Below are 72,089 nucleotides of genomic sequence, written 5' to 3' on the forward strand. Positions count from 1 at the left end.
CATATATATATGACACATGTTCTCTCCTCAAATGTACTGCTTTTCCTTTTGCAGAAGGCTATTTCCATGTAGCTTCTGTGCTGCTAATGAAAGCTTGAAAAAGTGTGCTTCTCTCTGAAGAGCTGTGACACCAGGGGAAGAGGATTATTGGGAATTCAGGAGGATGCCCTGGCTTTTGCTGTGAGACAAAAGCCACTGCTGATGTCTCCAGTTTCAGTCGTATTTCACGTGTCTCTGAAATGTTTTGGACTCTTGAAAGGAGAAGGCCTTTTCAAGACAAACCTGTACTGCCCAGAGATTGACACCAGTGGTGACAGTTAATTGATCCCTGGACTCCTTCCCAGTTGTTCTTGTGCAGATGAGTAAAATAATTCCCACTATATGCAAACGTGGTACTTCCTCGTACACTCGTCAAATTCTCATTGCTGATGTCTGCAAATGAATTAACTTATTCAATGGCTGGTCGCTTCTGCAGGTGGAAACTTTCAGTGGTACAGTAGGGGAACAGTATTTCCAAAGGATGACATTTGCAAGTGTTCAGGGTTCATTTCTATGTTGGAGATGGGTTTCCACATCCGAGTGGGTCATATGCCAACTCACTTGCCTGAAGTGGGAAAGCACCGTATCCAGAAAAACAGCCCTTTCACTTTTCCCAGCACATAAAACGAACGTTCTCTTTTTTTTTTTTTTTTTTTTTTTGGTTTCTCGGAAGGAACATTCACGAGGAATTTTTTCAGGCGCGTGATTTATTTTTTTTTTTTGGTTTTTTTTCAGGCGAATGCTGCCCGATCAAACCGATGTGTCGCTTTGCTGCCGCGGGTCGGTGCCACCGCCGCGCCGGCCGTGCGGGCCCTGCCCCAGGCGGTGGGCGCCCGCCCGCTCCACCGGCCGCCAACCGCGAGTTCAAAGCACTGGAGCTGGGCGCAAGAACTTGACACAAACCGCGACCCAGCGCTCAGCGCGCCGCGGCTGTGCGCGTTAACCGCTGCTGTCGGCGTTACGTGGCGCCCGGCGCGGGGCGTTTTCCCTCCGGGAAAGCGCGGTGCCCGTGCGGCGCCCCGCCGGCAGAGCCCGGCCCGCGGGGTGCGGGCCCTTCACCCAGCGGTCGAGGGCAGGTGCGCGGGACGGCCGGGCAGGCACCGGCCGCGGCCAACGCAGCCCCCTCCGCCGAGGGCTCCAACGGCCCCACCGCCCCAGGGGGATCGCCCAGCCGCGGGACCGGCGGGACGCGGGCCGGGCGGGGCGGGGCGGGGTCGGGCCGGGCCGCCCTCCTCGGAAGGAGGGGGAAGCCGCCTCCACCTGCCCCCGTCGGGGCCAGCCCTCCCTCGTAGTATTTAGCGGAGTGTCGCGGCCGGGTGTTGCTCAAGCCGGTGCGGGGCAACGAGTTGTTCGCGCCATGAGGCACGGCGGGCTCGAGAACCCGGTGTTCGAACCACCCAGCCCCGACCTCGACCGCCGCCGGGCGGGCCGCGCAGGGGCAGGTGCCGGCGTCCCGGAGGCGGCTGAGGAGGGGGCCTGCGGGTGGGGCCACTGCGCCCCTAAGGCTCTGCAGCTCTGCAACAACCCTGAGGGCTACCTGGCCGCCTACAGCCTCCTGGCTATCTTCCAAGGTAACCTGTCCCCGCCGCCTGACCCGGAGCCGCGGGTCGGCTGCTCACCTCTCCACTTTCTCTGCGGGACCCTGCACCTGCAGGCCGCCTGCTGCCCTGGGCGTATCTCGGTCACCATCCTGCAGCCGTGGGGGAAGCCAGGTGGGAAAGGCCGGGGAGGGGTGGTACGGGGTACGGGGAGGCAGGGCTCCTCCAGGTGCATGGTGCTGAAAAGTGGCAGTCGTGGCTTCATCCGGGGAAGAAAGTACCCTGATGCCCTGCGCAGGGAAGTTGCTCATACTGTATTACTCTCTGTACTTTGCTCTGTTCCTCCTTTTTTTTTCTTTTATTTTCCCACTTACCTTTTTGATCACTGGTGTGTCTGTGGTGCCACCAGCTCTGTGCTTTGTGCTGTTGTCTATGCTGCAGCCCCATTGCTCACAGGGAAATAGTGCTCCATGTGCACCTCACAGGCTGAGACATGAGCCAGGGAATAAAACACATGATGTAAAAGAATAGATAAAGCTGTAGTGCCCTAGCATGTACTTTGTTACCTGCCAATTAAAAAGGTACCTTGGCATGGTTGGGTGGGTCTTCAAATAATTAAGATGGCTTTAAAAAATTCTCTGTTTGTTGTGTGGATCCCAGTGCAGCTGTCTTTCTAACACTGAACTAATGGCTTGACTTAACCTTGGGGGAACCTCAGTTTCTGTTGTTAAGCTTCAGATATTCTTATCCATATTTTTTGTTTTCTCTAACAACATTTGTTAGGGCCTTGGTAAGCCTTAGGCTTGTAAAGTAGTAGTAATGCCTGAGGGGAAGTGTTAGTGCACCAAATAGGCAAACTTGAGGTTTGTAAAGCTTAGGTATTTGTCAAATGGAGCGATACTGGATTAATGTTCAGAACCCTTCAACTTCATTGGACCAGCTAGGAAAGAAAACTGTTTCCTGAAAAAAAATGAGGTTTAAAGCTCATCCTTGTTGTTTATAAAGAATGAGACTGCTTTAGAGTGGTGGTGGGAGATGCAGAAGAAGAAATTCAGTGCTATAAGAGCTGGTAACTTAACACAGAAGACATGCGGGATATGGATGGCTGCCTTCCTGCCCGGAACCACACTGAGGTAATTGGGTTGGGCTGAAGAGAACTGCACAGGAGGTTCAGCTTAAAACCTGTAAGGGTCTGAGTCATAGAAGAAACAGTGTCCTTCAGTATGTGTTCCTGTAAACTCAGTTTCTGATTTCAACCTGTTCAGAATCTGATCTTTTCTTAGTGTACAGGTATTGCGTTAGAGAAGAAGTGTCTAGAGAGTTTGGGGCAGAGCCTGTTGTGCCTGGCTTGTATTTGAAAGGCCATGTTACAGCTGATAGGACCAGGAAGTGATGACTGTTGCAATTGTCCTGCTGTTACCTCAAATTTGTTGTTTCTGACATAGAAAAAAGAAAGGGAGGGGTGGAGAAAGATCTTATATAGCAGATTTCTATGTCAGCTGAGTAGCAGAATACTTTTAGATTGTACATGTATATTTTTGTAGCTTAAGAATGCACATAGGCAACCAAAAATGCCCTGAATGTGACACTGAAAAGTTTCCGTTTATATTACACTAGACAAAGCATCATGAATATTTCGAGCACTATTTCTTAAAATCCAGTTTGCTGTGGTGATCTGATTGTCTGCTCAGCTGAATAATGAATTCACTATAATTTTAAATTTTCTCTCTTATTAGTAGTGTGTATAGGTTTCCAGTCATAAAAAGGTCTTGTGTTGTTAGAATCTGTCCCCTTAAAATACTATGGGTTTTGGTTATGTCACTTACCCAGGTCTTGGTCCTGTTATCTAACTGTAGATGTATGCCAGACGTCAGATCTAGTTCAGATTTAGGGTGTTAATGTAAGGAATTTTCTGATGCTTGTTTTGAAAGCTGAAAGTATGAGGTATGGCTATTATGGGTCTCGTGGCATTCTTAATGTTGTATTATCTGGATTTTCTGAAGAAGTACTTTCCTTTAACTAGATTGTAGAAAGGAAATGTGGCACTGAAGACTCAAGTTTCAACTCTATTTGAGAAGCAGAAACAAGAATCATCTTCAGACAAGAAATTCAGTGCTGCACGTGAAACTGCAAAAATGTTCAGGTCTTGAATCTTCAGAGTTTAGATAAAAGTACACAAAACACAACTGGGATCTTGAAGTTATGTGAGCTACTACAGTACTTCAGCTTTGGGTCTATTTAATTTACCCTCCAAATTACAGAATTAGTCAATAAGGAGGATAAAATATATCTTTAAAACTCGCTAATGCTAGTATATCTCTGGAAAAGTTTATTTCCTAATGCACTGAAAAGTAATGAAGTAATCATTAACACACTTCTAATGTATACAAGTTGTTATACTAGACTTTTTACACAATGGGTGAACACAGTAGTTATCTGCAGTGACCTGGTACACGTGTGTAGATTTTTGCATGTGTGTATCTAACTGAAGGTATTTATTAGGCTATGCTCTAGCTGCCCTGGAAAAGAGGTTATTGTTATCATTAGCACCTGATAAGCTCTATTTCAGCTTCTCAGAAGGTTCCAGGTGAAACTTAACTCTTCATTTCTGACTGTTTCTGTTTCAAGTAGATGTGAAACCTGTATTTCCAGAATAGAAAACACTTATTTGTGTAGAACATGGTTACATGACTAATACCAGCTTTCTGTATGGTACTTAGAATTGCATAAATGTATGATTGCATTACAATAACCAGATATGCTGCAGTTCATAGCTGTAGTAGCAGACTAGTTAGAAGTTATCTCACTATTTTGAGTACAAGAAGGACTGTTTATTCCTTATGTCACTAATAATTTTATTAAACCAAACAGAATCACTGTTTGACTATCTGAAAACTTTGGAAAGCACTAATGTTTTATACCCTCATCAGATTTGTTACTGGAAGGACTTTTTAATAATTTTACTCTTCTGTTTTTTTCAATTGTGTGCAGTTATCTGCAAAACACTGCTTTAAAGCCAGCATACTTACAAAAACTGTACACCATATTTTTTTTGTTAAATGGATGAAGAAAAAATACTTTTGTATTTCATTAGGGCAAATGAAGTTGGTTTATGATTAACCTGGATTTTGTGGGTCAGTACACGCTGTAGCTAAACTTCTAACAGGCAGGACAATAAGGTTTTGGATGAGAACAGTTAAAAAAAAAATCTATACTATGATTTAAGTGTTGATGTCTTTGTAAGATTTGTTTTTTGGATCAAGTTAGTATTAGCAATGTTCCATCTTCCCTGAAAAGAGTTAAGTGATTAATTACTGGATGGTGGCATTGGAGAAGTTATACTGCTGTTCATCACTTCTACACTTTTACAGGTGAAATCTAATTACCCAATAAAAGTAACTGCAAGGTTTTATGGCTTTTAGGATGTAAATTAAAGGTGGCAACGTAACTACAGGTAAAAGACAATGTCTTCTAGTTCTGTAACCAACTTTCTATGTAGCACACCTACTTCATGTGAATGTTTTAAGGCCTTAGTAAATGTTTGAAGTGCTGGCAAATGGAAAAAAACCCTTGTTTGTTCATTCCTTTGTGCTAGTATTGTTCTTTGGTCAATGCTCCTTAAGAAGAAGAAAGCTGCCAAATATATAAATAATGGCAGTGGAGGAATACTTGAATACTTCTGTTAATCCTGTATGAATTTAAGTGTGGTGGTCCAACAGACAGATGAAATTGTCATCCTCAATAAAGAGGCTGTAGTAGTGTATTAGAAAATTAAGATTGTGCCAAGAGCTGTCTCCTTACAGAAGAGTGTTTAGTTAATGATGGGAATAGCACTGATTAAAAAAAACCCAGCTGGTTGATCACAGATTTGGAGTAAATTTTTCTAACATGTAGAGCACCTTGGGGAGATCTGTTGAAGTTCAGGCTGTGTAGCTGTACTTCTGGATGGTACAATGCTCATTGAAAACTAACTTAAATCCATTTCAGTCATATCATTCTGTTCTTGAAATAACAGTAGAGAATCATATCTGAATTCTGGAAAGAGGAGGGATAACTGTAGGGCCTGTGTCATGAGAGATGCTAATTGATGATCAGTGAGGTTACAGAACTCTTAATCTTATTGGCACCTGTGACTCCAAGACCTCCTAAGTTTTTTCCAGGGTATATATTTTATCACAGGCACATTTCAGTTAGACTACCATGAAATTATCTGACCCTGTTATGGAGTACAGCTGTTCATATCACTTGTAACAGAATCATATTTTGGTACTGTTAAAAAAGTAAACTACAGTAAGTTTAACTCCTTTGTGTTCCACATAGAGACAGAATGTGAGGCAGGATGGGAGATTCAACCTAGTTACCTATAAACAACACTCTTGTAAAAACGGACAGTGTCTGTAGCTGCAATTGTCAATGCATCCTTTACTTTTACTTTTGGATCTATTTCTTGGAATTCACCTGTGCTGAAGTAGGGCAGCTCTTGCGAGGCCTTTTCTCCAGATTGTCTGATACTTCTTGCTTCGGGGAACTTCAAGGTTCAGAGGGCAAACATTTTTCTCAGTTAAATCACCTTGGTGGCTTTGAAACTGTTGTAAAGTATTTTTAAATGGTTTAACCTTTTCTTATATTGCAGGGAAAGGATGTCTGTTCAAAGCCTTATTATATCTTCCCTTTGTGATTTCAAGGAGGAAATGATGTTTGTTTAACAACCATTATTTGAAAGCTGTGTCCTGAACTTGCTTCACTTGTAATTTGTATTCTAATACAAGTCATAACCTTGACCAATCTAATATCTTATGGCATTCTGTTTAAAATCTCTGTGCTTCATACTGAATCTGTTCATGTATGTAGGTTCCAGAGTTTGAGGCATTGTATTTTGCTGGCTTAATACTTGAATGTTAAATCTTCAGGGTCCACAGGAGATAAGAAAATAGAATAGTTTCTGTATCAGATGGCTGGCTTAAGCGGGCACTATATCAATCCACTATATATGTGGATTTTACATAGCTAAATAAATACCTAAAAATGTAGCTTTGTAAATATATTAATTTTAACTCTTCTATAGCACAATGGTAAGTTTAGCCTTGCAACTTTTTAAGTTAAAGTATCCTTGACTAATTATGTCTTTCTTTTTTTTTTAGGTATTGTGGTAAACGGCCTGATTAACATTAGTATTTCAACAATTGAGAAGCGTTACGAGTTGAACAGTTCCCTCACTGGCTTAATCTCTGCAAGCTATGATATTGCTTTCTGTATATTGTCACTGTTTGTATCTTTCTTTGGAGAAAGAGGGCACAAACCACGATGGCTTGCTTTCTCAGCATTTATGCTAGGATTGGGCTCACTTATATTTTCCTTACCACACTTCAGTAGTGGAAAATACCACTATGGAGCTAAACTTGAAGGTAAGCTTATCCTTATGTTTGGAAAATGATGTAAAAAAAAAACAAACCCAAAACTGTGGCAACTTGGTGCAACTCTTAATTTCATGCACAATAGTTAATCTCTGTCAAAGTCCAAATAATAGGGCATAATTTCTAATTCTGAAAATAAAATGATTTTGTGAAATCCCTAAGTTCAAGAGCTGTCTGCATAGTGAACTTCGTTTTTCAGAAGTATGAGTGTTAATGTGAGTTCTTGCTTTTAAGCAACACTTACATAAACTGCCTTTTTTAACTTGCACGATGAATGCAGTTAAGATTCACTATGTGTAAAAAAAAAAAAAAAAAAAAAAAAGATCTGGCATTTCGTTGTGAATAGGAATGGAAGTTATGTCAATGATGTGGAATGAATGTTAAAGGAAAGCTGTTAAATTTAACATCTTGTTTAAAGGTGTCTAAATTTTGCAGTTCTGGATTTTGAACTATTAAAGGCATCTTGAGTAAGTAATTAACAAGTTTCACTGACTTCTTCTAAAATGTTGATTAAAACTTGTGGGTTTCTTTGGCAAGCAGTCCTGAACTACACTGAACAAAGCAGTACTGAAACAGCAGGAGCATCCAGCTCTCAGATCTTGCCTATCTTTTCTCATAGAACAAGACTTGAAGTGTAGTGTGCTTAAAGCCAGCTATTTGCCTCTTAATCTAGTGGCACACATGTAACTAACGAAGAAACATTCAGATATGTTTAAGGCAGGGTGATTTAATCTTCTAGGATTATTTAATTGCTATTGCAGGGTTTAATCAGATTTACGTCTTCAATGACTAAGCATATTAGAGTGCTTACTAAAAAGATCAGTAGCCATTAAGGAATCAGATGGAAGGTCCTCAGTCTTCCAGTTGTTGATTGTCAAATTAGTGGTTTTTTTTAAGTGTTAATCATATCATACACTTCCATGAGCTGTCCAGATATTGACCATTAATAACTTTGGTGAGCTATTTTTCCCCATCTAAGAAATGAGGATATGAGGCAGAAGTTAATTGACATTTTAACTGAACAAAGCTAAAAGAAAAAACTCTTCAGTGTTCGGAGGCTATGAGCAGATGATTACTTGTTAACCCTTAATAGAGGGGCAGCAGCTTACTTGCTCCTGACTATTAAACAGTCCTGTTTCTCAGCAGTTTCACTATTACCCTCCCTACTTCACTAGTATGGAAGGTAAGATGAACTTGGTACAAAAGAGACTACAATTGGTTTTGAACTTTTTTATTGGAAAAAAGGATGCTGGCAGGGTGAGGTGTGTGAAGAGAGATGGCCAACTATTGCAACTGATCTCTCCCCTTCCTACCAGTTTTGGTTGAAATCTCAGAATCTGTTACTGTTTCATCAAACGTGTGCTGTTTCATCCACCATTAAAGATTCTGTAGGTGTTGATGCCTTATTAGGGATCGTGTTCTGTGTGGACTTCTGAAATCTAAAAGCTGTAGGGAGAATTTTAAGTGGAAAATCTGCTTTCTTCTCTATGGCACTGTAAGCTGGCTGGATTCACACTGTTTTGACTGCTGTAATGCCGGTACCTATGCTGTGACTGATGAGTAGTTTTAAAGACTTAAGCTTATTTAAACAAAAAACTACCAAAGATAAATGACTATGGAGTACAGGGAATGTCTGTACAATGACAGTCGATGTGAGTCTGCAGGTGCTGTGCAATGGCATCCTTTAACAGTGAAGTAAATTACAGCATGTGACTTTATCGGATGTCTAGTGTGGCTACTTCTGATGTTGATGAAGCATCTTATCTACACATTTAGTTGCAGAATTTAATAGCACTGTACCCCAAAAACCTTTGTTGTTGCTTATTTGTTTGGATGAGTAGTTTATAGAAGTTTTAATATATTGACAGTAAACTTTTATTTGATGTTTTGCATTAAAAACTGCCATCTAGTTTATTTTTGAACGGTTCCTAGTTGGTTACCTGATTGTTTCATATAAGTACAGTAAATTTACCTGCAGGACAACTTCAAAGTATAGTTCAGAGCGATATTTAATATGGCTGCCAAATTAATTAATGGATTTACTCTAGAATATAAAATACACCTAGCCTCCAGTGTAAGGTTTATAGACTTCCTGAAGCTTGCTGTTGTACCCTGAGATATCAATTTACTTTTATTCTGAGTGTATACATACCCTACTCTGCAAAACTATTCCACTGGAAATAGTTATCATAGTAACACAATTTAGAAATAGTTTAATACATTTCATATTGAAAGAGTAGCAAACCAATGGTCTACCTATTTAAAAAAAAAAAAAAAAATCAGAGACCGCGGAAAGGTCTTAATTTTGATTCCAGAAAAGCTTAAGAGTCAAATTTATAACCTAGATGTAACCAGTATTTGTTCTGGTAACGTTTTTTAGGTTACATAGGGTCGTCAGTGTGAGCTGGCTCTGATCTTTGTAGGCAGGAGCTCCATCTAGTGGTTCGTCTGAAATGAAACCATCCCGTATTTGATCACCCGTAGACAGTAGAGGACTGTAAAAACTGCAGATGCTTTAAGCAATATACGTTTAAACTTCTCCCTCAGATCTGATTGAAACATGTTTAAGTCTGTAAAATCAGTCGGTCGCAGCAAATGCGAAATGTAGTTCTTTAACTTGATACAAGGAAGACAACTTTAATGTGAAGACAGTCAAGCTTTGGAACAGATTACCCGGGAATACTGTGCAGTCTGTATCTCTGGGAGGGTTTCAGGATGCTGCTGAGTAAAGTCCTGAGCAGCTTGGTCTGCATTTGGTTTTGGCACAGTTTGAATTAGGAGTTTGGACTACATGACTCCCTGATGCCTTTACCAACCTGAATTATTCCATGAGTCTCTTCAATAACAGGCTGTGAATGATGTCTTTTGAAAAAAGATCTTTGTTAATAACAAGTCTTAGCCATTTGAATTAGTATGTGGTGTGATTTCAGAAGAGGGAGAATGACTTGAACACTTTTCTTCAGTTCTCTTTTCTACTGGAAAGTCAAGTGGTACATAAGTTGTTTAGTATCTGAGAGTGAGTGAATCTTCTCTGAAGGGCAGTAAGAGATCTTCCTTCCTAGAACATGCCAAGGACAATTAAAGAGTGAAGAAAAATGGTACTAATGGAGAGAGAATGTGTGATACCAGTCTCTAATTTGACTGTTTTGTCTTGCACAATCAGTATGTCTGTGGTTTTTCTGCTGGCTTTGCTTTCTGAAGAGTTTATCTGACCAGTTGAATAACTGATAGTGCTGCTGTTCTCTACACTGCTTGCACTGCTTGACCTATTTCTCTATACCACTTACATATTCTGTAATACTGTAACATCTGCCTTTAGAAACTAAAAACTTAGTCTTCGTTCAGCATGTTCATTGAAGCTTTGATGACTTTCCCATTAAAGACTTAGAAGGGAGACAGATTTTTTTAAGATTAAAAAGGAATAGAAAACAAGATGTTCTCTGTCTCACTCTGCTCAACTCTCTTTATAAACTGTTCTCTGCTCCCCAAAAGACAAAAAACCCCACACCTACTTGCTGCAGTTTAAGAACTGAGTAAAACTAGCCTTGACCTGTCTTAAATCTAATTAACGTAACTGCTAAAGCATCTCACAGTTGGCTCTGGCTTCTTGGCTAGTATATTGTGTCAGATACTTGGGAATGTTTGGCCTTTACATAACTTGGATTCAGGTAGATGTGTTCGATAAAAGCTTGCAAGATGGTTTATGATGACTAACTCTGAATGCAGTTCTGATCTTTAAAAGGCAAGTCTAATCCACTAAATTTTAGAAGGAAAAACAAATTTAATGAGAAAAGGTATTAAAAAATGGTCAGCCCCCCATCTTGAACTTCTAGAGCTTGGTTTATCTCAGGTTATCTTGATCATGTGAAAGCCAGTGCCTTCTCTCTCCACCATTCTCATGACAGCAACAAACAAGCTTATGAATTTAATCCAGGTTAGGTTTAAACTGTGTCACTTTTACAAATCTGCTTAAACCTTGAACTGGTACAAGAAGGGGGTGACATAAATGGCTGAGGTAAACTGTTGTTTGATGGCAGTTTTGACTTTACGCTGGTTTAAGCTAATCTCATAGTTTTGTGGTAGATTCTCTTTGTTTTTAAAATGTTCTTGGAAACATGAAATGTGGTCTGTGACTCCACTTGGCAAGTGCATGTGTACTTGCTGACTTTAAAAAAAAAAAAAAGGCATGATAGCTGATGCAAATAAGGGTTATAATTGTATTAAAGTGCGTATTGATGGGTCTCTTAATTTTGTAGTTAAACCTGATTACGTGGTTTTGAAAACAAACTGGTATGATAAGCTTCTCATCATAATGTCAGCATAAATTTCCTAGGGCATATAAATTGAAGAGCTAAAAGACTACAGGAGAGAAGCTATACTCAATTAGATACGCAATGGCACAGGCTTCCAGATTGACATGAACTGAGACATTGACTTTGGATTCATGAGGAAACAGTCTGTCAGAGTCTGATTGCCATTACCATATGTAATCTGCTTATTTCATGAAGCTATTTCTAGATCTCAAATTAGGCTACACTTCTGTCACTTAACAGCATTCATGGCATTTTCTTGCTCTGTATTACTTGTTTCTGATGTGTCCATTTTAACTATTATTTGTGTGCTACAATGAAATAACTAGCCAAACATGGTTTTAGACTTGCCCAGTAGGTATTAAGTCTAATTTATATAGAATATATATAGAACAGTTATATGTTCTGTACATTAATGTGTATGTTAACAAGGTATTGTAGCACATGGTGTTAATCTGTAATCGGTTTTAGATGCTGTGCATGTAAATAGTGCAAAGTTAACCTGATTTAAGACTTAGTTTCATGCAGAAAAGAATATTGATAAAGAAATCACATTGACAATAAATGGAAAATATAGTTTAAAAACTTCTGTTTTCAGAGTAGTGATACATAATAAAAAGTTCCCCATGGGGCTTCAGTATAGCATTAAAATAAGGATTGCTCCTAAGTGGAAAGGAAGGTAAATTTTAGACAACTCCTCTGGAAGTGAGGTTTTCCTATCCAGTTTCTGTGCAACAGCACTGAATCATCTGTTGTGTGCTTAATGATGCCACCACCACTACAGTGCTGTTTCTTCTGGAGAAGGCATGATAAAGCCCATGGATGCGTTTGTAACATCAACGTAGACTTTAAATACCTACTATGTGGTAAGCACTTCCTTGTGTTTGTGTCCTGTGAGCCCAAAGTGTGGACAAGCTTGCCCTTTCTTTGCTTGAGTAAAAAGTGTTCTCAAATGTAAAAGGACCTGAGAAAAACTAAGTAATGATTTTGTAGCAAAGTATTGAGAATTAAGCAGTCTACTCATCTGATTTGAAGGATGTTTTCATGTATCTGTGCAGTATGGCTTGTTTCCATTAAATTAATGGATTTATCTTCTTCCTTAGGGTTGTACATTCTTGTGTGGAAAAACCTGCAAAGAACCATGCTCCTCTTGATGTTATCACTTGGGACTGTCTGCTGCTAGAAGTGAAATGTTAGCAAGAAGGAGAAAACATACTCCCTGTCTTCACTTCCTCTTTTTCTCTTCCCTCCTCGTAGTGCCAAACATTACAGGAAAAGATGCAGTCTTAAGCTATTCCCCCTCTGCTTTCCTCTGTGTGTATGTGTGGACAAGTACAGAGGCTTTACATTAACCTCATTCTGGAAATATGGCAGTGTGTGATCTATGAGAGATATTGGTGTAGGTTTCTAAGCTTTTTTTTTTTTTCAGGGGAAACACTTCTCAAGACTATGAGAAGGGAGGATTATCTTTGTTTCCAACTTGTGACTGACAACTGCACTTTCCTCTCTAGCAGTCTAGCTTTCCTCAGCTTGTTCAGGCTGCTCTGTCACTTAAGATTGGAAGTTTTTAATCCTACTCAGAATCATTATAAGGTGCAAGAACAAAATGAAGTGTCTGTTACCTAGGAGTATTCACTAACCTGTTGAATGACCATTTTACAGTTTTCTGGGGGTATTTTTTTTAGCATACATCTAGTCAATAATGCTTTCAAGAAGCCAAAGCAGGAAAAAAAAAGAAGCTATGATGATACTACTTTTAGGGCATATGATACCGTAGAAGATTAGGGCACTGTCATATAGGATGTATTAGTAGGCCTGAAAGTTAAAATGGGAGCCTGGCACTAACAGCACATCCTGTGTAGTTTAGCTCTCAGTACAGGTTTTTCTTCAGTTGGACCGTGGTGAGCTGGTTTTTTTATTTTTTATTTTAAGGTCTTGCTGTCTCTTGTCTTTCAGACACGTGTCAAATTCCAGGAACAAGCTCTGCAAACTTGACGTGCAGTACCAGCACAAAGTCTTTACTTCCAAACTATCTATATATATTTATCCTGGGACAGCTGCTGCTGGGAGTTGGAGGAACTCCACTATATACTTTGGGGACAGCTTTTATTGATGATAGTGTCCCAAAGCACAAGTCTTCCCTTTATATAGGTAACTTTTAAAACTGTTTATAACACATTGTCCAGATAAATCATAGAACTGCAATGTCTTTCAAATGCTTTTATTAATTCTTCTAAATCAATCTTGTCATTGTTTACTTATGTGCATAAAGCATCTATACTAGTTACTGTGCAAGTTAGGTATTGGTCTGCTCTAAGTATCGAGTCTTTTCAATAGTTATTTTGCAGAGCATGGTAAGGCTACTTTGTTCACCTGTCCTGCTGTTTTTTCATGTCAGTACCTGAAAGGGCTTAAGTGGTTAATGTAGGCTGTCTGATAACAACAGAATAAATTGTAGCAAAAATTTGCTTTTGTGTCACAGGTGTTGAAAACCACTGTATATCAGGTCAGTAGCCAGATCTGCAGTTCTGTAGCCACATGCAAATTTGGCATTTCAGGGGGAAATACTGGAAGTATCTTTACTTAATTGAAAGTAAAGGGATTTTTTAGAAGCACAAAGAATGTGTTTGTCTTCCTGTGGGGCTGCTTGAAAGCTAAGGAATACTAATACTTAGCAGTGATTTTTCATCTTTCTGGTCAGCATTCTCTGGGTTATGTGCAGTTTTACTGCCATGTTCGTTGCAGTCTAAGTGTGTTTTCTATAGGTATGAAGATATTTGCTGTTTTTGCCTTTATAGATATAAGCTGATAAAAGCATGTTAGCTATACTGGTAACTCACAGGAGGAATTCAAAGCATCTTAGATTCCTGGGCTGTTTTCTAGACTAAATCAATAGTTTAGTTGTGGAAATTGAAATAAGCAAGAATTCTATTTAAATAGATTATTAATTGTTCTAGATAAGCCACTCAATTGATGCCAATAAATAGCATAGTTGCATGTGTTAAAATCTTAAATAACGAAGACTACATTTATTTTTGCTGTTATATTGAGAGAGAAGTTTATTGCTACACCCACCCCACCCCACAAGGCCAGTGAAATAAATCGAGCAGAATTAGGGCTGTCTGCATGACTACGGGATCGGAAGTGGCCTGAAAACTCAGCAGAATGGTGTCAGTGTTCATACTTAAACCAAAACAATGCAATACATTAATGCTTGCACAATCCTCAGAGAACTTCTGAGTTCAGAACAACAATGTATTTTGCCTAATATGAGAAAACTAGAATGCAAGTGAGTGGATAGGTAGCTACATTAAGCCTTAATTGTTTTCTTGCTTTTATGCAATGTATTGAGTATTTTAAAATAAATTGCATTGCTTTGCCTGTAATGTAAGAAGGCTTGTGTAACATAGCAAAAAAACCCAAAAACCCAAACCTGTAAAACTTTCTGCAAATGTCTGTAAATAGCTGCTGGCATCTTAGACTGTAAGTTTGCAACTCATGAGTTGGTAGTTTCCTTCTCTTCTGAAGCTGGGTGTGTTTTCATGAGGACCGTTTTCTTGTTAAACTGGGGCATCTACATTGAAAGCCAATGAAAAGTTAAGCAATTCCAAATGGTAATTTAAACTGAAAGGTCTGTAGCAGGAAATAGGCACCTTCTAAGGTAGGTTTAAAGTCCTGTAGGATGAGTGTATACTCAACTCAAAAAGATCCTGTGAGCATGTCATATTTCCAAAATACAGGAAAACCTGGAATATGTCAACTCAAAATTTGTTTGGACTTAGTGATACTTGAGTATCCTTTTCTGTGTTGCTTCTCCCTCTTGCATCTTTCTTCCCCCCCCCCTCCCCCCCCATCATTCCTTCTTGCTGTCTAAAGAGGGCAAAATAATACCAAATACTCAGGGTCCAGGAACTTTGGAAATAAATGAGAAATCCAGATTCTTCAAGTTGGGGAAAAGCATAGAATAACAGCGTAAGGATGTGTGTCTTACCAATTATTTAGGCAGATCTAGTTGTTAGTGCAAGCCTTTATTTGCAGAGACAATGCTTCTGCCAGCAGTGCTGAAGCACCACAAAAATTTGGTTGGTAGACCAAAAAGACTATTGTGACATTTGGAAAATCTTGTCCTAAGGCAAAAAAAAAAAGACCTAAGTGTTCTTTAGCAGGATATAGTTATACCTGCAACCTAGGCTTCTTTTTTTGTTGCTGTGGGTTTTTTTTTGTGGTTATGTGGGTTTTTGGTTTTGTTTTTAAACTGTCAGGAGCTGTCGAAAGCCCTGGCTTTGTATTTTAAAACATATCAATAAACTGAAGTGCATATGATTGAGTTCTAAATGAACTCAAGCAGCAGGTATTACTCCAGTCACAAGTTTTAATGGAATCCTGGCTTCTCGTCTTGGCAGATCTAAAAACCAACTTAAGACTCAAAATAAAAATATAAGTTAAGTAGGTTCTTAAAGATGTGGGCATGAACTATTAACAACTGTTTCATGGCAACCTTAGTTAAACTTTTTCACAAGCTAGCTTGTGATTGCCTTTTGCACACCCTGTGCCTACAATCTAAAGCATAAAGATGCTCTAAGCAAAGTATCTTTTGCTGAACTTCAGAGTTGCAGCTTTTAATGAGAGCTTCAAATTTTCTTGTTGCCAGAGAAGCACAAATTTTGTTTTCAACATACTATAGTTGAGGTAATGACAGTGAAAGAACAGGTTTACTTAAACCATTTGGTCTGAAGTTGATTTAGGAATTCTTTAAAAGAAAGATTTAAAAATGTATGGTGAACTTGATGTATTTTCTCTTCTAGGAATTGGCTATGCCATGTCACTGCTGGGTCCTGCTATTGGCTATGTCTTAGGAGGGCAGCTACTTAATATTTATATTGATATCCAGATCCCAGAAAGGCAAGATACTCTTTTGCTTTCTATTTTCCCAATAATTCTTATTAAAATCCAGCTTTTCTCCATGTGAGGAGGAGGAAGTTTTTGTTTGGAAAATACTGCATTTTCAAGAGTTTCTTTAACTTGGTAACAAGTTTTATTCACAAGAGCTTCTAGCAAGAAAGTTACTCCTCACAGTGAGTAGTCAATCCATTGTGTGTGAAAATTTCTCTGTAGAGCAAATACGTAGTTCTAGCTTTTTGAGATACTAGGTATTTTAAAGCTGATCAAGAACAATGCTTTGTCTTTTGGTTAGTAGCTCATTTAGGATTAGATTGATTTCTTGTGCAAAAAGTTTCTCTGAGGTGGGATACGAAGCGAAGGATGCTGCTACTTACCTCCTGGGAAGAGCATGCTAGAAAATGTACTAGCTGAGTAATAGTCTACTATTAAAGGATAGTGTTATAAACTGTACTACTGTCCAAGCCAACAACTTTATTTACACCTTTATTTCCTGTGTTTTAGGGACTTCGAATCAATGCAATGACATTCATTGTATGTGAAAGTATTGGCTTTCACATAACTAACTGATTAGGAAGATTCTTTCTAAAACCAGCTTTTTCAGTATCTTAATGCTACAGGACCTTGAAATCAGGGCCAAATAGTGGCCTTTAAATCGGAGTGAATTTGACTAATGAGTTGAAGCATACTAAATGGTAGGATTGAATATTATTATAATAGAGCTGATGAACGTGCTTTAAACAAGAAAACAGTAAATTTAATATATGTAGAAAACAAGAAAATGACAACTTGCAAAGGCTTTCTGTTAAATCAGGATTAAAAAAAAAATCCAGCTCACTGACATCTGAAATTGCTGATTTGAATTCATGAATAGTAAACCTGCTTTTTTCCAAATTATTTTTCTAGTATAAAGATGGATCAAGATGACCCACGTTGGCTTGGGGCATGGTGGATACCATTTCTTGCATGCTTTTTTGCAATCTGGCTTCTTATAATACCTTTTTCATGCTTTCCAAAACACCTACCAGGTAAGTGTTTAACAGTAATGGGTTACTTCAGAAGAGACATTTGTTTATGTGTGTGGGTTATAGACTGCTGGACTGAGTGATTGATTTCTTTTTGATTCTGTTTCTCAGTTAACTGTCTTTGGCTAAAACTGATGATAAATACCTTGCTTCCAATATGCAACCTTTAAAGCAATGTGGATGGGCTGGAGGGCAGATCTTGTGTATGTAATGATGTATGGTAGGACTGGAAGCAGATAGAGCATGGAAACTGATGGTCTGAATTTGGAAGACGCTTGGCACCCAGGGTTGTATATTAAGCTGTTATGTTATCTGCCAAGAATCAGGAAATTGTCTTGACTTAATTAATATGCGTTTTGTCTTTGTCTCTACTGTCTTGTTGTTTTGGGTGAAATAATAAAGCATGAATCAAAGTATCCCAGAGCAGCCTTCTAAAAAGAATAATTTTAACATAATTTCTGTTCAGGCAGATATCATCTAGGAGTCGTTTGGAAGAGCATCTAAAGGAAGTTACTATGCTTCTCTGGAAAGAGAAATGATGGAGGAAAAGAAACAATGAAGTAGGGATCTGGGGAGAATGAGGATGATTTAAGAAAAAAAAATACTGAATGGGCTTCAGGATAGTCTGAAATCCTTAGGATATCCCTGATGATATCTTACAGCTGAGGCCTTCCTATGGAAGCATGATGCTTTCAGCCAAAGTCTTCTTTCTACAGCAAGAAGTTATTGACATTTTTATGGATCTGTACCAATAAAATATTCAAGAAGACTTACAATGTCTGAGCTGGTTTTCCCAAGGAAAGGAAACACTTTGTTTTTTCAAATTAAGTGTAAGAGCACATGTATTCAATGTTTTCATTGTCAATAAATATGCCCATTTGTAGGAACAGCAAAAATACAGGCTGAAAAAATCTCTGAAACCCATAATGATGGAAGTGAATTGCTTGTGGAGGCCAGGAACATTGGAAAAAGTTACAAAGACTTTCCTGTGGCTCTCCTGGTAAGGAAATCTTGAATGTACTAAAATTGATACATTCAGAGGAAAATTTTTTTGCGGGGGCAATATGTAAGTGTTCAGAAAGGTAATTGCTTCTTTATTGTGTTGTGGTAGGGAAGTCTGCAGTGCTGCTGATAATTCAATGCATATCCATTTTATTGATGCTTAAGATTTTTAAGGCAAGAAAACCTATCAGTGAAGTTCCACTTGAGAGTATCTGCTTTAAAATAGAGTGCGTTCAAATTTACATGGTGATACAATGAAATAATTTCCTGTTATGCTAACTTCCTCCATAGATACTGTTGAAGAATCCAGTGCTTATGAGTCTAATAATAGCCAGTTCTTCAGAAGCTTTAGTTGCGACTGGCTTTGCCACATTTCTACCAAAGTTTATAGAAAGTCAGTTTGGAAAGACATCAAGTTTTTCAGCAACTCTTGGAGGTAATGTGTCTCTTCATTTTTAAATCTTAAATATGTTGTGCTGAACACACTATTAACATTGTAGGTGGAAGTTTATATAAGCATATTGTGTTTGCCTGAGATATTTGTGAATATACTTACACGAAATGCAGTTTTCACAGCAGAAACAGTATTTTTATATTATTCTTGCCTGCCCTGTGAAAAACCCTGGTATTTCGTTCTTTAAGGGTGCAAATCTACTTGTCTGTAGGATCAGAAGACTTGATACTCTTATTCAAAGTGGAATGAGAATTTTATGTGCTGCTGAAACTTATTCCTTTCTTGGTGAAAACCATTTAATTTTGTCCTTTAAAATCAGCTGAATGAGTATTAACCCTTAGTCTTTACTGAAGGAAGCAAGATGAAGGGCAGATAGGAAAAAAAGTAGTGCTTACCACAAGTAGGGAGTTGACTTGGCCTTTCCCTTCTTCAATTCCACCATAGTGTTACAGTGAGATAGCTTACAATAAAATGACTGCTCAGGACATACTATAAAACCCCTGTGTAACTGCTTCTATACTTGGCTTACTGTCACTGTTACTTCTGCACATCAGATAATAGAAATAGGTAAAACAGAGGAAGGCTGTGAAAAGTTAGCTATTGGAGAAGCAGATAGAAAAAGTCTGAAAAACCTGTGCTAGGTAGGGTCACCAGATTAACACTGACACAATTTACTTCTGAAAAGCAGTAACCAGATCAAGGCAGATAGGCCAACAGATGCTTGCAACGTGGCAGACTTAATATTTCTGGAACATGTCTTGCTAAATTACTTCAGCTTATAGTGCTGCAATATAACCGTATGCTAGCTGAAGTGCTGTCTCCAACAGAAATATATTTAGGAAAGACTTTCTGAATTAGTAACTCCCCTCAATACTACTACATAGTACTGTTGCTATTCAGACATCATTGCTTCTAAACAGTTATCTGCAAGTTTTAAATAGATGTACATTGGAATACATGCTCAATTGTTAACAGTCATCAGCAGTGAAATAGAAAAATGAATGTTCCTTTTCATTGTCTATAGACCTTGTCTGAATTTCTTTTCATTTGCGTTGAAAATATTGATAGGGTTAATCAAATGTACAGCTTTAAAGAAGTGGCTACGCTAATGTTGAAAGCTTGCTGTACCTGAACTAATGTTGAGCTAGCTAGTCTGTTACTAATGGCCACGTTAGCTATTTAAATGACATCTGACTGTGGAGGTCTGCAGCCTGTGCAGTTCTACCACTGTACTTGAGCTGCCTTTCAAATTAGTTGTCTCAAGTCAGTGCAAGTTACAATGTGTTCTGTATTGTATTGTAGATTAGCCATACATAACTGAGCATTTTTATATCTGGAGTCCAAATAGTGCCAAGAAGATTATGGACTATGTGAACTAGCAAAACTAACCCACTAATCGAAACTTTTTTTAATCTTTCTGTTGATGCCTTATTGTATCTTGTGCTGTCTCATGTAAAATAGTGATTATACTTAGTCAAACATAAGACAGAAGTATAACAAAGAACATGGACATGTGGCTAAAACAAACCCAACAAACCTGAAGCAATGAAAGAACATTTTCTATTTTTGTGAAGTGGCCTACTGGTGCTCAGAGATTCCTGCCCAGTATGTAGTACTACTCAGTAATCTAGTTTTGCTGTGTTCAACTTGGGTTTTGGACAGCTATAAGTTACGCTGTCAAGTTGAACTTCTGGGAAGGCTGAAGATAATGTAAGGGTAGAATAAGTCACTCACTCAAACAGATTCTGGTAGGATGGTTTCAAAATGACATCACATGGACTGCATCTTAAGATACAGGTAACAGTTATGACTTTTTTCTAACATAAAATTGCACTCTAAATTGCTTCACTAATTATATCTTGCATTTTTGTGTAATTGCTGGTGTCTTGTTTTCCTCTAGGGCTTGTATTAATTCCAGCAGCAGCACTAGGCCAAATCATAAGTGGCATCTTGATTTCCAAGTGCAAAATGGATTGCAAAAACATAATCAAGTTCATGATAGGCACTTCATCAGTGGCCCTACTTTTAAACACAGTGTTTTTATTTGCTAAATGTGGGAATCAACCTTTCGCGGGTGTCTCTGAAACATATAATGGGTAAATATATTTTACTGCACTCTTGGGTTTGGTGTTAATGTTCAAAATAATAAGCTACATCACAGAATACAAAACCTTTTAAAAATACTGTTTTGCCTTGATGTATGAAACTGAAATGCTTTATGGAACTCTAAAATCTTGTTCTTGAAATTTTTTGTGTAATAGATGATTAAGGGAAATGTAATGATACATTGCCTGAAAAATGTTCTGAGCAGGCTGGTCCTGCTCAACAACAACAAAAAAGTATCCTAGCTTCTGTAACCATTCTAGGTGTAGTAGCCATGTTACTGACTACTGCTAACTTTGGATCTCTGTAGAAGTAGCTTGCCTTCTGCATCTTGTTTTGTTAACCAGCTCTTCACAATCTGGGCAGTTTGTGCCTGGAAGGAGTCTGCACTGTGCAACAATTTCTTGAGAGCATGGAGGTATACTGCAGCTTAAACTGATTGCAGATTTTTCCCTAGGAAGATAAAGACATTATTGTAGCACCAGGTTCTAGCCTCCATTTACAAAGGAAGCTTTCTTTTTTTTTTTTCCTGGTAAAATGGCTGAGAAAGGTAAAAACTTACTGCAAAAAGACCACAGCTCAGTGACCCAAATTGAAGAATAAAATGGGTGGAATAACATGATTAATGAATATAATTCTAAATATTTTTAGCTAATATGTATAGGAGAGACTTCTCTAAACAGTATTTACTCTTCTTTTGCTTAAACAATATAATTCTCATTCCTATTGAGAATGCAGGCTATCACTCATTTTTAAATCTCTTTAGTAATTCTAATAAAAATTCTAGGGTGAATGTTCTTCCTGTTTCTGCAAATGAAGTTTACGCTAGAAATCAGTGTGGCAGTGGGGAAAAAATGTCAGTAAAGTGAAACCAAAAATGTAGCAAGAGTAAAAATAAATATCTGCAAGTATAAGCATTCCTTAGAGAATGGATTTCTAGGTCCACTTTTAAAATTTCGGCATTGAATGTATGTGATCAAATCACCACCATAGGTACAATGTTGTATAAAATGCCCAATTATGCCTTATTAAGGAATTAACTAAAAGACTGTGATGTTTAAATTCTCTGTTTTAAATAGTACACATTTCTGTAGCATGAGCAGTGTTTAAAATCAGGAGTAGGTCAGCTAGTTGTGCCAAAACTGTGCTCTCATTCAAGGGATCTGTTACTCTGTCATGAATTGACAGAGCCAGAGGCAACTCCAGCAGTTTGGTCTGCCAAGAAACAGATGCTGCTGTAAAAAATAACTCTAGTAGGGTGGTAGCTAGGGACTGCTAGCTGCCATTTGAAAAAAAATCAAAAGCATGAGCAGCATGCTGTACAACTGGGTGGATAACTTACCAATACTTTTTTGTTGTTTTTCTCCAAATTCCCCATTTTAGACAAGAGTTAGGTACTACTGTCTTGTACAAAAGCAGAATCTGTAAGTTATGCTCTAATCCATAAGAAGACATTTAAACCTAAATAGGATGTGGAAGAGGATCTTTGCACTTTTCTGTCACAATAGCATGAAGTGCAGCATGAAAATGCAGAAGATGGGTTGGGTAAGGATTGGTTTTGTAGCCTCTAATACACATGCAAGCTCGTAGTACTTCTAGGAAAAAATGATAAACATCTAATCAACAATTAGGCTTGTATGGTTTCTTCACTTGATACTTACCGTGCTTTTTGACTGACTTAAAATGTAGATACAACAAACAGTTTACAACTTGAAGTATCAGTTGGCAGTATATTCAAAGGCCAGTGTTGATATTTGATGCTTAAAACATGGCTTTGCTTCAGTACCTGAAAAGAAGCTAGCTGTAAGATTACAGTGGACACTTCAGAACTGTGAACAGTAGGATGTAGACTTTTGTTGTGGAAAGTTTATAGTTATATATTGAGGAAAAGAATTGGTATTCAGCAACTGAATACTGAAGCAGTTGTATAGAAAATAGTATATGAAGTTATCCATGTGTCTAGACCAGGTCCCGTGACCAAAAGCAGCTGATGAAAGGTACAGCTGAATTGATTTTCACCCTAGGTTAAATACAGTTATCTTGTATTTAATAGTTTCATGTAACTTCAGCAGTTATATAGTTTAACTGTTGCTGAAAACATCTTATCTACAGCAATTTGGAGTTGACCAGTCCTGAAGTAAGTCTCTCCACTCAGTATCCACTACAAAAACGGTTCATTTTTATCTAATTTGCTGTTACATGTTGGACTGTAATTTGTTGGGCATGTGACCTACATCAGAATAGTTAGTGGCACTAATACAGTGCCAGTTCTGAAACTGCTTTCCATGAAGGAGTAAGCAACTGAAATAATTGTAGTAGCTTTAACAAATTTATAAACTTGTGGAAGAATAGCTATGTGTCTGATTTCTGTTTATGCTATTGAATAAATGCTTCTGAAAGACTAAGTTATGGCTACGCTTTGAGAGTTGACTTGAAAATTGTTGCAGCATAATTTTTGTGGAGATTTTGAAGAAATCCTTCATGGCAAGCATTCATTTGCTGTTGAAAAACAACCTGGAGGTGGAGGGGGTGGGGAATGCTTTTGCAAATTCAGTACTAGAACTACATGAGTAGAGGATCTATTTTGAGCTCATATATTAATGAGCAAAGTATATTGTCTGTAGTAACTGTTTATTACTAAGTTAGGCTATAAGCAGAACTGATGTGGTTTGCTTTGTCTAATAAACACTTAAAGGATTTGTTTTTGCCAAATTCTTTTGGCCATTTTTTTTTTTTTTTCCTTGAAAACTTGGAACAGAAATGCAGGAACAAACAGAACTACAGAAATTGTCACTGCAAGTCTCTGGGACTCCTTATTTTGGTTTGCTGTGAAAGAATACCCAACCTATAGAACTTTTAACCACCATTTAATGGCCTGATCTGCTGGGCTTCTTTAGAAAACTGATTCATAAAAACTTACATACACCACATTGTATTTCTTCTCTATTTTGATAATTTTTTTTTGACCATGCATAACCCAAGAGGGACTGAACCTTTATAGGTCAGGGAAGGCCTGACCTATAGGCAACATTGTCTGCTTATGTAGAGGACAAATGTTGCCACTGAATTGATTAAATACTTCTGGGCCTGACATGCCTCAGGCTAACAAGGCACTGTATGAAAAAAACGGTAATCAGGGAGTTTGCTTATGGTGTACTTAGTGCTTTAAGCCAGAGCAAACTAACTTTAATTCTGATATGTATGAAAAATGAACTAATGTAGCTTCGTAGGGTTCAACTGTACTACAACCAGATTAAGTCTATAGGTAGTTGTGAAGTCCTTAATATTCCATGTGCAGTTTGAATTCTTTGTAAGCATTTGGCTTAATTCCTAGATAAATTATTTCTCCTCTTAGTATTTGTGACCATTTTAAATTCCCTTGAAAAAGATCTGCCTTTTAGGTAATGAATCTGAACTTTCAGTTTACAGTCCAACATCTGAACTACTAGCAGTATTAGTATCCCGGTTTCAGCTGACTGAACTTTTAACCTGGGAAGCTTCTTTTCTTAAGGCAAGACTATTAGAAATTCAAAGCATGTTTTTATTCTCTCCAGTTATGTCTTAAGAAGGTCCTCTCACATTGAAAACTTTTTGTTTTGTTTGTTTTTGGTACTAATAATATATTGGGACTACTTCAAATACAACCAGGCTATGGCCTATACTGGAAGCAATTGCCTAAATTGAAAGTAGTTACAGGGAGCAAGTGTTTAATTTAACTGTTCTTCATTAGTTATTCCCTAAACAGCCAGAGAAAATCTTTAAGATCCTTTTGGGTATGGTAAGACTCTGTATGTTGTGGCACTCTGCATTTAGCTTGTGCAGTCATTCTGGTGCAGTCTAGATGTCTGCATAGCAGTGTTAAAAATAGTAAAAATGCAGTGGTTTTCCAGCTGGACTTGAATCCAAAATGGGGGAAAAACACTGGAATATGATCAGTAGAATAAACAATACCAAATGCTGCCTTCAATCTTTTTACATTTTTTTTCTTAAAACTGTAAATTGAACGAATTAAAATGTATAAGGGTGTGTGGGGAAGGAGATGATAAAGTTAAGAATTGGGTTAAGACACAGAATTTTAGTCATCAGTTTTGTGATGGAAACTGGAGGAATCTATGGAAGGAATATAGCTATGTACAGACTAAATGGGAATTTTTAGTTGTAACTGCTAGGAACATGGCTTTTTTAAAAAGAATTAAGTGCATAGATCACCTGAATTGTACGTGAGATTTATTATCCTATAAAGACTGCGTTACTTATTTATATATCTGCTGTTTTTAAATTACTTTATTGAAAACATATTAACTTTTACCTTTCAGAACGGGCAAGCTATATAACTTCACAGCACCATGCAATGCTAAGTGTGGATGTTTGCGCTCCATGTACTACCCAGTTTGTGGCAGAGATGAAGTCCAGTACTTTTCTCCCTGTTTTGCAGGATGTGCATCACAGCTTTTTAACAACATGAAAAAGGTACTTTGTGCTACAAAACAGTTGATGTGATCTGTCCAGGTTTCCTGCAAAATGCTTTCTATATAGAAAACAAAACATTCTTCCTTTAGTATGACAAGAAATCAGAGTACTGAGTGGCAGTGTGTTTCCAATCCTCACCAGCTTGTGGGATGGATGTTGGTATGTGCCAGTCAATACTCTGAGCTAAGTGCTTTCAGATATTCCACTTCTGGAGGGTGTAATGATTAATACCAAATTTACTTACCTGATGACAGTTGATATTACACAGGATTTCTAATTTAGCAGTGATACAAAGTATACTGAAAACAATAAAAATTTAAATTACACTTAGCAAAATATATTGATTGCAATACTCAGTTCAGTCCCAATATCAGCATGATTCCCATTACTGGTCTCTAACCCTCACGATGTTGGGCCACCCTAGTTGATGGGGAGTTGTGTGTGGGCTGAAGCCAGCTCAAGGCCATTGCTGTCTTTGAAATTCTTCTGCTAGTTGTCTGCCTTTGTATACTCTGTTGGGCTTAGCCATACTCCCCACCCCATGCTGATCTGGCTATCTTAAGGAGTCTTTTGCACTCTTTTAATGAACTCGGGGAGAAACACTTACACCGTTGGTTGGTCCACTCAACAGACAGATGTTTCTTTTCTGCATAGCTTTCTTTGCAACAGCTGTGGTCATTCACACTGCATTGTTCTGTGAGCTTCATTGGCAAATCATCCTGCCCTATCTCTTCTTTTTTTTTTTTTTCATTGTAGGGGTTTATTGGTCAATAACAGTATGTGATCACTTATGCAGTGTCATATTGCAAATGTTACTTCTAGTAATATTTATAATGCTGAAAAGACATTAAACCTGAGTGTACTTTAAATAGAATTAACAATCAGAAAATTAGAAATTATCAACTTCCTTGACATTTAAACTTACCTAGATCTTTAAGCATCATGCAGTGTTTATTGTATGCATGGCAACCTGCTTCTGTGAGTTTCCAAACCTTGAATATCAGTTGCCTCTGATGTAGGAATGGTAAGCCATGTAAGTGGCTGGTTATTATCAAGCCTTCCCAGAACTGAGAGACTTTTTGTGCTTGTCTTGACTGGTACAACAAAGTCTTGAACAGGGATGTGGGAGGAGTGCAGGAAGATCTTACAGGTAGGCAAGCTGAACCAGGGAGTGCCTGTGGGGACTTCTTATATCAGAAAAAGATAATGGTAGATGAGCAGAGGTATTATGTAGGAGACTGACTGCCTCTTGCTGTGAAAACATCACTCTTCACTGATATGTATTAATTTTTTTTGTTTGAAAACAAACTTGAGTGGATTTATAATGAAGAGCATAAAACTATTCCATTTGTTCACCTGTTTACAAAAGCAGTCCAACATTGCTTCTGTTCTTTCCTGCTTAAATCTTAGAGTAGAGCTCACATCTCTTCCTGTGAAGTACAGGCCAGTATAAAGACCAGCCTGTTTATAGTCAAGGCTGCCAAGCTAGGTGATCTGGGAATTGCCAGCGCTTCTGAAGAATGGGAACTGTTGTGGTTTCCAGTTTGTTCAGCTACTGTTGTAACTGGATATATCTGTTATTTAAGCTTGAAGAACAAGGCTTGAGGAAGTAGTGGCACAAATAGGTGTGAATCTAAACAATTAACCCAATTCAAGTAATGGTTTTTAGTAGTCAAGACACTTGAAATTCTTTGGAGTATAACTTCTGAATTGTACAGAAATAATCAGCAGTTCTGGTTAACAAACTTAGGTAATGGTTAATATTAGCTTATTTCAATAATGGAAAAATGACTTTTGAACAATGCAAGATACCTTCTGCTGTGAGGGAAATGCAGCTTTTGGCTACCCTTTGTTCAGAAATCACACTTTGCAAATGAAACCAGTCTCATATGGGGAAAGAGAAAATGGGTGTTTACTTCCTTCTTCCAGCCCTTGGCACCCTCCATAGTTTTACAACGTTCTCAAAGAGGTGATTTGTTTAAAAATTACATATTTTCAAAATTATTGGGTGTGTATTTATATCTCAATATAAAAAAAATCTTGTACGGACCAGTGTAGCTTGTCCTGTCTTAATTGTACACAGTAACTGGTGTTATCATCACTGATTTGTAATAAGATTTCAGTGCGAAATTTAGTGTCTCAAGGATTACTCTGTTGTTTTTTTATGTTATATACTGCATATAATTGTGTCTCTAACTTGAAAATCTTTCAGGTTTTCTGTACTTGTAATTAAAAACTTGCTTCACACAAAATGCAGACTATCACTGTGTTTTTAGATCACAAAACTAAAAACAACTTTTGCTTAGCTGAGATGTATTAGTCAAGTTCTGCTGAACCAGTTTTAAAAATGATGGTTACAATGTTATGTGATCATCAGGAAATGGACCATTTCCCATACAGTAAAGTCAGGGTTTATTCTTGTATTCAGTGTGATGCAGACCCAATAAACATCTACTATATTAGTATCACTTGGTGTCATTCTTAGAGCTAAATTTTGATTAATAAATTGTTTGTAGACTTATCACAACTGTTCCTGTATTGGGAAACCAAAAGGAGAAAATGGTTCAGAAGATTTTCTCTATGAAGCCGTCCCTGGGAAATGTCCAACACTTTGCAGACTTCTACCTTTATTCCTGACCTCCTTCTTTTTCGCTGTTGTTTTTACATTTATGGCTGTTACTCCAACAACTGTGGCCATTCTGAGGTATGGTTTTTTTTTTTTGAACTGAAAAATAGGTAGCATTCCTGTGAAAACTCAGGTCAGTGAAATACTCTATAATTTGTTTTGCTTTGGGATGTGGACTTAAACCAACGTGTAAGGGATTTAGTGTACTTTGTGTAGTAAGGAGGCAGTACTTGAGGTAGAGGACAGTCATACCACTGTTCATTATCTCTGTAATTACATTTAGTTAGTACATACTGTTTGAATATATTAAAAAGAATAATCTTCCCTACTTGTAGCAAAATCCCTCTTTCATAGGAGCACTCCTGACTGTTGTAGTCAAAGCATAATAATGCACCATGTGCTTGGATGAAGAAAATATTAAAGTAGCCTGTGTATCAATGGTTGCAGGACTTCAAATTTTACCAAGAAAAGAATAAAATAACAATCAGTCTTGTATTCTTAAGCTTTGCTTCCTGCCTCAGTTCAGAGTTCTGACTTGCAAAATTGTAGTCTGTCAAGAACTGCAGGCTACGTCTCATGTAATGTTGATGTTATATGTATGGTAGTGATTAATATAAAATGTGACAGCATGTATGTGGCTGTTAACCAGTGCTCTGACTGTCTTTCAAATTGCTGAGTCTCATATGCATGAAAGCTAGATACATTAACTTTTGTAATGTATGGTCATTATTCTGAAAGTAGAGCTGTTTCACTTTATGTTGAAATCTGACTTGTATCTCTAATACTTCTGGAGATAAAATGTCCATGATGCATAGGTATACATGTGCTATACACTTGATGCTTTGGGGAGGGTGTGGTTAGATGCTCTTTTTTCAGATGTTCTAGGCAGGGCATTAGGAAGGGAAATGATACATTGCAACAGAGCTTTGTAGTAGCTTCCTGTTCAGGGTTGCGGTAAATCTGGAATGAACAGTTTGTCATATCAGCGTGGGGCAGAATAATGTAAAGTGTTGCATTATCTTCAAAACTGAGGTGATGTTTTATTTAGGTAATTCTAAGCAGTAGCATTTGGAATTCTGAGTCCTTGTGCACTTCGGCTGGAATGAAGAAATGGGTTTTATTGGAGAGGACTGTAGAGCAGTTTAAATCTGCAAAATCTAATTCAAATAGTTGAATGTGATGTCAGTTATTATAATCTGATGTCTTTTCAGTAGGCCTATTTTGTGCAACTGAAAGTGTAAACCCACATGTTTGTGGGAATATTCTAGTGCTAGAAATAATCACCCACACTATACAAAACTCATTCTTCTTCCTTTAATTTTCTTTATGGGTAGGGAGATCCTAACAGTGACTGGTAAGTGCTCATCATGGATGTTTTTCTATGGTTAATCCTCATACATACTCCAGAATGAGGGAATAACTCCTGAATACTGCCCTTTTTTTTTTTAGCAGTGACAGTGCTTCAATTATACGGTTTGTTAAACAGTGCTGAAATGAAATTGTATAAATTAAATTAGGTTGTGTTTAATCACTTTAAGACACTGTCAGGAGAAAATATTTGTTGCTGGAGAAATATCTGAAAGAAAGGGGTAGGATGTAAATTTTCCTAGTTATGAAATCAAAATATGTTGATTTGTATAGCTAGGCCAGAACTGATTACTTGTAAGGTCAGGTGACCATATGTAAAGGCTATGGGACATACAGTACCTGTGCTGTGCTGAAACCTAGTCTCAGTTCATATATTGTTTGTTTAGGAATAGTAGTAGCTCAGGACTGCATCCTAGCACTGTCCTTAACTTCCTTGGTTCTTGTGTGGGAAAAAAAATGTTCAACAATATATCAGGGTGCCGCTGGTAAGCTAGGTTTTTGTTTGTACTGTTTTGTTAAACTAGGTCAATCTAAAATTCCTTGATGAGCTGCTGGCGTTGCTTATATTTGTTGTCAATACCCCTCTTGAAGTTTTGTTACTTGTTTTGTACACAGGATTTCTAAACCCCTCTGCAATTAATGGGTTAAAAGAGTGTATTAAGAAAAAGTGTATTCACTGAGGGACAAAGCAGAGACATGGAAGAGTTACCTTGTTTACCAGGTCTTAAACTGCAAATTTTGTTTCCAGGTGTGTGCCAGATAAGCAGCGCTCATTTGCTCTTGGAGTACAGTCAGTGTTTCTACGACTACTGGGTATGACTTCCTTATTGAAACACTTGCCTCAGAGTAATTTACTTGACACTTTTCTAGACTTAAAAAATACTGCATTAAGAACCTTTCAGAGGACTTTGAAGCAGCCTGTCATTATCTTATAGAATACATTTGTTGTAAGGCAGATGCCATCTGGATTCAAATTCCTTTTCAAGGTGTGTGTGTTCATTTTAGCTTTTCTTGTTCTTATTGGCATGAACAAAATACAGGTCACTGTCATTCTTTAAGCAAAAGACATCTGCTGTCACTTCCCCCAGAAGAAGGCCTATTCTGAAAAGAAGACCTATTCTGAAAGTTGAGATGAGAAAAAATGATGTACTAGAAAACAGCTTAATGTAGTTAACATCTCAAGTTCCAGAAGTTAAAAGAAAGAGACACTGTCTCATACAGTTGTGTCCTTATGGGCCGTGCCAGTATATTTTAGAGTGAATAGGTGGAGTCTTCCCTCTTCTGCCTTCCCTTTCAATTCCTTTGACTAATTTTAACCTTTACTGAAATTTTAGGCACTGGTACATGAATAATTACTGAGTTTTTATGTGGGAAATCTACTATTTAAATGCTAAATCTAAGCATCTCCAGGATCTCCGTAAGATAGGTGAATCACCCTAAATAAAACATAAAGCTTAATGTAGATATACTCTGAACCATTAGTTTGAATTTTTTCAGGCATCTTTTAAACTCTTCGTTTAGTCTAGACACTTTTTGAATGGCATATGTAATTCAAGACCAGGTCAAGGCTCAGTTACTGGTTAGACTTTTATGTCAATATTCAGTACTGCAGCCATTCCCTGACATTTGAGATCAAATACCTAGCAGTGTTAGGTCTGCTTTGCTGTACCTATTGAAACTCCAATTAATCTAAGTAATTTTACCAATAAAGCATAGCAAGAATAAACATCCTCACAGCTAGAAATCAGCTGGGAGATAGTGTTAAGTATTGTATGAGGGGTTCTCTGTTTCATTTTACTCAAAATTATCAATGGCGGAGTCTTAACTCTTGACTGTACTGTGGAGCAGAGGATAGGAGAACCCTTTTCACTGCCTGTACAGATTGTGGCTGAAGAAGGCAGTAACTATCAGCATTGCTATCAAGTTCTTTATGCTAAGGAATCACACAGAGGTCCTAGACAGAGCTGCTGTAGTGAGTACATAGCTGCTTGCTAGCTCAAGAGCAGTTTAGGCCTTGAGCAGGTTAGGTAGACATGCAGTGATGTACCTGGAGTGTTTGTTAAAAAATTGGCTATACCTGGATGCAAACTACTTGTGCTTTATAAAGCACTGTTATAACAGGAATCACACAAATTAATAAATTCTGCGCAGGAATAATTTTAAACACTATTCATTTCATGTGAAATTTTTCCTGGAAGCTTGGCTACGTCTGAGGGATGGAAAAAAAGGACAATGGAACGTATTAAGAGAATATTTTAGTTCTCTGCATTTGAAACAGGTTAACATATATGATTGAAGGAAAGGGACTTTTCCTTCAATTAAAATCCTGCTTTCCTGATTAAAATTAGGGGGGGAAACACTTAATCAGTTTTTCTTTTCCCGTGAAAACTGACGAAGTTACAAGAAGGTCAAGTCTTTGAACAAACTTGTTGCTTGATAATCAAGTGGGAGCTGTATGAAGAATTAACTGGTACTCTATCTATCCTAAAAGAGAGCAGTGGAAGAGGCACATTTGCTATGTAATATGAGCCCTATGACTTTGATTAAAATGTTATATTTAGTGTGTACCTCTCCCATTTTATCTTCCCCACCAGCTTGGCATTTCATTGTATACATTAAGATTAGATAAGGGTATTCCAGGTAAGTCAAACATTCTAACATGTTACTGTGCTTTTTAGGTACTATTCCTGGACCAATTTTGTTTGGTGTTGCTATAGACAACAGTTGTACTCTGTGGGATATTAATGAATGTAAAACTAAAGGAGCCTGTTGGGTTTATGACAATGAAAGAATGGCTTATCTGCTGATGGGCATAAGTAAGTGACGACTTCATATTAAGTACATGTACTAGGTAATAGATATATGGACCTTGACTGCTAGATGGGAATTATATTGAAACAGAACCTTAAACTTTTATTTCTTAGCAGCAGTGTTTTTTTAAAAAAAACTTTTTTTCATAAGTAATAAAAAGCAGAATAATAATGAAAGAGCAAGACCACATTAAGTAGCTCTTATTGGCCTAGAAAACTTTAAATAGCAATAATATGAAATAGTTTTGCTCTTCAGTCTTTCTTAATTGTCACACTTTATTTGGTGAATTTTAAGGGATTGGCACATATTGCAGTCTTATCTGGCTTGGTCTGTCGACATCTAAAGTCTGAGGGGCTTTCTTCCTCTTGTTATTTCAATTTTTTTTCCCTAAATTAGTATCAAGATCTTGAAAATATCTCTGAACACTAGTCAATTTTCTTAACTTGTTTAACAGTCTGCTCCCTTTAAACATGTGAGGTATATATGATAACTGCTGTTGTCCTTGCTACTAGCAACTGTGATGCTTACAGCACATAAACTGAACTGCTAACACCTAATCTTGAAACTGAAAAAGCAGGAGTCACAGCTTCATGTTTCAGTGTCTCTCAAGCATATTTGTGATAAAATATCCCTCCTGTTTTTTTCCCCTCTCCTTGCCCTGCCCCCAAGCTGCATAAACACAATTATGTATCAGCGATGAGTAAATGGAACAACTTTTCTAGGTAGCTGAGAAAAGAATACTTAACAGGTTTGCATGTGGGGAGTTTAGTTTGTGGCAAAGAGGATCTTGATGCAATGAAGATCAGTACTGAAATGAGAAATAAGGAAGACTTGCACTTCAGGCTAGAATGGGATGAAGAAATACAGAACTGAAGTAATGACAGTAGCTGCTGCAAACAAGAACTGGCAGGCAGGTGAGGGATCTGAAGTCAGTTGGAACACTGCTTTTACCTGCCCTGTGCAGTTCATGTGAAAGACATTGAATTATGCAGCATACATCTAGAAGTCTTACAGTGTAACTCACCATGTGAAACTTCATAAATGACTAAAATACTCTTGTCTGCTGTTGAAGGTGACTGCAACAAGGACTCTTCTATTCTCTTCATTCAGGTGCTGCTTGCAAAATCATCACGATTGTCTTTGTGGTCATAGCCCTATGCTTGTATAAGCCTCCACCAGCAAGTGCAACACTGTCACGAAAGGATTCAGAAATGGTATCTTCCGTATGCACATAAAGCATGAGAAAATCGGGGGCTTTCAAAAGAAGCTAGTAAGAATAAAAAATGTTACAACACTTGTACAAAAGTTCTTTTACACGATTACCTAACCATAAAAGATCATACTCTGTTCTTGAACAGCTTAAAATATTTGTGAATGTGTAGTGTTCTCCAACTTGCTAAACACACTTTTTAGCATTCCATTATGTATATTCAAAAAAGGGACGCTTAAATTTTAAAAGTCTAATATTAAATATCGCAGTTATAATTTAAAGGAAATTAGCTCATTTTTCCTTTTTTTTTTTTTAATCAGATTAAACTGGGCTGACTGTGAGCCCCATTTCCCTCTGCTTATAAAGTAATATGTAGTGAGACCGTAGTGGGACAAAACAATTAACTTGGTATGTTAAGGGGTACTGCAGATGATTAATGGACTTATTTTAGTGTGCACATAATCTGGGCTAGTGCCTTAGTTGGGGACTAACTATAGATAAATTTGGGAATATTTATAGCTAGGTTTTTAAAGTATCTTAACATGTTATCCTAATGGCATAAATTTACTTTTTTGCAGTTATAGAAAAATGTAAATAGTTATTATAGGATAGCTGGGTTTGTAGCAACAAAATTATCTGTTAATTAAAGTGCCTTAGTTTGTCTGGAATATATATAGAAAGTTGCTGTCCAACTGTTTTCTTCTAAGCATTGTTAACACTTTTCTATAAAATCTGAAAATAAAACCTATTTTCTTACTGCTTATTTATGTGCTGTGTGATTTCTAAATGACTGAGTTCTAGATGTCTCAGCTCTAAGAAACAGCGTCTAAAGCTAGCAAAGAATATATATACAAGCATGAAAAGTAGGAAAATACAGCTTTAGTTATTCCTTGACGTATACCTTGCATAGTACTAAAACTTTATTGTGTAACACAATAGATGTGCTGTATGAATTGGCCACTTTTACCAGATGTTAAACTGTATTGCCTGCTACTGAAATATCATTCAGTATTGACTGGACAATTTTAATGAGCAAGGTATTCTCTGCACTTGTTTAGTTTGTTAATGTAAACTTCCTTTCTGTTGCACTGGCTATGCATGTCACTTATGTAGCTGTGTGTACCCTTTTAATTGGGTTACATGGATTGTACTTATTGACTACTGAGATCTTTAAACAAGTGCTAAATCAAAGGATTATGGCATATGGGTCATGTTTCATCTAATTCTTTAAATGTAGCTGTTAAACTAGGTCAAGGTTAAGTGTACAGCTGGAGAGGATCCTCTAACTATTCAGAAACAACTGTTCAGGAAATAAAGCTAAATAGACTACACCTCCTGAAAACAAAGTAATTCATGGCTTTTGAGGCAAAGGAGGAAAGAGGTAGAATGCAACAACTGAATTTATGCTTGCTCTGTTTAGCTGAATGTCTCCTAATGATAACCCATTCCTGCTAAATGGGTTCACAACAAGATAGGTAACTTCTCTTGAAAGAGCTAAATACTGACCTTCCATGATGTTTGGGAATATGGCCTAAAACTCTGAGCTGTTTCCAGTTCTAACATGGTTAGTGTGGGGCATAGAAAATCACTTAATCGTATTGAAGGCATGCAGTGTCTTGGTAGCTAAATGGGAAACTTTCTTCTCTTGCTCTGTCTTGGGCTGAGATCGTAGTTTATGGTTTCTATTGCTTCATGTGATTGTGCAGGTTACAAAACTTGTGGGGCAGAGCAACAGGAGCTTCCTTTTCTTCGGAAGTCATCATCAGCCTTAGTTCCACTGGAGTGGTTATTTGAGTGGAGAAGGAAGGAAGTACTGCTGTTGCAATTCATGATCTAGCCTATGACTTGTTAGATTACCCTTCCTAGTGTAGGAGGAGCAGTTAGAATAGAGACCAAATATTTTGAACTGGCCAAGTTTACCCATTTACCTTGTATCACAGCAACATTAAATTAACAGGTACAGCAACAGATAGCAGATGTTGTGTTGGAGGTTTTACTAGGTAAAGGCAAACATCACTGACAAGCTGAACAAGTGTGTGCTAGGTATTTGGACAGGAGGGGTGAATTTAAAAACTGCCCAAATGACTGAGCCCGGAGGATCAAAGCACAAAGTTCAGTTTAAGTCAAGTAGCTAATGCTGTGCCCCACAGATCAATACTGAGGCCAATTCAGTTCAATCTCTTCATTAATGACCTGAAGGATGGGATAGATTATGCTCTGGGGAAGTGGCTGATAGACCAGATGGTTCTGCTGCCATCCAGAGGTACCTTGAAAAGATGGAGGGGGAAATGGGAACCTCGTGAAGATCAACATGGAGAACAGTGAAGACCTACACCCAGGGACAAATAATCCCATTCATTAGTAACATGTAGATGGCCACCCAACTGGAAAGCAGCTCTTCAGAAAAGTCCCTTGGGTTTTTGATGGACAAGGTTACCACAAGGCAGCAATACACCCTTTCCACAAAAAAGGCCAAAAGAATCCTGGGCTCCATTAGGCAAAGCACTACCAGCAGGCTGAGCAGGGTGATCCTGCCCTTCTACTTGGCACTGTTGAGAACACACCTGGAGTGCTGGGTCCAGTTCTGGACCATCCAGAAAAAGTGTTACAGGCTTATTGGAGGAGGTGTGGTGCAGGGCTACAAAGATCATTAGGGGACTGGAGCATCTGAATTTTATTTTGCATGTGGCTACCATACATATAATTATTTAAAAGTGTAAAGTATTTTGTATACATACCTTGCTTGCATGGTTGCTTTGCACATGATTAGAGGCATCTGAACAAAATGACCTGAACCGGGCTGTTAGTAAACAGAGTAGATGCACATATGTCTCCTGATATATTATAGACAGAAACATGGGAACCTTAGGAATGCTTCAGCTTGCTAGATGTTTTTACATATTTGAAGTTCAGTTGCTGACCATTACTGAGGTGATGAGTGTAGGCCTTGCACTGCTTGCTGGTCTAAAACCTGTTAAAGGTAGAACAAGTGTAAAACAAGTGTAAGAAAAATACTGAGAAAGCATCTTTCAGGTCTGAAAGTCTTCAAAAGGGTTCTGGGTTGAGTAGTGTTTAAGTTTGGGAATGAATGAATATGAAATAAGTCTATAATATTTTGTTACAGTAGCAGAACATAAAGTTGTGATTTAATATATGCCTGGGGTGGGTATTTTGTTTTTTGTTTCGGTTGGTTGGTTGGTTTGGATTTTTTTTTAAAAATATTATTATTATTGTTATTTTGCCAGCAGATGGGTCTGTTTCTCTTAACAAAAGTCAGATATTTTTTTTATTGTTGTTGGAACATTACAGTTCTTTAGAGCGCAAAGCAGAAAATATGCAGCTTTGGCAAAAATATTCTGTTAATGGAAGTGTGACTGGTTTTTTTGGTCTCCTTGATTTCTGTTTTGCAGAGGCAGTGACTTTCTTCTTGTGGTAGATACACGGATATGCCTGTGTATGATTTCTTTTCTTTTTATGACATGTCTGTGCAGCACTCTATGCAACTCTGTTTTTGTGTGGGTTCTTGTCTTTCTTTTTCCCCAAAGACAGAAATCCCCAGGCCAACAAAGCTCAGTGTTGGATTAGAAAAGCTTTACAGAAATACAGAGGGAGCCAATTAATCTTGTATCTCCATAATAAATGATGGAAAAAAGCTAGGAGACATTTGTGTGCTGCTCCCATGACAAATATATCTGAAAAGTGGGTCTACTGTACAGAGGAGTTTTATGGATCTGCGCTGCTTACTTCTGTATATGCATTTCAAAATCAGTGTGCTGGTAACTGGTTGTAAAACAGCCAGTCCTTTCCAGTCTACAGAATACCTTAGGAAATGCACAAAATGGAAGTCCCAGGGGCACATATAAAGTTTTTGTCTGATCATGATTAACCTTTAAGCATTGAATTGGAGCTCTTGCTCAGAGGTGAAATACAAATCAGGAAAATAAAATCCAAATTGAGTGTGGAGATCGTCATTCCCTCCAAATTATACAGAAACTTCTAATAATGACTGGGCTAACTTGAGATCTGTTTTGCCCCCAGTATTTTGCTCTGAGATTGTCTTTAAAGGAACAAAGTGAGGAAATATTTGATTTGTTTGAAAGTAAAACAGAATCATAAGGTAAGGTTAGCTGGTCTGAAGACAGTGAAGGGTTTGTTATTTATTTAGAGGGAATCAGGTTGCTTAGGCAAAGTGTTTAATATTTGGTGCACTTACCATATGTACAGCTGGAGGAAGCTTGTGTCACAAAAACTGAAAGTATTAGGTAACCTATAAACCTTATAAGAAATGACTGAACTGTAATAAAAATGCAAGCTGGAGAGAGAAAATTAGTGCTTTTCAGGTTTTTTTCCTACCTACTCATCTTTTAAAAATGTCTCACTTGTCATGTTTTAATTTATTAGATGTAGAGATTGGTTTCATAGATTAGGAAAAGCCTGCTGATTAATGCAAATCCACATCTCCCCCTTTGTGCTTTGCTTTTCTTAGGCATCTGTTGCTGTTCCTTTGAATGGCAAACTGTCAGGCTACAGGTAATGGAGGGTCCAAAACACTGAGGTAATTACCTGCAATAAACGAACTGAAGCAGTTCCAGCAAGATATTGGCAAACATACTAAAACAGCTACAACAGGAGACATGGAATGAGGTGAAAGAAATGGGGGCTGAAAATGTGACACGTGGCAGGAAATTCATGTAGCAGAGGAAGAAGATTACATTGCTATTGTATTTTATTCTAGCCAAAGTGAATAACCTTCATTTGAAATGCTTTATAAATCAATTATTTGTGCTATGGGAACACAAGGACATACAGTGGTTGATTGCATAAAGGCATTACCTCCTGGAAACAAACCCTGAAAACACAACTGGTACTGTGCACATGTTACAGTATGTGGAAGGATAGCTAGAAGAAAAAAGGTACATTATATGCAGCCTGAAGTTGTTTTAACTTTCTGATGTCGAAATGATTTACTCTTTTGTAAGGCTGTGTAATACATATGCTAATCTAATTTTTGTGATTTTTGCTTGCTAAATGTCAATGCTTCCTTTCCAGCTACCTGGGTTTGATTTTTAACAACATTCTCTTGAATGTGGCTCTGCTTTTCTTTGGATGTTCCATCATCTGAAACAACACTGCAATGAGGGATCTCTTAAGCTTCACCTCCTAAGAAAACAAATTGTGACCTGTTCTTGTCACTTTCCTTCATGCATAAGATTTCCTCCATATCCTCCTTGAGAATTTTTTGGCTGTGGGTGAATCTGTACCAAATTTGATGGACACACGAAAATGTGAACCTTCCAGAAAGTACATCAGACTTCATCAGAATAGATAGCTGGGTGCCATCCACAAAGAAAGTTGTAACTCGGCCTTCTGCCTTTTATTTTTTTTTTCTTTTTTTTGCAGCTAGAAGTCAGCTAGGTGATTGCATGTAGATCTGGAGCAGTAATTGCTGCTCATAGATGGGCTGTAAGACAGCATTGGGAAGGCTGGGGGCTGTGCTGAGGTTGTAGGGCAAGTCCACCCGGAGACAGGCTTAGTTGATCCAGGATCATGGATCAGCTTATTTCTAGTTGTAAGACCCTTTGCTTTCCTTTCACTTAGCTATAGTTGTTTTTATTTTTACTTTTTTGTGTGACCGTATACCTCTCTGCTCATGTTTTACTCTTTCCCCAGAATAAGAGAATTTTAAGAACCCTGTAAAAAGCAACTTTATTCTTTCAAAATGGTTTCCTAAGAAGTGGATAACAAAATGAAGTTTGTTGGCTTAAAGCTGCAGTAACCAATACTAAGAGTAACACAGGCAATTATTTTTATATTTAAAAACCTTCACAGTAACACAAATTTCAGATTCACTTAGTTTTAATTCAAACACGGCTCTGACTTCATGTAGGTACCATTTTTACCATTACTTAGCACTTACTATTGAAGAACTGTCTCTCACGCCCTGTTAACTCAAACAGGCGGAAAAGGTCTTGCCTAGTGTTTTGATCCTACCACTCTGTGTGCAAATATTTAACTTCAATCATGTGGGCTGTTCTGTCAAAGTATCCATAGATTTCAAGCTGAGCAGATGCATAAATGTTTGTGAGGAAAGGGCTATAAGCACCTCTGAGCTACTGAGGCAGTGACTTCTACCATGAAACGGTTTTCTCATCATGTTCACACCTTCAGGCAAACATAGGCTCTCGTTTAAAGCACAAAGCCAATAGAAAAGACAAAGCTAATAAAAACAATTGGAAAACAATAAGATGTTATTAATTCAACTCCTGTATAATAATAAAATCTTTCCTACTATAGGTCTTCCTGCCTGTTTGAGTAGGACTTACTACCACCTTTTGGGGCATTTATTTTTTTCTTGAATACTTGAGCTATTATGGAAAGTCTATCTCAGAGCCTTTTGGAGTGAGAATTTTTTTATATATATATTACCAAAGCACTTTGTTTCCTTGCTTCCTTTGTTAATAACCTGAAGTATATTGGGTATTTTTTAAATACTGACGCTACAGTGCAGGGAATAGTTAAATAGGTACTTTTTTTAGCTTGTTCTTTATTTCTCAAAAATTTGAGGCTATGTGTGTGAGGAGAACTAACAAATGCCTCAGCTTTCCCAAGTTTAAAAATTATCCAAGTTTAATGAATTTTTCCTCCTGTTTAATAGTGAGTGTCAGACATTAAGGTATTTAAAAGGACTAAATGCTTTAGCCTAGTCAGTCTAAGAAGCTACTTAAGAATTTTTTGTATTTTGTTATTTGCTCTCCCATGCAAGCTTTGAAGTGCTTTACACAGTTGCCAGTGAGCAGTCCTCAAACTAACTGGAGGAATATTGACTAATGCAATGAAAGTTTTCCTGTGTTATGTATCAGGTGTTTTTGTTTTCATTTCAAGGCATGCAAACTGAAAAAAAAAGTTGAGATTATGTGTGAAAAGCAAACAGTACATGTTTTCTGGGGTTTCCTGTATTACACCCAAACAATTCAGTGTTAAGTGGTCTACTGGAGAAAAAAATGCTATCCAAGCATGCTGTGTAAAAAAACTGCAGCAGTGTAAAAAACCAGTCAAGTACCAGAAAACTAAGCAAGTAAGATGGCCAAGAATGCAGCCAATCAGGAGTAGATGCTAAGTATTTTGTTTTTCTTTTTTTCCTTTTGAGCTTGTGCAGTGTACATGCTGTGGTAAAGATGTACTTGATTTTTTAAAAAAAAATGTTAAAGCTTTTGTTGGTCAATTCAGAGTCATGCTGTTCTAAAGGAATTGCTGTAATGGATGCATTTGGGATGATACGGATGTGTGGAATGCACATTTTTGTTAAATAACAATTGCACTTACTAATCTGATTGAGCTTTGCATTCCTTTGTATTCTTTGCTATGTACAGTTGTGTGGTGATTTTTTTCTGGTTTGTTTGTGGGTTTTTTTTGTTTTGTTTTGTTTTTTTTATTTCGGTGGTTTGGTTTAGTTTGGTGGTTTGGTCAGCACTTGTAGCAGGTAAGATGGCTGTTGCTGGAGTTTGCGTTAATTGAGATAAAGACTTGGATTTTTTTCTCTTCCCCTTTTAATTAAAATAGCAAACATAAACCTGCTTGGAACAGCATGGGGACTTCTAACTAAAATTTCTGTAAAGCTCAAAAACCATAATGAGCAGCTGCTATGATAACTGCATGAAATATTTATGGAGATATCTCTGCTAGGCCAGAAAGTGTATCATGTGACAGGATGGTTTGATATACATGTTGAAGCCCTTAAGCTACAGAGCAAGACTGTTGACAATAAACTATGATGGAAATCAATGCAGACTGGATAGAATTTGATCCAGTAGAACATCTGTCCTGAACACCAGAGCTAAGGCACAGCTGCGTTACCTACACACAAAAGCTACATAAATAATGGAGAGTTGGAAATACATCGGTAAGTTTTAGCACATTATTACTTAATCAAAGTACTTAGTGGCCATGAACATAAAAGTTGTTCAAGAATAGAATATGAACCAATTAAAAGATATATTTCCAGGATAATATAATTGAATTAACAAGGAAAAAGATCTATACAGATTTCAGTTAGGTGTTTTTATATTCAACTAGCTTTTTGCTAGTGGTGTTCCCCACTCAGGTAGTATATATGTATATATATGCCAGTTGTTAATGAATATTATTGTGCCATGAAGTCAATTTCATGAAAAGCCATGGAAAGAAGAGATGGAATTGCTGCAGGGATAAATCTGGAAAAAAAAAAGTATGATAGGTTGAGCGAACATTCTATGTGATAGCTTGTATATATATAATTTATGTATAATTGCGTATTAATATGCCTTTCGGAATTTACTTTTCAATTTCAGTGTTCGGGGGAACTTTGTGCATTGTCTTATGATGGCGTTTGATACTGAAATAAGTGCAATTCAAGATGATATCCCCTGTGTATGTAACTGGCAATATTAAAGTTGGTATGGGCACAATGATTGTTTGCCTCTTTCTGAAGGATTAACAAACTAAACTAGACTGACAGCAGTGATCTAGTTAATTCTTCCATGTGTTGGCTTGTGTATTTTGTTTATATATAAAGTGTCTGCAAGTACTGCTTTTTAAATCTGAACCAGCCGAACAGGGCTCAATAGGGCTCAATGCTCTCATTATGTGCTCTGTGCAAGAAGTATGAAATCTTTTTATACACACATGGGATTTTTATACACAGATGGGATATAGTGTCTTATTTACAAGACTGTATTCTTTGAACGGATTCAGACTTACTTTGAATGGTATTTCATTCGCCTGTGAACTGTGTAGCAGTCTGCATGGATTGCTTGGTGCATTCATTATACATTTCATGTTCACGTTGAAATGAACAAAGCAGAAGGTGATGGTTGCTAGGTTTATCTTGTAACTTTTTCACATTATTTATGGCAGATGTGCTGCTTATATTTATTAGTACTTGCCTAAACAATAATGTACTTTTAGCATACTGCATAACATTACTTGTAGGAGGTAAAAGAATTTTATCAGGAGGCTAACATATTATATATTTTGACATGAGCATTGCTAGAAGGAGCCATGTGTTTCATTGTGGAGACTCTTCAGAGTGTCCCGGGGAAGTCTGCTGAAAGTTTTGTGTCCTCAGCAATCTGAAAAATAAGGCCACTTAATTAGATAGCTGAAGGGACTATCTATATGTCAACTGCAGTAAAATTTAGAGGTAACTGAGTTCCATTTTAAAATACTGAAGACAGGAGCTCCTTCATAGAATAATTTATCCAACATTTCAGCTTTTATGCTTGTACAGGCAACTCTAGATGAACAGAAGTCTTCAATGTAGACATCCTCAGGGGATTCTAAACTTCAGCTTGCATTAAAAAGCAAAGTGTTCTGTGATTCTTCTATCTGGCATTTTAAGTGTGTATTTGTTGTCACAGGGAGCCACATCTAGTTGTTCTTGAGCGAGTAATTTCTTTTCAAAAATGGTATTAGGAGAGTAAGAGTAATTAAGTTAGATAAAATGGGGCACTAGGGTCCCTTTCTTCCCTGCCTCCCCATATGCTGCTAAATTGTTGCATTAACTGCACTGTAGTGACTACATGATCTAACAATAGAAGTGCAAGCTGTTGCTGCTCTCTTAAATTATGATCCTAATGGGAGTTTATTTCTTCAAGCAGCAAATTCATTTGCTGAGATCAGCATATTGATATCAGAAAATAAATATGAAAGCAAAATTGTAACTGTCAGCATCTGATGCAGAACAATACACTGGTAGCCATTAAACCTTATTGTTCTCTTCACAGTGGGAAAGGGATGATGATGATGATAACAGCTTCTTTTTTAACTCTTCCAGTTCAACCCTTTTGAAAAGCCTGTTTTTCTAAGAATTACGTGCCTGTATAAAACACCCTTTCTCTTCTACAGTAGTAGTCTCAGATTCCTAGGTTTGAATTTTCCTGCTAGTTCTTATGGAGTGTACTAGGCCAATAAAGCTTCTTCCAATATTAGGTTTATTTTTTTCACAGTCTAAAAAGGAGTCAGATCTGAAACATGCCGTGTCAGCTGCAGCATGTTAGAAAGGTTGTCCGCTTTCTTCCTTGACAAATTTAAATGCTGTTTTAATGGTGTACAGTGCAGCAATGACCCAGTGCCAAAAATCTTGACAGATGTATCTTGCAGTACTTGTGTCCACATGCCCAGCACGGAGCTGAGCCTCTGTTGGGTACAGTGCATGTAGGGGGTCCAAATGGCTCTGCAGAAGCTGTGCAAGATGTCACACCCCAATACTGCATACTTAGCAGGGATTCAAAAGGTTTAGTTTTCTACGTTAGCAGTGGAAACTGGGAGGTTGAATTTTTCAAGGGTCCATCAGTATAGAAATTTAATGAGCATAAGTCCTATGTGATACTGTATTCTTTTACATAATATTAAAGTCAATTTTAAAGAAAACAGTAAAGCTTTCAGAAAGCCAGGTACCTAGTTAGCCTATTTCAGGTCTTGCAACAACAGATAGAAATCTTATCTTTTCTTAAATTGTAGCTCTTCAAAAATGTGATTTTGAGCAGTGGAAACACACTAGAAGTTAAAATAAATCTGCTGGTGACAGGCTACAAAGATCATTTACAGGCTATTATAGGGTTTTGTATTCAGAGTTGCTTCCCATTAAAATGATTGTTGATGTGGCAATAATAGGCCTGAAGGTGACAAGAAGGTACAAATCTGTAGCTCAAAACAGTGACACGAGCCGCTCCATTCTCTATGTACAGAGACTGGTTTTTTTGCCCCTTAGTTCCTCTCACTTCAATTTTTCATAATCTCCTTATTTTATCTTCAGGATACTACAAATGTAATTAAAGTTAGTGAATGGCTAGAACAAAATCTGGTACAAAAATACTATGAAGTATTTTTGCTTGGTGCTGGGCTTTACTGTGAAAAAACATGGTTGCAGAACTGGGTTAGAGAAATGAGCTAGCATATGATCTTGGTTGTAATTTGTTTTGTCTAACCAAGTTCATTAATTGCTATTTTCATTCATGGGTGATTTAAGCCATCCTATGAGGGATAACTTTATAACTTTGAATGCAGACCAATTCATAGTATCTGCATTTTACAGTAGATAGCACGGTGCTTCCATGTCACAAGACAAAGTTAGAGATGGTTGGGTTTTGACTGGGGGTTCTTTCCTTCATTTTTTGGTGCAACTCACCCAGTCATCTCATGTTCCATTTGTGGAAATGTTGTCTGGGCTTTCACACATGTGTCTGTCTTTGTTTTGGATCATAGTGATGGATGTTTTAATTTTCATGCTTTCACGACAGTCATGCACAGCACATCCACAACAAGGCTTGTTGATGGAAGTATTTACTTCCTCTTTAGTTTAGGAAAAACAATAAAACCACAAGAGGAGTTTTTGTATTGCCATAATGGTTTTAATTGTTGGTGTAATTCAGAAAAACCTTTGCCCATTTCATAAAGCCATTCAGCACAGGGAGGCAGCCACACTCATTCAGTCTGTGAGGAGTGCAATGTCTGTGCAAGGCTGGTAACACTGAGCCAGAGGTAGGACCTGCAGGAATAAAGTTGTGTTTGGGACAGAAGTCCAAATTTTATATCATTGAAATCCCTGAGTGGTTGCTGTTTATCTCAAGAAGTGTGCAAAGTCTAGAGGTGCATTGGATTCTGTTTGCAAGTTTCTCCAGGTGCGTAAAGATGTGCTTTTGGGTAAGTCTCATTAATTTTATTTGAACTAATTACATTTCTGTGCTAATTGGAGCTGGAATATGCATCTCCTAGTTTCCAGCTAATTGTCCTAACAAAGGCTTTAATAACACATTGTTATGGTGTGTTGCAAAGCAGCTGGAAACTAGTTCTGCTTCTGTTCTGATTTGACCAGAAGACTTTAGTTAATGTGATGTCAAACTCGAGTTAATAAGCTCTACTGAAAGAAAAGATATTTTAACTCAAGCTTAGCACCATGCTAATGTGATTGCGTGGCTCAGCACACATGAAGCGTCTTATGTGTCTCCAGTCCTGGTACCTCCAGTCTCTGAGCAGCAGATACTGAATGGTTCCATACATAAGGGACGCTGCTGAACAGAGAAAGGCTGAATATGCTCTATCTGCTGCAAACTTTCTTTCTTTCATTTTTCCCTTCATATTCCATAAATGGGGAACAACTTTACTTTTAGGACAAAATATAATTCATAAAGTAACATGCAATAAAACAGACAATAAAAAGAAGAAAAACCAACATGTCTGTTAAACAACCATATAAAGCATGGTTGTAAAAGTGTTTGTGAAAATGATGTCTTTGCACTCCATATTTGTATTCTGTTCAAGCTGCCATATCAGATGTGCTTAGTTAATAAGTCAAAGCAAGATTTTTCTAACAGGCCACACAGCAAGCCCAGTGATTTATCTGAAACTCAAGCTGTGTTTATTCCACTTCCTACTAATCACTAATTTAAACAGCCTGAAGTCAGAATTGCATTGGCAATCCTGTTGATGCATTTGCAAATGAAACATTGTTATTTTACTCAGTTATTTTGGCTCTAAGACATTGGTGGTGTTCATTACCATAAACTTGACTTGGACACAGAAGTAAACAGTTGTATCTCAGAAGACAGAAAATTACAATCTCCGTGCAAATGACATTTTTTTTCCAAAATCATTCAAAATCAGAAATGTAAACAAAAATTGGTTTGGAGACAGAATGTATGAATCTCATTTCATAGACCCCTAAAACTTCAGTGCTTATCCTAACTTTTGGTCTGTCCCTGTTCAAAATCAAACTGAAACTTTTGCTTTATGGTACAGAGAATGACCAAAATCTCAGAAATTTATCCTAGTACCTCCTTCCAATCAGTACCTGGAAGTAATGAAAATCTTTAGAAGGATGGTGGTCATTGTTATATGTAAAGTAAATCTACATGTTACTTTTAAAACATGACACAATGTTTATTATACTGCAATAGTATTGAGAGACTGTGAATCAGGATAGAGGACCTTTTGTGTGCAGAGGTTCAGTCCAGTATTGAAGGACATATAGGGCAGGGCCGCAGTTTTGCAGTTACAAGCTGCAATTGCCACATTCCCCAGAAGTTTACCTGTCTCTCAGATGGATAGTTTTAACCTGGTCACTCCTGTGACTTGCTTTCCTGACCAAAACATTATGCTGGCAAAAAGAAGTGGTTGTTGCAAAGCCAAAAAGAAAAGGGGTGAGGGGGTGGAATGGGGATGAAGGGATGACCTTCTGATTGTATTTGATGGAGTTAATGTGAGCTCATTACACATCAGTGGAACAATACCCACCCTGCCATAGAGGCTGGGAAGTCTGGGGAGCATTAGTGCAGGGTCTGAGTGAGGCAAGGTGTAAACTTGTTCATCTGTCATTTGACATGGCTTAATCTCATTTAACCTGTGACTGTTCATTTATGTTTAAAAAAGCTTCTATTGAAACAGGATTAAAGATGGATGAAAGGGGTTTTTCTGTTGTTCTATAAGGGGCAACTGAACTGCACCTTCTAAGCAACAAAAAATCTTTATAATGAGAGGAGGCAATGACTCTGAACAGGTAGTTGGGAGAGGCTGTGGATCTGTGGAAGTTTTAGAAACTTGACTGGACAAAGCCCTGAGAAAATTGGTTTGCTCCAGATTTGAACTAGGGTTTGGAATAGGAATTTAAACTAGACGACCTCCAGAACTTCTTTCAAACCTATGTTCCTATGATAATATCATAGGTGACTTGTACAAGATTATATATTAAGGCTGTGGTAAAATTTGGTAGTTTTTTTCCTAATGGCCTAGAGAACACAGGTCTTACAATTCAGCGGGAGGTAGTCTGCATATGGACTATCCATTTTTCTTCACTAAATGATCTGAAACTAACCATTAGAAATATTTTTTTTCTCTCCTTTAATCCTCTTTGATAGCTGCTGGTTGGATATTTTGGAGCAGGCATATATTCCCCGAATATATCAGGCAGGAAGTTTATTTTGGTGAGCTGCAAATGTTGACAGCTTAATGATGAAGACTCTGTGGATGGTGATTCTCTTTTCTTTAAACTTTAACTGAAGAAACAGAAAAGCTAAGTTCCTGTGGTTTAATGTTTGGGGTGACTTAGTGTTTTAATGTGGAGAAGGTGACTTAGTATCCAAAGAGCTAAATTAATTAATCTAATCACAGTTGGATTCTTTTTCTTTTGCCACTTAATGACCAGTTGGGAGGAGTTAATGGTCCTCAGCTGCATCTTGGACCATTAACCACTTAGAAGATTATTTCTTAGGAAGTGCCTACTGTTAAGCATTTCACTATTACAAGTTAAATGTATTTTAATGTCTTCCAAAATGCTTGTGGTTTTTTTCCCTGAACTGGTTTTGCATATATGATGTCACTGCCTGAACTTTTTGTCTGATACTACTTAAATTGTCATGAAAGAAAGCACCAAAATTAAAGTTCCTTTCAGTTGAAAAATGAAGGAATCAATACTCAAAAATATTTTATCTTGTTGGAATAGAAATCCATTCTTCTTAATCCACTTGAGAAAGGAGGAAAAGTTGTGTAAAACCTGGTCTGTTCTAGTCTATTTCTGTCCTTCACAGCATGCTTGGGGATAGCATGAGGACAAGGGTAGTGATTACATGTCATCTCCATAATTCGTGTAATGCTGGGTTTGTTGCATATGGGGATTGCACAGCATCTATAATAACTCTTTGGGATATGCACACTGCACATAAATGCACTCAATGTGTAACAGTTTTTTTCTTTACATTCATCTTTTGTTATTTATTGGCAACAAGTGTACAAATAAGTTTAAGATGAATGAAAATGAAATCTTTTACTGCCTCAAATCAGTTGATGCACATAATGACAGAAATGATGGGAGTGGAAGGAAAGTCTTAGATTTTTTAGTGAATTTATTCTGGAAAATTTTCACATAAAGCAAGTATCTTCAATATTTCTATATATTGGCCACGGAAATTACGAAAACTCTAGAAATTACCAATGGAATTGATTTTTTTTGTTGTTGTTTGTTTTTTGTGGCCCCCCCCCCCCAATCTAAAATATTAGACCATTCTCTTTCTTTTATTATAAGAGGTAGTATTTCTTTTATTATAAGAGGTAGTATTTCTACCCCATAATATTACATACTACCCATAGAAGAATTCATAATGAAACAGCTTCCATGTTTCAGATTTCCCATATAAATTTTGAAAATGACATGGCAAAATGTATTTGCTGACATTATTCTCATTGACTTAATCTCCATGTGAGACACAACCAAGCTTGTTTGGACAAACAAAATACAATAAAACACTATTTTGTAGTAGAGGTTCTATGCTGAGCTTGATGTGTAAAGCTGTAAAAGATGTGAAGATGTTTTAAAACAGTTCTGTCCTGGCTGGGAGGGAGGTATAGTAAAAGCAATTGTTTTTCTTTAACTGTGATATTTAACAAACTGGACAACAGAGCTGCGTCAAATTAGAGAAGGCCTGTTCACTGTGATCTGCTTCTGCTTTATAGCTGATCTGAAAACACTTAATTTATGAAAAAATATCTTGTTATTTGGGGTTGAAACTGAACAAAATATGCCTGGGCTATTCAGTATTCAAGCAGTAAAGCAAAATCTAGAAAGAAGGAAATGGGAACTTGTCTTTTCTGCTGAAATGTCACAGTTGTTTGGGCTATTAAGAAAACATACTGATGAAGGCAGGCACACCTCTGCCAAAGGACAACACTGGAAGAGTAAAGGGCATCAATGCACCATTCTGCTACCACAGATATAAAGTTAGAAATTTAGACAGTCACGAGAGAGTGTTGTGGGATTGTATGAAGTAGAAAACATTCAAAGGAAAAGGCAGCAAGAAGGTCACAAAATGGTCCTGAAAGGCTGGAATTGTACGTCTCGGAACTGACCAGAATGCTGTTGTATCTGGACCCCACTTAATCATATTTCATCTCATCATATCATAGTGTATCATACTGTGTTATCTGAAGGAAAGATTAAAGAATTTATCAAGAAACCATAATAAGTGTTGTAATGTAGGGCTTGCAACTTTTTTCATAGATATTTGTTTCACAGGTTCATGTCATTTAATTGGTTTCCTTATTCTATCTGCTTCTGACGGAAAACAAATGTTTTGTAAGGCAAATGTTCTGTAAGATGGCCCTGCTGGGTCCAACTGTTCCCTCTGCTCTCTTGTTATGGTTCAAGAGTGGACATCTAGACAGAGCAACAGAAATGGAAAGAGACAGTACAGCAAACATTAATGATTCCAGGGTTTGCTAGTTTTCAGACTCAGGGGTTTTGTTAGTGGTTTCTGTATCTGCAACCTGTGCTTATTAGCAGATGGAGTTTCCATGAATTTGTTCATTCTTCCCTTAATTTCTGGAAAACTTATGCATCCATGATCTCCTGTGTTAAAGTAGCTTATGAGACATGCCTTGCAGGAAAAAGGACAAATTTTATGCGAGTGGGCTTAAAGATGATCAAAACGGAAAACTTCTGAGCTTGTTAAAAATGAAGTGGTTCCACCATTTCTATGTAGAAATTCTCACACAGCAAGAATGTAGCTTTTCAAATTTGCTTTGGGTTCAAAAATTCCAGAGAAGAGTTGGCACTACTATGTTTTCTTACAATCCAAAAAAAAAAGATGAAAAGAAAAAAAGAGATCGATACACTTGGTGAATCTTGTTTTGAATCTACTCTGGTATCTTATCTTTGATAGTGATATCAAAGTGATAGTGGAGATGTTTGAGTATTCAGAGCACACATTCATACACATTGCCCAGCTGCCTTCCAGCTCCTGCATCTGCCTTCTGCTCATCTTGTCATTTTGGCTTTCTAATATCCCTTGGCCTTTGCAACAAGCCCTAGCATCACCATGGCTGTACGTTCAGAGAAATGGCATTAGGATCTTTGTAAGGTGTAATTATGAAACTAACCAAGTTGCAGCCACTTCTGAAACCTTGACATGCCTAATCTTTGACTCTCTAGCACAGTCTATAGACTGTTTTTATCTTCTCTAATGTAATAGAGTTGTTCTTGTTAACTATATCAGTACCTAGTTTATTTTGAATCTCACTAAGATAGTTTCCTCCTGTGTTGTGGCAAAGTCATCACTTTTCAGCTTCAGAGAATGTTGCTTTCTTCTCATGTTATGACAGATGCAGCTGAATGCTTCAGCTCATCTTCTGTCTCTTTTTTTTTAATTCATTATTTCACATGTCTATAAATACCTTTTTTTTCAATCTAGTGACATATCATCTTCACAAGGCAATTATTTTATATCTGTTGTTACTTTTATTATGTATCTCAAACACTGTCAGAGTTTTCTAATGCGACTGGACTCAGTATTAATCAACTGATAAAATCAACTTTTGTCATTGGTTTATATAAAACATTGTCAACATTAGGCTATGTAAAAAGAGTTATAGAATAAAGGGACCCATAATGCTCGAGTCCAACTCCTTGCTCCTCATAAGACTACCTACAACTAAATCATAAGACTAAGAACATTGTCTCGATGCTCTTTGAAATCTGACAGGTTTAGTGCTGTGACCACTTCCCTGGGGACCCTGTTCCAGTGACTCATCATGCTCTCAGTGAAGAACCTTTTCCTAATGCCCAATCTGAACTTCCGCTGATGGAGCTTCATACATACCATTTCTTTGTGTCCTATCACTGGTCACCAGAGACAGGAGATCAACACTGCCCCTTTTGAGGAAGTTGTAACCTGTGATGAGGTCACCCTCAGCCTTCTCCAGGCTGAACCAACCAAGTGACCTCAGCCACACCTCATAAGCCACACCTCTGGACAAGCTGCAGCTGGACAAGCCGCATCACCTCTATGTCCCTCTTGAAGTGAGGCGTCCAAAACTGAACACAGGATTCAAGGTGCAGTCTCAGCAGTATGGAGTACAGGGGGACAATCACTTCCCTTGTCCCACTGGCCACACAATTTTGCGTCCAGGCCAGGATGCTGTTGGCCACCGGGCACACTGCTGGCTCCTGCCCAGCCGGCCGTCACCCAGCACCCCCAGGCCCTTTCCCACCAGGCCCTTTCCAGCCGCCCTGCCCCAGCCTGTAGCGCTGCGTGGGGCTGGTGTGACCCAAGGGCAGGACCCGGCACTGAGCCCTGCTGAACCTCACACAATTGGCCTTGGCCCATCGGTCCAGCCTGCCCAGGTCCCTCTGCAGAGCCTCCTGCCCTCAGGCAGATCAACTCACCTCCCAGCTTGGTGTGGTCAGCAAACTCACTGAGGGTGCACTTGATCACCTCATCCAGATCATCAATAAAGACATATTAAACAGAACTGGCCCCAGTACTGAGCCCTGGGGAACACCACTTGTGACTGGTCACCAGCTGGATGTAACTCCATTCACCACCACTCTTTGGGTTTGGCCATCCAGCCACCTTTTTACCCAGCACAAAATATATCTGTCCAAGCCATGAGCAGCCAGTTTCTCCAGGAGAATCCTGTGGGAGATGCTGTCAAAGGCTTTACTAAGATACAGATAGACAGCATCCACAGCCTTTCCCTCATCCACTAGGTGGGTCATCCTGTCATAGAAGGAGATCAGGCTTGTTAGGCAGGACCTGCCTTTCATAAACCCATGCTGGCTGGGCCTGATCCCCTGGTTGTCCTGTATGTGCCACATGATAGCACTCAAGATGATGCTCCATAACCTTTCCTGGCACTCAGGGCAGACAGTTATATCCCTTTAAGGATATAAAATTAATTATTTCTTGTTAGATTGCTTGACATAAATTCTAGTGTTAATGTTACCTGTTTAGACTTATTTTTACCTATTTTTGGAGATGAAATAACTATTATATACTATATTGCATATAGTATGAAATAACTATATGCATTTTATACATTTTATAAACTTAACTAGTTTCATGTTCATGTTGAATATATAAAACTCATGGAGATAAGACACTAAAACCACAGTCTAAAACCCAGCAATGACAGTTAATTTTCCAAAACCATTTTAGCTAAGTAATGCAGTGCGGTTTATCCTACAGAGATGGTGCTGATTTTGTTGCATAGCATGAAATTTAATAAGTAAGCACTGAAATGGTACTGCCAGAGATACTTCTATAAAAGATGTCATTTGTGTCATTTAGGTAAACTCAGGTTGTGATACCCTGGGTTGGGCTGAAAAATATTTTTCACTTTCTGCAATGCAACTACTTATAAAGTTCAAACACATTTGGATATGTGCTGGAGCTTGGCTTTTTTACACTTTGTATATTAAGTTATGGATTCGTGTTTTAAAAGGGCTGTGCACTTTGAAATGTAAACTTTAGCTTCCTTGTAACATGTAGGTTTTGGTATCAATGACATTTTAAGGAACAGTTTTCAAGATTTTGGAATAAAATAGTGAAATACAAATTTATTTGATTAGGAAATTTTGATCTTCTATAATTTGCATTTTGTTGATGTTGATTAGATTATGACTGCAGAACTGTAATGCATATTTATTCAGAGGGCCCGCCCTACTGATGATAGAGTGCATCAAGGACAGCTATTTTGTTTAAGAAAGCAATAAATATTATTTTAGGGAGAAGTTAATAATGCAGAATGTTATTAGGTCATGCACAGTTTCTAATGGCTGATAATTTGCACCTTCTATGTGTGTATATGTGTAGATAAGTATTAATATATATAAGCGTGTCTTGCAAAGCATCTCTTGCTGGTATGGCATGTTTGTTGTCCATATAGTCTCCTTGATGATTTTCAGAATTTCAGCCGCTAGATGGCGCAGGATATTAGGATTCACAGTGGTTAGGGCAAGGTACGGGGCCGAACTTTAGAGGCTATTATTACCAATTTATTTTTTATTGCAGGTACAAAGGGAGGAAGGTTTCCCTGCCCACTGACTTGTGTGCTGTGGAAAGATGTATCTTATATTATTATAATTCCATTATACTAATTTGTAATTAAACAAAATTATGATGCAGAGTTTTGACAGAAGTCCATCCATTTCCCCATGTTGTGTTGCTGTTATGGAAAGAATCAGGCTGTGACCTGAGGTGCCAATATCAGTAAAGTCACGTATTTTAAAAGTGGATTTCAAACTTTTTTTTAAAACTCTTGCAGTAATTGAACTAAACTAACCTTTTGTCCTTGGGACTTCTGTTTGCTTTCTTGTTTCTTTAGCAAGCAATTTCTAGCTAGTATCCAGTCACTAGGAAAAATGCATTTTAGAGAAAATTAGTTCTGTCAACAGTAAACCAGCACAAGCCACAGTTTCTCATTTCCTGAAAGGCAGAGGTCAAGTTTCAGCATTCTTTTTCCTTTGGTCATCTGCCTTTGGTTTTAGTAAGAAAATTAATTTCATTTTATAAACTTTATCCTGTCATCGTTATAAGACTTCAGATATTCACCTGCTATTAGTAATCCAGCAATATTAATGTAATGGTAGAACTACTAGCTCAAAGTGTGCCATAGAAAGTGGAGATAAAATTCCCTTATTAACTCCTAAATAATTTGAACTAAATCTTTAGTATTTTGTGTTTAGGAAAAAATTTGCAAAGCAGTCTGAAATTCCACTCTTCAGTCAATAGTAGTAGCAGCCACTGCATATCAGTTGCAGGAAGAAAAGCTGTGCCAAATTTGTTTTACATCTCTCTGATAAGAAAAATCTTGTAATGCAATTTTCATGTTCAGTAAGAACTGACAGAGTGAATATTCACAGTTAATGGCTTGTCCATAATTTATGTGCTGAAATATTTTTTGCAGAGATTATTGTGGGAGTAACATTTTAAAGTAACTATGACTATCTGAATGGGCTGTAATCTTATACAAATAACCAAAGTAAATACATTTCAAAAAATGACTGATGTGCATTGTGTATATTTTTAAGTATGTAAACAGAAACGGAGTTAAAAATCCTATTACAATACTTCATTTAGGTATAAACATTAGAAGTGTCTAATGTCTGGATGGGACATACAAGGTTATCTCTTTGTATGTACTAAAATGTAAATAAATAATGAAATGCTATGAGTTTTTCTGTTTAAAGCTAGGTAGGTTCCTACAGTCCTCCTTATCAACTGGTGACTAGCCACCTGCTTCTCTCTTCCAGTAGGTTCTTCTGGAGTTGTTTAAAGAAGTAAAAAGGTTGAGCGTTGAGCTTCACAGCCAACAGTTGATGCCAAAATGGCACAGAGTAACTGCTCAGAGATGAATTTTGTCTTTAAGCAGCAAAGGTATTTATTTCATGCAACATTGGGGAGCTAGCCAATTTGCACTGGACAAACTAGCTCCAAAGTTTTCAGTGAAAAGTTAGGTATTTTATACAGTTTTCGTGAGAGGTTACACAACATCTTTACATACATACTCATTTAATTTTGACACCTAATCATTCCATTCACAATAGGTGGGATCTAGGTAGAGTAGACCTTTCAATTTTCTTTGTTCAACGATCTCCTGACTTGATGGTCTCCTTATCTCCTTCAGGTGCCCACCTTATCTTTTCTACTTGTTCAGAGTACATTCCTTTCTCAACACAAACAAAGCATCACCCAGAGCATTGTACCATAATCATCCTGACTAATCTTTTTATTTTAAGACCTTGTTCTGTTTCTTGTTGTTTCATAGTGTATGTTGAAATACCTACTGAAATAATAATAGGTATATGAAGATGATACTGATCTTGCATTAATGTACGGTGCCTCTCTTCAATGTACTGCAAAACCTAGCAAGCTGACATGTTGTTTATATCCAGGGATCATACAAACTACTGAATTAAAAGCACTGAACTGAGATTAATTGGTGCTGAAGCACCTGCTAAGTGAATAAAAGAGCTTAAGCAAAAGTCTAAACAATCTTTTGTTAGCAGTGGTTTCATTTATCAACTTGAGATGATCCAAAGATTTTGTAATTAAAATGAGAAAGTATGTGCTGGGAGAAATATTAATACAAAACTACAGAACCTTGGGGTTTTTTTTGTTTTTTGTTTTTGTGCTTGTTTTAGTTTTTTTGATAAGCAGATGCCAATGGTGGCCTGGATTTATGAACATGCCAATTAAATTTTTAAGCAGCTAATCATAACAGTCTGATGCATTAATTTAAAGCTCAGGAAAAACTCTAGTGAAGCTAGATTGCTCAGGTAATTGAAAGAGGCTATGGATCTGTAAATTACTCTGCATTCTCTACCATAGCATTAAACCATGCAGTAATGGAGATAACTCTAATTGATAGAACTGAAAGGCAGGCTGCTGGCAGCTGGCCTTGCTCCAAGCAGTCCATTTAGGATATCTCAATATACAGTCATTATTGTGCTTCTACTCAAAGTTTTAGAGAACTCCTCTATAAACTTCTTTACAGCAAAAGTTCTTATCACATTTTAAGAGCAGTTGGCTATAATGTATGTCCAATAACATATATAACTAGTTAGGCTGTAGCATCAATAATTGCACTTTATGGATTTTAAAGACCCCACGGCCATCTGAAAAGTAATTATTGCATCATTCAGTTTAGAAGTCTATAGGTTACAGATGTTATGGCTAGGAGCTCACAGCTGTGAGTATAGGGCTCTCTTCTAGAACAGTAGCAGAACCACAGTAACTTCTTCATATGATTAAATAATGGATTGCATGGCGGGATTCATGCATGAGACTCTCAGCCTCATTCAATGTAAACTCCTTGAAGTGTTTTGGGAAGAAGTGGTGATGTCTTTTCACGGTCTTTGAGATGACTAAGGAGCTGAGACCTGCAGGTTAGCAGAGCAACTGAGGTTCTCCCTTATGTATAAGAAAATTGATTCTACTAGCTCTGTGTCAGCTCCTTTGTGATACTGAGGACTGCTGGCACGTTTTATACTTCTGCTATGTGTTTTCCTCCTGCAGCAGTGTATATCAGGAAGCCATCAGATCAGTGCCAGGAGTTAAGAAAAACTGAAACCAAACAACAACTTCCTGCTGACCACACACACATGCTGTTACCAGAATTTGCATTAGTTAAGGGGAGATCATGGAAGAACCTGGATACAGAACTTTTCCACAAAATCTTGATGACTCATTGGAATTTCTCTGTTTTATTGAGTGTTGTTTTTCTTTATTAAGTGCCTTCAAATATCTAGCAATGTTCTGATCATGCTGGGAAGAGAGATATATACTCCTTTCTAAGGGGAAAGCTCTGATGAATCCCTAACCACATGGTGACTCCTGAGTCTCGCTCTGTCATGTCCCCTTCATCACTAGGTGTTTGCACATCCTTCCTGGAGACAGTTACAGGCTGAACTGCAAAGAGCTTGGGGTTTGTAGTGTGCACACCTCAGGAGCATTTAGAAGAAAATAGTCGTTCTGGTCTGTCAGGACTGGGTGTTGCTGCTGTTAGGAAAGGCCATCTGGAAAAGTAAGTTCCCATTGTTTTTGCTTTTTCACAGACCTTCAGGACTGGTATTGCACAGAAATGAAAATGAATTACGGTGTAAAACCAAACGATAAATGTTCTCCATGAAACTGTACAGTGAAGAGTTGCAACAAGGATGCCAAAGATTTGCTGAGCGTAGCATCTTGTATTGTCTAGAGCTGAACCTCTGACGTGTGATTCAAACTTCCCTGATGTTGATAAAGGACCATTTAAGGGATATGGAAAGTATCCCTTGGAAAATATCTATGGACAGCAGATGTTATCTTCAGTTGTATTGACAGGTCTCCTCCCAGTTCCTTGCTCTGACCCTACATCTTCCAACAATGTCCTCTTTTTCTGGGGCATTTGCTGCAAAATGAGGTCCTTTAGGATCAAAATACTCAAATATACATGCTTTGGGGTTTTTTTTCCCCCATGGAAGGCATACTGAAGTTGAAACCAGTCATCTAAAAATATGATGGCTTTAAGTTTCTTTTCAGTGGGACTGAGATACTCCTACATTCTTTGAAAATTAGTGAACTATCAGAGCACATTGGAGGTGAAAATTAAAATAAATTAAATCAAGAATGTTTTAATGAACAGAAAAAGGCTTGCCAGTTTTTTAAAATTAGCTTAGATGTCTGTTTTAATAGTATGACACATTTTGTGAAGGAAGACTGTCCATGACTTGGAGAATGCTTGTAAGTATTTGTTACATCAAAGACCTCCGTTTTGCTGTCTTTTTTTTTTTTTTTTTTTTCAGAAAGCAAACAGGTCTTGACCCGTTTGAGAGTATGCCATTTACTTTTCCTTGGTACAATGGCATGTTTTTCAACAAGGCTGAAGTAACTAAATAATAATGAATTGCAGGCCAGTGTAAAAAAGAAATAATGGAAGCATGCTAATACTTAGGACCTTGCAGCTAGAGTCCATTTTTCTAGCTAGTGAAACATACATTTGTCCTTAATGTTCAGCAGTTATGAACTTTATGCTATTTATTTACAAAACTTTGTGAGAAGGTTATGTACTTTATAGACCTACTAAAGCAGACAGATGAACAAAAGTAAGAGTTTGGTCACATCAAAATGGTGGCCTTGATAAATAGTATCTTCCCAACATCTGCTTTGTTGTTGGGTTTTTTGTGTGTGTGTGGGTTTTTTTTTTTTAAATCTAGGCCTACTATTCTAACAAGAAAATGATGCATAGTAATGAAAAGGATTCTTTTCCATCTCTGTGAAAAAAATGAGGTTTGGGATGATGCTATATGGTCTGTTTCCAAAATTTTGATTTGTAAAAATTTGTTCCCAAATTAACCTGGGTAAGGGTGGTAGAGAAAAGCTAAATTTAATATACTCCTGTCCTAAGTTCAAAACGTACTGTGCAAGCCTGTCATTTTTGCTTCTATTTCCTCATAACTAGGTAATATACCAATTTAGTACATAAATCAATCACACAATTAGCGTAAAATCTAGTATAAAACTGGCACATGTTGAGTTTCTGATACCTCTGATTAATCTCTTTGTAACACAATTTATTAGAGTATAAACTTGTCCTTTTGACTTCCACTTGTACTCAGAGCTATGGCAGCTGCAGCACATGTAAAACACGGTGAACTCTACTGTTCAGAGTTTAGGTCCCACTAATTCTATTGCTTTAAAATTATTACAATGAGTAAGACCTAAGATTATGCAAGATGTGATTTAAACTTCAGGTGACTTTCATTTGTTGTGGTTTAATCCCAGCTGGCAACTGAGTACCACACAGCTGCTCACTCACTCCCCTCCCCAGTGGGATGGGGGAGAGAATCAGAAAGGTAAAATCACGAAAACTCATTGGTTTGAGATAAAGACAGTTTAATAGGTAAAGCAAAAGCCGCGCATGCAAGCAAAGCAAAACAAGGAATTCATTCACCACTCCCCATGGGCAGGCAGGTGTTCGGCCATTTCCAGCAAAGCAGGGCTCCATCACGCATAATGGTTACTTGGGAAGACAAACTCCATAATGCTGGATGACCCCCCTTCCTTCTTCCTCCCCTAGTTTATATACTCAGCATGATGGTGAATGGTATGCAATATCCCTTTGGCTAGTTCAGGTCAGCTGTCCCGGCTGTGTCCTTGCCCACTCCCTGTGCCCCTCCAGCCCTCTCACTAGCAGGGCCTAAGAAAGCTGAAAAGCCCTTGACTTAGTATAAACATTACCTAGCAACAATTAAAGCCATCAGTGTGTTATCAACATTATTCTCATACTAAATTCAAAACACAGCACTGTACCAGCTACTGACAAGAAAATTAACTCTGTCCCAGCCAAACCCAAGACAGTATCCACACCTTATTCCATACCATTTTATATCATGCCACACTTTCCAACACATCCCCATTAACTATCACCACAATTCCCATCCTTTGATTTAATACCAGTCTGTGGACCACCACTGTACAATGTCTGTAGAAAGTTCACAAATGTCCACAAAATGTCCACTGAGTTCAATTGGTGCATGACTTTGGTCTCTATCTGTTATGGTGGGCACTCAGGACAGGAGAGGTTGTATTTGCATGGTTATTTGGCACCAAAATCAGGATAAAAAATGGATAGTCCATAGAAACAGAAAACAGTCATCCGTTATTCACCTTCTGCATGCCATGCATCGTTTTATATATATTTGTCTTAACTTTCCTCAGTCATCTCTTTTCTACATTAATGGGGATTATTTTGTTTAGTCTTTTCCCCTAACAGATGTAATCATCCTCTGAACTTTCTCTGGTTACCATGTCAGGGGCTATAAACATAATACCTCCAAGCAGCAAGAGTAAAGTGCAGACAGATACCCATGCATCAACAATCAAACAGAGAGAAGTCTTTATGCACTATCACAAATATGAATTTACAAAATGTGTTACAACACAGAGATGATTTTACAATTCAGAATCTACTTCAAATACTAGTAGGTTTATTGCCAATTCAATGAAATGTAGTCTGGTGACTTTTGAAATCCATTTTAGATAAAAAACCCTTCATTTATTTGGTGCTTTTCTGAGAAATTTACAGAATTAAATTAATACTTGCTAATTTAAGTTTCATTTGGTATTAATCCTCTGACTGTCATATTTTCTTCTTGTTGATGTGATGTCTGTGCTATAGTTAACTTAGCATAGCCTTCAAATGGTTACTGATTGTGCATGCTTCCAGTAATGTACCTCCCATAGTAGTGCACTTCTTATGGAGGCACATGGTCTTGATAACCAGCACATCATGAATGAACCAACATTTTGTTGTTTTTTTTCTAGATGTAAGTGTTGCTTATCAAGTCCCGGTTAAGTACTTATCAGTACTTTGGACTGGCAGTAACCACATATGTGAACCTTGACTCATTACCTGACCATAGAGAAGTTACTTAACTACATGTACTTTACTTTCTGATCAATAAAACAGTAGCAGAACCTAAAAAACCCCCTCAAACCTCTAAAATCAATGAATAAGAAAATGCAAAAATGGATGGCTATGTATTTACAATAGCAAGGCCTTTAATTTATACTTGTTGACCTCACAACATGAAGTACTATGTTTAAACTCACAAATATGTTTATATTTGGAATTTTTATTCTGCAGGCAATTGAGGGCAATTCCATTTTTTTTTTTCTTTTCAATGACTCTGCTACTGTAGATAGCAATGGGAGGAAAAGGTCAGCTGAAGCCGGAAGAATTTTTTCTGTAGTAAAAGATTCAGTGCTATTTACCTTATGACAAGATGAAGGATGCTGGAAAAGTTCAATGTACAGTTTTTCTTCCTGCTGAAGCACATTTTCTTAAACTTATTTTAAGCTTTATTCACATGTGTGGTGGTACATACTTTATCATGACTTTAATGTAATTTCTGCCATTTGAAAATCTTGCTAATCACATTTATAATCCATATCAGCACAAATGGGAGTATATGCTCTATTGAAGTGATATTCTAAATGTTTATTGCCCATCTCTTAACTTCTTGTAAAAATTAGAAAAGTGTTAAGTGTTGTTAAGAAAAACAAGGCAACACAATTCCACAAGGCAACAAAAAATAGTTATAGACTTACAGGAAAAAGCGCCGGTTTAGCTTTGCATCCATTAGGTCATAAGACTACATGGTATTATAAGTCAGTTACAGAAATGTTTGAGCTGGCTGAAGTCTACGGGGCTTATAAGAAAGTGTAGAAAGGCACCTCACAGAGATGGGGAGGAATGATACCTTCATTGTACAACCACGGGGCTAAAGTAAGATGTGAGCTCAGCCCTACCCTCCCTTAGGGCTGTGCAACCTCGTGGCTTTGTGACTGCTGGTGTGTGGCAGTGAAGATGGCCTCCAGGTCATGCCAGTAGAGGCGAGGGAATAAATTCTCCTTGTAAGTCTTTGTATCTCCAAAACTGGTGCAGTTTACAGGGCAGACAAGACCTAGCCTGGATGGGTTTGCTGTACCTGGTTGATCGTGTGTTTTTGGACTGACAGTTCCCTGCTGCTTTAGTGGTGTGAAATTCCTGCAAATTTCAGTCCTCTGGTGTCCAGAAAGAGTTGTCTTCCTTCTGTCCAGCTTGTGTTAATCTTGACATGGTATTACAGAGCCAGTTTGAATTTGATCTGTTACTGATCATTTCACTCAGCGATTTGTGAACTAGCATGAAACGTCTCTCCCTAGGACCGTCTTGTTTGGCACAGTTAATCAGCAAAGGAAGGATGGTGGGTGGCCCTCAGCATTTTATGTTTAAATTTACTGATCAGGGTCAGAATTAGCACTAAGGATGAGAGTAGCTTGCTTGTGTTGGTAAAAAAAAAAAGATGGTATTCATGTTGTTCACATTGTTTTATCATGACTCATAGATTAGTTTCTTTCTAAACCCATTAATTTTGTGTCACTCAGATCAGTTATTCTTAAAGACCAATTTACTTTCAATGAGAAATTAGTAGGATGCCTGGAATTTTTATTGTTATTTGAAACAACCATTTTAATTGAAACTACTCTTAGTCTTTTTTTTTTTTTTCTTCCCCATTAAATTCCATATGTTAAAATGTCTTACACATGCAAAAATATTTTGTAATGGCTAAGTATTAGCCAGGCTCCAGATCTGGATAGAATGGCATACAATTTGTTATGGATCTCTATATTACAAAAGAAGACTGAAATGCCTTCTACGTTAGTTTCACTAACTAGTTTTACTCCAGCAGGACTGGAGTAAACACAGGCAGAATGGGTCTGGTCTGCAGGTTTGTGCGGTTTTGTTTGGAAGACTGATGTTACAGTATGCTCTTCCTTGTAATGTATTGCTTCAGAGAAATACCACAGCTAAACGTAATGAGTAGGTGAGTGCTTTTTTTATTCCTGACAAACTAAGGGAAAAACAATATTGCTGGGTATGGACTCTGAATGCATGAAGTAATTGATGTAAAATAAATTGCATGTGAAGTCTGAAATACAATTATTAAAATCCTCATCTTAAGAAAAGTTTTAACTAGGCATTAATTCTAATATATGTACATGATATATAAGAAAAAAATACAAATTTCATTATCTGGGCAGAAATAATAAATTCAAGAGAATGCATTCTTTGACGAGTGAGAGTGCTGATATATACCTACTTAAATGGTGATATAGTTGCAAACTAGTGTTCAATCTTCAATTTGTTCTTTGAGTATTAAATCAATTGCTACATTGTCCTTGATTTCAAAACACAGCTACACTGCTCATCTTAATATAGCTTAGTAGGCATTGGCGGATGCCAAGATTTGTCTTGCTATGGAAACCATTGAAAAAAAATCTACTGATTGTGTTTTTCAGGTTAAAAAGTGAAGGGATCATCATGGAATTTATATCAGTGTTTAAAGTTATGGTCTTTTGAACAAAATCTGGAAGGAATCTGAGGATTTCAAGCTATGCCTTACCTTTCAGTGCAGGTTAGCAGTCCCTGTGTTGTTTCATAATACTACATTATCAGAAAATCCCTCATATTCCTACACCAATTTCCCATCAGTTTACCACTTGGTATGCACTTAAAATTATAAATGGGGGGGAAAAAAAATACTGAGACCTTCTTTCCCTTCTCCTTTTTTAGATTTCTTTGTCTGAATGTGTTTGTATCAGGAAGAAGAGACTCTAGCTCTCATGTTTTATTCTTCCAGTGCATATTCCTGTAGGATTGCTCTGCTTAGATCTTTTTCTATCACTAACCATTGACTTTGATTAAAATTAATCCAAAACTACTGCCAAAAAAATTCTGACCGGGGCTGCGAGAGGCGGGGGAGGGAAGGGGGGAAGCCTTGTCCCACCCTCAGCTCCAAACTTTAGTCTCTGCAGTGGTAATCCATATATATATTGATCTGTATAGAAGATTCACTGATGATTAATAAATGCCTTGTAATAAACACCTCTGTTTTTTTCTATAAGTGTCCTAGGAGTTTATCAGTGTGCAGTCATAAATGACTATGTTTAATATTGGTAGGGTAATTTTTACTGTGGGAAAAGTGTTATTCCAAGTACTTGCTTCTGCATACAGAATTTAGTTCCTCAACATGGGACAGTGATGGAAAAGTTGGAATTACTTTTGTACTTTTACAATCCTGTCCTTTGAACTTTTATGGGGGAAAAGTCTGCCCAAGAAAATCTGAGTGGCATGCTTGTCCACGACCGATGGAAATCATTGAAGTCATTAAACTTTTCAGTGTCTGATGTCAGATATCTGCATTTCTTTGTCCTCCAGAAAAATTGTCCCAACTTGTGATCTACAAATTCATGATTATTCCACAGTATGATGAGATCCCTAAGCTTCTTTTTTCCTTTGCTAGTAGTTTGTTTTTGTATTTGGCTATTACTGGTGATTGATCCAAATGGAAGATTAACTTAAAATATCCTGGGGCCATAATGAGGAATAGAACATACATGTGGAATTCAATTCGAACTACTACTTTGACCTATTCACTTTCAGCGGTAGGCAGTATGTGCCGCTTTGTTTCCGAGCGCTATTTGAAGTAGAGCTTGTAAGCGACCATCGGGTGTCACTGCTGCTGCTCTTTATAAAGGCCTGCTCCCTTGGATATCAGCAGAGTAGGCCTGGAGAGTAATTTAGGGAAAAAAGGTGCGCACATTGGTTTCAAGATCTGCATTTTCCTTTTTGCAGCATAAGAAGGAGTAAGACAGAAATTCAGACAGCAGTGACTGGTATCAGTAAAGGAAAAGAGCCACAGTAACTGAGATGTAGTTTCCATAGAAATTCTGCAAGGTCTAACGTGTATAGTTAAATGCAATTACTCTGGGATGATATTGACAAGTTTATCATAAATTTTTCCATTAAGGAACAGATCTCCACTTAAGCTAAATCAAACACTTGTTTGATTGTTAAGGGAATAAAGATGTATGCTGTCATGTTGCAGTTCTTAACATAAAGACAGAGTTTTGGGTAAAAAAAAGGAAGTGACAATCCTGAAACTGTAAGGCAGTATTAAAATTAAACTTACAATATTTCACATGTTCATTAGTGAATGAGTGCCTTACATCACCAACAAGCACAGCAGGTGGCCTGTGGACCTTGAAAAGCTGACATATTTCATACTGTTAGAATCAGATGTGGTTTCATCTTGGGTTGAAAATAAGGCTTTGATACCATAGCATAAGTACATGTGATCCAAATCATTACCTTCAGGCTTTTCTGAATCGGCAGGCTTTGCACCTACTCAGAGGTACTTTGACTTTCACAAGATTTGGTTCAGGCCCAGAAGTCTGTTTATATGGAAATGCTCCTAATGGTCCAAAATATATACTGTAGGTCAGGAAGAATGTATTGTTTTAATGTCCTTTGTAGCTGAGAAATCATATCAACAGCATACACTATCTATATTTGTAAAATACGTACAAAGTGTTTCTAAAAATGTATGTGGTTAGACTGTGTTTAATGTACCTTGCATTTATGCATCTTTTTGCAGTAATAAGAATTTTCTGTATGAGCTTTTTCCTTGCTAGTAGTGAAACATTATCAGAGAAGATCAACACTGTAATTTTGTCATATTTTTTAGATCAAAGACATGAATTCTGTATACAACTTCAATATTACTAATTTGCATGGTCTTAAGATGTTTGTAGACTACAGTGAAATGGCTTTTCTTAATAATTTATAAGTTTAATATCTTTCTCTTCCTTTCATGAAGTTGTATAACTCTGTGTATGCATCTATGGATGTTTCTTGCGTGAATAATGACCTGTTTAAATTAGCATAATATGGTCTATAAAATTTTATAATGCTTTTGTGGTATATTGGGAGTCAGGGTAGTGCTACTATTCTTGTTTTCAAAGGAGGAGAATTCAATAAGTAAATGCCAAAACCTTTACTTGTATTTACATAAAATGTTTTAGGAAGAATAAAGAATTGACCCTGATATTAAAAAGCCCAATGAATTTATGATTACTGGATGTTGCCACTAATTATACAAATAGCAAAGGCAGGGGAAAAAAAATCCAGAAACTTTTTTTCCAAAGGGACTTTGAAACTTTGGCAATAGACAACTATTACAGACTTGTAAAATAAATTGAACTGGGTGGGACCTCTGGGGGTTTGCTGGTCTGACCACTAGCTTAAATCATGTCCATAAAAGGTACAGTAGGTTGCACGTGATCATAACCATTTGATTTTTAAGCATTTCTAGGAATGGGATACCATAACTTCTCTAGGCTACATATTGCAGTGTTTGACCGCTGTCATGGTAATAAATTTCTTCCTTACCTCTGATCAGAAAGTATCGCTGCTGGACTGGGAAGCAAAAAATGCCATTAAAAGGTTCTGATGAGTAGGTAAACTCACAACTGAGGATGAAGTATGTTTGTGTCAAGCTTGCAACTCCTTCCAGGACAGCAAAAATTACATGGCAATATGTACTTTGTTTTCTCATGCAGTAACTCAAGAGTAAAACACATGACATTCAGCAACTATTATAGCAATCCAAGATGGTAGCATATAATTTATTAATCACAGGTTCTAACAGATACAGCTCCAGTAAGAAAATTAAAGTCATATTCCACTAAATCTTAAATTAAACCTCTTCCCGATGGAGTAATTTAATTTTATAGGAATCAAAGAAATCAAGCATAAGACTGTGATTTTTTACGAGTGATTCAGGAAATCTTAGCACAGTAAGATTCTTCCAAGACATACAACATTTGTTCTGCTTGACTCTGCATTTCAAAGAAAAGTAATTAGCCAGTACTTTCAGCTTTTCATCAAGTTCAGGTTTCAGATTTTCTTGAAAGGCAGCTCTCTCTTTGGGGATAACATGGAGTAGGTCTACAGAGAAATTGTAATATAAGTATTTCATGCTTTTAAAGACTGTTAGTCTAATATTCCAAAGGCCAACTTCTGAAGATAGTTCATAAGTGTACTGTTTTAATCCAAGGGATGACTCACTTCCTGCTCCATCATTTGGGGTGTTGGAGGAAGCAAGACGCACACTTTTCACCAGCAGGAAGCTTAGAATGTTTTCACAGATTTTAAGTGTGCTGTGAGATAAGTGCATTTGATACAGAATTAGAAATAGGCTTCTTACTTCCTGTTAGTTTAAACAAGGGATTTTTGGTGGGGTGTTGTCTATTGCTCATGTCTGTTTCAGGCATCTAAGAGTTCCTTATGTCACTGAAATGTATTAATAATACAGTAACAATAAAACATTGATATAGAACTTCGTATGATTGAACATTAGAAATAGTAACCCTTTTAGGAGAGAAACAAGGAGATAAATGAGATCATTAATTTTCCCACCAGACCACAACAACCATTTGGAAAGTGAAAATGCTGGAAAACTTCCAGTTGCAACTTCTACATAAACAGCAATATACTTCAAAACTTATTTAACTTTGGGGAGTCTCAAGAAGATAACTGAGTGTATGATTCACTGAAATGGAAACTGTATAAAATACATATGGAAGTTACACTGGGATGCACATAATTCATTTGCATTATTTTTATACTATAAAATATAATATACTCTTGTATATTATGACCTGATGTTCATAACAGTTCTGCCATTTGACGTCTTGACATTCTCAATGTAATTTTCATGACCTGAATTTCTTTAAATAATATTTCCAGTTGAGCCTTGGACTTCTTTTGGTGTCTTTCCTTTCCAGGTCTAGGAGATTCCTTTTTCTTTTGTATTAGTACAGTGTCAGTGCACTACAATATATAAATGACCTAAAGGAGAGCAATGTCCAAAATTTGCCAGAATTCTTAGTATGAAATTGCCAGGAATTTTATTTAATTTTGGTGATATTCATATTAATTTTATCAAACAAAAATACTGCTCAGAAACTAGACATTCCAATATCATGCTTTGTATGGACCAAAAGGTCTTCTGTTCACATGGGGTTTACATCTTGTTCATCTTTATACTTACTATATAATCCACACATTTAACTGGATGCTGAAATTACTATCAAATGGCCTGCATTTTTCTGCCCTTCATACAGCAGAACCTTTTGAAGGTTGTTTAAACCAATATTGTTTTTAAAACACAGTATATGCTGTGAGCCATTGTCTGAAAAATGAACACTTAGAATATTGACTAGGCTATTATGTTGGTACTATATTCAGGTTAAAAAAGACAAAGAGTGTTTAAGGCTTTGTATTTCTCTTGCATGTAAACAGTGATTATGTGGTGTAGTTTTGCCCAGACATCTGCCAGCTGTGAAATAAATGGTAAACAACCACCACAAAATGCTTAGGTGCACAGAGAAAGTGTGAGGGAAGGAGAAAAAGAGAGAAAAAAAAAAGTAAATTGTAGTAATTATTCAAAGGTTTCTTTTTATCATTCTGGAAATCATTGATCAGAGCGGGTAAACTGGGGATTAGAAAGCTAAATTTGTCAGATTTAGAGTGTAAGAACTTAAACACTTTCAGCTGAACTTCAAAAGGTACCTGTAGAAAAGCTGACATTTCATCAGGACAATTTAATGCATTCATGTCTGCCTATTCCTCTGAAGCTTCTGTTTTCTGTGTAAGGTCCGTGAAAATGATAGTGTAAAAGGATCTCACAGTAACAAGTTATAAAGTAATAAAATAGCAGATTAACTTAGATATTGATAAACAAAAAAGAACATACATGAGGGGATTACTCACCTATTAAAAAAGAAACCTTATAAAACCATGCAAAATGGGTGACTACTCAATTAAATTCTCAACAAAGCTTTTACAAACTTGTTTTTTCCATTGCTGAACTGCAGAATTCATTGTCCTAGGACATTCTGGAAACCAAAGCTTCCTCACGTATTTCATATACCTACAACCTAATGTCATGATGGCTACTTTTCTGTTTTAAAGATAATCTTTAGTGAGGGTATTGTGAAAGAACACCTGGCTTATAGGAAAATGTAAATGCTAACAGAGTGGACCATGCTGTAATCTTATGCTAACTTCCATCCTCAAAAGAAGATGGAAAGTTCAGATTTATGATGAAGCTTGTCCTTCAGGAAGGTTGTTCTATCTCTACCTTGAATTTTTGTTAAGAATCAACTCCTGCTCTTCAAACTTCAATCATTAATAAAGACCATATAATATAAGCATAGGTTCCAAAAATGAATACTGTACATGTGTATCTTGGCAGTTATAGATCTTTCAAAATTACTCTGAAATGAACAGGCAATACTGTCTCCACTCTCTAGTCCTACATAGGTACAAAGGCATGTGTTAGCATGTTCATCATTATTAGAGACAAGATTTGTGTTTATGAATGGAGCAGGAAATCAGAAACATGAACTGCAACTTTTCTCAAAAACCAGGGGATACAGGAGAAGCTTATAACAACCTAAGCAATGATGGTGAGGCAGACAGGCCAAGCTACAGCTAGCAAGACTACTGTAGTGGTTTAACCCTGGCCAGCAACCCAGCACCATGCAACTGCTTGCTCACTCCCCTTCAGGCAGCGGGATGGGGAGGAGAATCAGAAAGGAATGTAAAACTCAGGGGCTGAGATAAGAACAATTTAGTAGGCAAAGCAAAAGCCACACACGCAAGCAAAGCAAAACAAGGAATTCATTCACCGCTTCCCATGGGCAGGCAGGTGCTCAGCCATCCCCAGGGAACAGGGCTCCATCACGCATAATGGCTATTTGGGAAGACAAAAGCTATAATGCCAGATGTCCCCTGCTTCCTTCTTCTTCCCCCAGTTTATATACTCAGCATGATGTCATATGGTATGGAATACTTCTTCGGCTAGCTTGGGTCACCTGCTCTGGCTGTGTGCCCTCCCAGCTCCCTGTGTCCTTCCAGTCCTCTCCTGGCAGGGCCCAAGAAACTGAAAAGTCCTTGATTTAGTATAAACATCACCCAGCAACAACCAAACCCACCCATGTGCTGTCAGCATTGCTCTCATAGCAAATCCAAAGCACAGCGCTGCACCCACTACTGAGAAGAAAACAAACTCCATCCCAGCTGAAACCAGGACAAATACTGAGGCTGGTTCTCTCAAAAGCTCCAGTGGAATGTATGTGTTACTAAGAAAGATTTGCATTCTATTAAAATAGCATTTTGTATAAGAGATTTATTCTTTATAAATTTTTGTATATCTTTTCTTCTGAGATTTCTGAGACAATAATAAAGATGGCTGTTCCAGTGCCAGTCCAATGTTCTGTTGTGAATTTTCCTGCTGATTCATATTTTAGTGGTCTTACCTTTTTTGACCTGTGGTTGTGAATGAGGCATTCACAAGGGTGAAAGGGTAAGTGTCCTAATTTCTGACTGGAACTGAGAGATGTGGCAACTCAAGACAGGGCTTAGTGCTTGGAGATGGACAGGAGTGGGCTGTGCCTCACAGCTCCTGAGGAACCATCAAAACTGTCTGATGGTTGAATAAAGCATCTGAATAAAATGGAAAAGTTTAGTAAAATTAATGCTGTGGAGACATTTAGAAATGCAGCAAATCCCACAAGCTCTAAACGCTTGAAAATATTTTTGAAAAAGTGTTTTCTTCTAAGCTTTCTCTGCTGCTTTGTTGAAATTAATGTTCCTCTTAGAGACCTTTTGGTCTCAGAACTTGTATTGTTTTTCAGCCTTGGGGTCATGATTGCTAGATTATTGTTACTAAAAGCTAGAATCAGCTCAAAAATAGGTTAATTTGTTTTCCTTTGTTTTTAATTTGACCTCTGTTATCACATAGGGTTTCTAACACTCAATTTCTTACTGCATCACCTTCACATGGGATTGTGAAGTAAGTTGCTATGCCCAGGGAGGTTTGAATGATGACTGAGGTTCACCATTAATTCAAAGACGACTGACAAGTAACAATGATTTTGTTTTATGATCATATGGATATAAGAAGGTAAACTGCTGACAGAAAAGTCTGTGTATACTCAAGGGATATTTAACAGCATTCATTCACATCAACTTGCAGGATTTAAAGGGGATAAAAAGAAGCTCATGATGTAAATATTTCTAATGAGGTGGGAAGTTGTCCTACTTTCTGTACTTCAGAAAAGTCCATGTTCAAAGAGTTCTCTGGCCTATCTTATTAAAGAAACCAAATAATAGCTCACAGCCTTCTTATTACTAAGTTGTGGACCCCTGTGTCATCAAAATCTAGTAATAATAAAAATCCCTTTGCATTTTCATGCTTATTGTGAAGAAGGTCTGTCCTCCAGGACAATTAAAATTTTCAAAAAAGTTGTAAATTTTGTAATGTGGTTTAAATTAAAGTGTTCACAAGACACTTTATAGTTATAATCAGTTTTTCTTCATATGAAATAGGCTGTAGGGGTCTCAAATTTATTACTGCTAGCAGGAGGTCACAGTATTCTACTGCTTCGTTAATTGTTTTGCTTCAGATATATCACACTTCTTAATATTGCTTGGCAAAAGTCTTTCCTGTTGGTCACTCAGGATGGGGCCTACTGGTGTATGATCCACATCCAGAATACTCAGAATGACTTCTCACAAGCCAAATGAATACAGGGCTGATTCCCTGGAAGAAGGGAGCAGTGCTGCCCACAGTTGAGGCCTGTCCAGATTTTGGTACCCACTTTGGTTGCGAACTCAGCTGTGCAGTGTTACTAATCTTTATGATATGCTACTTTACTGTGATCTGAAAAAAACTTGGTTTTGAAACCATTAAACATGATTTATCACTTTATAACACCTGAATACGTTTGAAGGTTTCTCTATTCCTATTTGATTCAAACAAGGTCTGCTATGGCATGTTTTCAAGGAGTCAACTTCATACTGATCTTTTAGAAGGAGGAATTGCAAGATTCTTTTGCTACATTGATTACCTTCCTCCTTCTTCTCTCACAGACATGCTGTTCTCTGCTACTTCACTCCTTACCTCAGATGCAGAAAGAAAAGTCAGGTTTTCTCTCTACTGGTTTGTGCATGGAGGGCATCATAAGTATGCTACATGAAAAATGTGACTCCTCTCTAGGCTGCTACTACATGGTTGAGAAAAAAACCTAGTTTCCTAAATGGCCATTTGTAATAGGAGGGCTCTTTGTCTATTTATTTCAGCCTCACAATGTCTTTTTCTTCAACAGCTCCATACACAAAGGAAAAAAGACACCATCAGGAGGTAAGTTAAAGCCAGGAACATGGATGTGAAAGTCCAAGGAAGGAATAAGTGCTTAGGAATAGGCTGGTGAGGAAAAAGGGCTAAAGGCAGGAAAAAGAGAAGCAGAGCGTAATTGCTGTGAAGAAAAGGAGAATTGCCCAGAAAGAGGGTGCAGACTCTGGAGCTGGACCACCGTGAACAGCTTCCAGAAATGACAGAGTGAAACAAAGGTTCAGTGAAATGTAGTATAAGAAGTTGGGAAATTTAACTTTTGGCATTGCAGGATTGGGAGTGTAGACATTTTGAAGCTATCATCAGCTAATCTTGGAATGCATACACAAATTTTTGAGACATTTGTTACAAAGATGACATTTTTATTAGCAGGAAGTTGGCTACAGCCTTGTTAAAATTTAAGACTGTAGCTATGGCTAGAGAATTATAAAGCTGTAATGATATTAAAATCAATTGACATGGATTTTAAAATAAATAAAAGGTTTAGGCTTTTATAATTTAACCTTATCTAAAATCCTCAGTCCAGTAAGTAGAGTTGGGTGCTTTAAGAGAGCCCTTCCTGCGTTCATTGGGTGTAAGCTCACAATGTGGCAAGAGTTATGTCAACAGTCCTGCATCAAATCTGAATCCTTATTCCTATTTGCTCACACATACAAGAGCCTATGTATTGTCTTCCTTCCACTGAACCTCTGTAGGGTGAAGCTGGCTCTCTTCTCTGCTTTGTTACTGGAGACAACTATAAGCAGAGATGAGATGTACTTGCTCATGCTCCTCATATTCTATCATTTTGGTGTGGGAATGGTGTTTAACACAGTCTAGTGAATCACACTATTCAGGCTAAGCACTGGCCATTACTGCCACTGAAAATCATTCCCTGTGAACTAGATAATGTCTTATTGGAGTACTGTCCTGCAAGACCCTTTATGGCAGTTGAGCACGGCCATGTC

The 72,089-nt window shown here is 37.5% G+C and overlaps 1 protein-coding gene across 1 annotated transcript; it reads left to right on the forward strand.

The window, feature by feature from the left end:
• Positions 1 to 1,367: 1,367 nt before the first annotated feature.
• On the forward strand, positions 1,368 to 33,931 carry SLCO4C1 (solute carrier organic anion transporter family member 4C1). The gene is made up of 13 exons (XM_005232839.3): positions 1,368 to 1,610; positions 6,719 to 6,982; positions 13,258 to 13,452; positions 16,107 to 16,203; positions 17,107 to 17,228; positions 18,110 to 18,225; positions 18,519 to 18,663; positions 20,582 to 20,777; positions 25,101 to 25,254; positions 27,771 to 27,958; positions 29,997 to 30,061; positions 31,927 to 32,064; positions 33,170 to 33,931. The coding sequence occupies exons 1-13, from the start codon at positions 1,397 to 1,399 to the stop codon at positions 33,292 to 33,294; spliced, it is 2,019 nt and encodes a 672-aa protein (XP_005232896.2). The 5' UTR covers positions 1,368 to 1,396; the 3' UTR covers positions 33,295 to 33,931.
• Positions 33,932 to 72,089: the final 38,158 nt, after the last annotated feature.

Source organism: Falco peregrinus, chromosome Z (assembly GCF_023634155.1).
Source record: "Falco peregrinus isolate bFalPer1 chromosome Z, bFalPer1.pri, whole genome shotgun sequence".
Classification (NCBI taxonomy): Eukaryota; Metazoa; Chordata; class Aves; order Falconiformes; family Falconidae; genus Falco; species Falco peregrinus.

Bases quoted from the DNA above. Each gene is read 5' to 3' on its own strand.
- SLCO4C1 (XM_005232839.3), top strand. From the start codon at position 1,397: ATGAGGCACGGCGGGCTCGAGAACCCGGTGTTCGAACCACCCAGCCCC. The intron at 1,611-6,718 runs GTAACCTGTCCC...TTTTTTTTTTAG, and splicing joins CCTCCTGGCTATCTTCCAAG to GTATTGTGGTAAACGGCCTG. The intron at 18,226-18,518 runs GTAAGGAAATCT...CTTCCTCCATAG, and splicing joins ACTTTCCTGTGGCTCTCCTG to ATACTGTTGAAGAATCCAGT.